The 68,750-nt window shown below is 49.3% G+C and overlaps 5 protein-coding genes across 17 annotated transcripts in view; 3 read left to right on the top strand and 2 right to left on the bottom strand.

The window, feature by feature from the left end:
* Window positions 1-430, top strand: part of LOC117432318 (DNA damage-binding protein 1-like) — a 19,452-nt gene extending 19,022 nt beyond the window's left edge. For all 6 annotated transcript variants that reach the window (XM_059002113.1, XM_059002112.1, XM_059002117.1 and 3 more), the window contains one exon: window positions 1-430. This exon is cut by the window's left edge and continues 54 nt beyond it. In XM_059002113.1, coding sequence (XP_058858096.1) covers window positions 1-30 — 30 coding nt within the window. In that variant the 3' untranslated portion in view covers window positions 31-430.
* Window positions 431-2,529: 2,099 nt separating this feature from the next.
* zmp:0000001167 (protein phosphatase 1 regulatory subunit 12A) lies at window positions 2,530-28,284 on the top strand. Of its 6 annotated transcripts, none has more exons than XM_059001935.1 (24): window positions 2,530-3,168; window positions 9,340-9,589; window positions 9,768-9,927; window positions 10,860-11,004; window positions 12,201-12,275; window positions 12,535-12,626; window positions 13,342-13,499; window positions 13,846-13,946; window positions 14,386-14,637; window positions 14,724-14,821; window positions 15,057-15,197; window positions 16,702-16,788; window positions 17,577-17,693; window positions 17,946-18,036; window positions 18,202-18,351; window positions 18,885-18,990; window positions 19,616-19,716; window positions 19,885-19,938; window positions 22,250-22,266; window positions 23,191-23,308; window positions 23,425-23,529; window positions 23,871-23,921; window positions 24,445-24,495; window positions 25,215-28,284. In XM_059001935.1, exons 1-24 carry the CDS (start codon window positions 2,893-2,895, stop codon window positions 25,299-25,301), a joined length of 2,883 nt encoding a protein of 960 aa, XP_058857918.1. In that variant the 5' UTR covers window positions 2,530-2,892; the 3' UTR covers window positions 25,302-28,284. The 6 variants fall into 6 exon arrangements, with proteins under 6 accessions (XP_058857918.1, XP_058857917.1, XP_058857916.1 ...); XM_059001934.1 differs by having other exon boundaries at window positions 2,534-3,168; window positions 13,318-13,499; window positions 15,060-15,197; XM_059001933.1 differs by having other exon boundaries at window positions 2,536-3,168; window positions 13,318-13,499.
* An 11,957-nt stretch (window positions 28,285-40,241) lies between these two features.
* On the top strand, window positions 40,242-46,931 carry polr2l (RNA polymerase II, I and III subunit L). Of its 2 annotated transcripts, none has more exons than XM_059001798.1 (3): window positions 40,242-40,421; window positions 44,404-44,574; window positions 46,251-46,931. In XM_059001798.1, the coding sequence occupies exons 2-3, from the start codon at window positions 44,480-44,482 to the stop codon at window positions 46,357-46,359; spliced, it is 204 nt and encodes a 67-aa protein (XP_058857781.1). In that variant the 5' UTR covers window positions 40,242-40,421; window positions 44,404-44,479; the 3' UTR covers window positions 46,360-46,931. The 2 variants fall into 2 exon arrangements, with proteins under 2 accessions (XP_058857781.1, XP_058857780.1); XM_059001797.1 differs by lacking the exon at window positions 40,242-40,421 and adding an exon at window positions 44,182-44,295.
* A 355-nt stretch (window positions 46,932-47,286) lies between these two features.
* On the bottom strand, window positions 47,287-58,996 carry LOC131701815 (CD151 antigen-like). Its single transcript, XM_059001796.1, has 8 exons — window positions 58,833-58,996; window positions 56,238-56,345; window positions 55,927-56,118; window positions 53,853-53,927; window positions 53,314-53,418; window positions 52,081-52,239; window positions 51,029-51,115; window positions 47,287-47,874 (listed from the first exon to the last, which is right to left on the bottom strand). The coding sequence occupies exons 2-8, from the start codon at window positions 56,316-56,318 to the stop codon at window positions 47,815-47,817; spliced, it is 759 nt and encodes a 252-aa protein (XP_058857779.1). The 5' UTR covers window positions 56,319-56,345; window positions 58,833-58,996; the 3' UTR covers window positions 47,287-47,814.
* A 293-nt stretch (window positions 58,997-59,289) lies between these two features.
* LOC117432323 (EF-hand calcium-binding domain-containing protein 4B-like) lies at window positions 59,290-68,235 on the bottom strand. 2 transcript variants are annotated; one of them, XM_059001795.1, is made up of 12 exons: window positions 68,195-68,235; window positions 67,555-67,743; window positions 66,482-66,553; window positions 65,845-65,899; window positions 65,099-65,178; window positions 63,931-64,126; window positions 62,834-62,969; window positions 62,247-62,328; window positions 61,938-62,052; window positions 61,741-61,848; window positions 61,349-61,425; window positions 59,290-60,925 (listed from the first exon to the last, which is right to left on the bottom strand). In XM_059001795.1, exons 3-12 carry the CDS (start codon window positions 66,526-66,528, stop codon window positions 60,832-60,834), a joined length of 990 nt encoding a protein of 329 aa, XP_058857778.1. In that variant the 5' UTR covers window positions 66,529-66,553; window positions 67,555-67,743; window positions 68,195-68,235; the 3' UTR covers window positions 59,290-60,831. The 2 variants fall into 2 exon arrangements, with proteins under 2 accessions (XP_058857778.1, XP_058857777.1); XM_059001794.1 differs by lacking the exon at window positions 68,195-68,235 and adding an exon at window positions 67,837-67,891.
* Between the last annotated feature and the right edge of the window lie 515 nt (window positions 68,236-68,750).

Genomic DNA, 68,750 nt, shown 5'->3' with positions numbered 1-68,750 from the left:
ATCGTGGAGGAGCTGACCAGAATCCACTAGCCAGCGCTGCGGGATGCGGGTTCGAGGGAGAGAGGGGGGTGCTGTGCATTGTAAATATATATATATAAATATATCAGTCGGCAAGATCCGGGGGCGTTGCTTCGTGACCGATTTACAGACTGTACCAACATCCACCCCCCCCCGTAGAGCTCCCTGGGTAGAGAGGTTAACCTGGGGAGTACCAAGCCCTGACCATTTTATAGGGGGGGCGGAGGACACCTGCTTTTGAGTGTACAGCTCAGGAAGTGCTGTGGTGACTTAGGGGAGAAGGGGGGGGGGGGGGGGGGGTTACAACCATTGTGGTTTAGATTGATAATATAGATGACCCCCCAGGATTTCACTGGCCCTGTGCCCTGCTTCTTGAGCTGTGATAATAAAAACTAAACTTTAGTGACCTGTGTTCTGTTCGCTGGAGTGTCTTTTTTTTTGGTTTGTTTGTTCTATGATCTCATTGAAGACAACCCCCCCCCTCACCCCCCCCCAAAAAAAAACAAACAAATACCACTGCTGTTTGCTGCCTTCAAACTGTGTTGCTCCACCACATTGTATTTTAGTTGTTAATATTTTCCCATTCCCTCATGGCACTGCCCTGTGGCTGCTCCAGTCTCAGGTGCAGAGATATTGGAGTAGGGACAACCCCAGCCATTCTACGCACTTTAAGATATTAAACATTAATAATAATAATAACTGCATGACATCTTTCAGTAAGTCTGTATACATATTAATTGAGATAATATTGTGATTTTGTAGAAGTTCTCATCAGTTGCATACAAGTAACAAAAGAAACGACCCCAGCCATTGCCTGCAGGCAGCTGTCACTGAACGGAAACTCCAGCGCACTGTGGTGTGCGTGAGATTTATTGATTTATTTATTTTTTTAAATGTTGTTTGAGTTTCCCACGCAGCCAGGCAGTTGTCTGTATCCTGTGCCCTCCAGTATTCATTAAATAGAATCATGAAACGAGTTTACATATAAATATTTGCCAGGTTGGAAGTGAAACCTGTACTGGAGTGTTTTAATTTGATTTCTGAGGAAAGCGGATATCTGCAGCTGCTGCAGGGTTTATAACCGGGTAACCACAGCTGCTCAGCTGGGGCTGAAGATGCCGCTCTGGGTAGAGATTCAGCTGGGACTGAAGATGCCGCTCTGGGTAGAGATTCAGCTGGGGCTGAAGATGCCGCTCTGGGTAGAGATTCAGCTGGGGCTGAAGATGCCGCTCTGGGTAGAGATTCAGCTGGGGCTGAAGATGCCGCTCTGGGTAGAGATTCAGCTGGGGCTGAAGATGCCGCTCTGGGTAGAGATTCAGCTGGGGCTGAAGGTGCCGCTCTGGGTAGAGATTCAGCTGGGGCTGAAGATGCCGCTCTGGGTAGAGATTCAGCTGGGGCTGAAGATGCCGCTCTGGGTAGAGATTCAGCTGGGGCTGAAGATGCCGCTCTGGGTAGAGATTCAGCTGGGGCTGAAGATGCCGCTCTGGGTAGAGATTCAGCTGGGGCTGAAGATGCCGCTCTGGGTAGAGATTCAGCTGGGGCTGAAGATGCCGCTCTGGGTAGAGATTCAGCTGGGGCTGAAGATGCCGCTCTGGGTAGAGATTCAGCTGGGGCTGAAGATGCCGCTCTGGGTAGAGATTCAGCTGGGGTTGTCTTGAATTTCTTTAATAATAAAGTTTGATGGGAGTGATGGATGCCTTCGTTTTGAACACAAGGCATGGACACCTCCCCATTGGATCCTATTAACACCAGTGGCTGCGCTTGTGATTTCTGTGTGAGTGCGGATCTCGCACTCAGATTTCTGTGTGAGTGTGGATCTCGCACTCAGATTTCTGTGTGAGTGTGGATCTCGCACTCAGATTTCTGTGTGAGTGTGGATTGAGGGAGAGTCGGGGGCTGTGTTACAGTATAGAGGGGTACAGATTGAGGGAGAGTTGGGGGCTGTGTTTCAGTATAGAGGGGTACAGATTGAGGGAGAGTCTGGGGCTGTGTTACAGTATAGAGGGGTACAGATTGAGGGAGAGTCGGGGGCTGTGTTTCAGTATAGAGGGGTACAGACTGAGGGAGAGTCGGGGGCTGTGTTTCAGTATAGAGGGGTACAGATTGAGGGAGAGTCGGGGGCTCTGTTACAGTATAGAGGGGTACAGATTGAGGGAGAGTTGGGGGCTGTATTACAGTATAGAGGGGTACAGATTGAGGGAGAGTCGGGGGCTCTGTTACAGTATAGAGGGGTACAGATTGAGGGAGAGTTGGGGGCTGTGTTACAGTATAGAGGGGTACAGACTGAGGGAGAGTCTGGGGCTGTGTTACAGTATAGAGGGGTACAGATTGAGGGAGAGTCGGGGGCTGTGTTACAGTATAGAGGGGTACAGATTGAGGGAGAGTCGGGGGCTGTGTTACAGTATAGAGGGGTACAGATTGAGGGAGAGTCGGGGGCTGTGTTACAGTATAGAGGGGTACAGATTGAGGGAGAGTTGGGGGCTCTGTTACATCACAGTAAAGACATGTCTGGATTCAGCTGGTGATTTGAGGTATACAGAGTCACTGAAAGAGATTCAGATCGTGTCTTCGACGTGGTGGTTTTAAGCTGCAGTTTCCGTGGCTTGTACACAGGCGGCGCAGTGCATTGTCTCGGGTTTTTCTCCTCCCTGGTCGAAGGGCAGTCCTGCTTATTCTCGCTCGGGTTTCTGCTGTGATTACATTGCCTTGTTAAGTTGTGTGGCTCTTGTCGGATCGTCCCTCTCTCTCGACTTCAATACATTATTCCCGCACTCCCCTCCCGGTTGCAATGCCAGATTCCTGCAGGCAGGTGGCGCATTCGCTCTGCCAGCCAGTCCGCTGCTCCGCTCCGCTTCTCCACACCAATCTAGGAAGATGGCGGCGGAGGATCGCTCCAGGTCGGACGCCGCTCGGAAGAAGCGCCGAGAGCAGCTGAGCCGATGGACCGGCTCGGAAACGGACCGGTCCGAGGCAGAGTCGCGGGATCGTCCCGGGGGAACAGGCCAGTCTCGGTACCGGGTCCGCTTCGCTCAGGGAGCCGTGTTCATGGCAGCTTGCTCGGCGGGCGATCGGGAAGAGGTCCGGGGTTTGCTTCAGCAGGGCGCTGATATCAACCACACGAATGTGGACGGGCTAACAGCGTTACACCAGGTACAGAAACAACCACAGCGGAGCCGTGAGGCTTTAAAACACGATCTTTATACAATATAATATCATATAATATAATATAATATAATATAATATAATATATATATAATGTGTGTGTGTGCTGATATCAACCACACGAATGTGGACGGGCTAACAGCGTTACACCAGGTACGGAAACAACCACAGCGGAGCCGTGAGGCTTTAAAACACGATCTTTATACAATATAATATCATATAATATAATATAATATAATATAATATAATATATATATAATGTGTGTGTGTGCTGATATCAACCACACGAATGTGGACGGGCTAACAGCGTTACACCAGGTACGGAAACAACCACAGCGGAGCCGTGAGGCTTTAAAACACGATCTTTATACAATATAATATCATATAATATAATATAATATAATATAATATCATATAATATAATATAATATATATATAATGTGTGTGTGTGCTGATATTACCGTTTCTGCGCTGCCTCGGTTTGCGCTTCCACTCTGCACGTTAATCACAATCCGGACTTGATTTCGTGTGACGGGAGGTTGCGAATTAATCCTCAACATCAGATTAACAACAATAATAATAATAATAATAATAATAATAATAATAATAATAATAATAATAATAGTAATAATAGTAATAATAGTAATAATAATAATAGTAGTAATAGTAATAATGACAGGCGCGTCTCTGGTCTTTTTCGACCATGGGCGATCTTGTGAAGTTTGAGTTTAAGGTGTTTGTTTTAAATAATTAAGCGTTAAAAATGAAATTTGAAGTTCAAATTCTTCCTGGTCGTGGGAATGTAACTCGATCACAGAATATCGTTGGGTCTTTGTTCAGACTATTATTATTATTATTATTATTATTATTATTATTATTATTATTATTATTATTATTATTATTATTTTAACAAAATAAACGACTCCCCAACAATGAAATACAATACTAGTTTGTGTTCTTTTTTTTAATTTTTTTTAATTTTGATCAAAAGCAGTGATTGCCTGTTGATGGGTTAATGGAATACAGAGACGTGTGTGTGTGTGTGTGTGTGTTGTGAAGGTCACGATTTATTATTAGTGAGAGGAAGATTACACACGGAGATGCGTTTCAGTTTAGTTTGTGAGGACGAGCCGATGCAGCAACCCCGATACTGCGCACTCTTATATTATGTGCTGTGTCTGTGTGAGTGCTGTGTCTGTGTCCTGTGTCTGTGTGAATCAATGACCCTGTGGTTAGAGGTTGCACAGAGGGTGTCTGTGTCCTGTGTCTGTGTCCTGTGTCTGTGTGAATCGATGACCCTGTGGTTAGAGGTTACACAGAGGGTGTCTGTGTGAGTGCTGTGTCTGTGTCCCGTGTCTGTGTGAATCAATGACCCTGTGGTTAGAGGTTGCACAGAGGGTGTCTGTGTGAGTGCTGTGTCCTGTGTCCTGTGTCTGTGTCCTGTGTCTGTGTGAATCGATGACCCTGTGGTTAGAGGTTGCACAGAGGGTGTCTGTGTGAGTGCTGTGTCTGTGTCCTGTGTCTGTGTGAATCGATGACCCTGTGGTTAGAGGTTGCACAGAGGGTGTCTGTGTGAGTGCTGTGTCTGTGTCCTGTGTCTGTGTGAATCGATGACCCTGTGGTTAGAGGTTGCACAGAGGGTGTCTGTGTGAGTGCTGTGTCTGTGTCCCGTGTCTGTGTGAATCAATGACCCTGTGGTTAGAGGTTGCACAGAGGGTGTCTGTGTGAGTGCTGTGTCTGTGTCCTGTGTCTGTGTCCTGTGTCTGTGTGAATCGATGACCCTGTGGTTAGAGGTTGCACAGAGGGTGTCTGTGTGAGTGCTGTGTCTGTGTCCTGTGTCTGTGTGAATCGATGACCCTGTGGTTAGAGGTTGCACAGAGGGTGTCTGTGTGAGTGCTGTGTCTGTGTCCTGTGTCTGTGTGAATCGATGACCCTGTGGTTAGAGGTTGCACAGAGGGTGTCTGTGTGAGTGCTGTGTCTGTGTCCTGTGTCTGTGTGAATCGATGACCCTGTGGTTAGAGGTTGCACAGAGGGTGTCTGTGTGAGTGCTGTGTCTGTGTCCTGTGTCTGTGTGAATCGATGACCCTGTGGTTAGAGGTTGCACAGAGGGTGTCTGTGTGAGTGCTGTGTCTGTGTCCTGTGTCTGTGTGAATCGATGACCCTGTGGTTAGAGGTTGCACAGAGGGTGTCTGTGTGAGTGCTGTGTCTGTGTCCTGTGTCTGTGTGAATCGATGACCCTGTGGTTAGAGGTTGCACAGAGGGTGTCTGTGTGAGTGCTGTGTCTGTGTCCTGTGTCTGTGTGAATCGATGACCCTGTGGTTAGAGGTTGCACAGAGGGTGTCTGTGTGAGTGCTGTGTCTGTGTCCTGTGTCTGTGTGAATCGATGACCCTGTGGTTAGAGGTTGCACAGAGGGTATCTGTGTGAGTGCTGTGTCTTTGTCCTGTGTCCTGTGTCAGATTGACAGGAGGATCAGGTGGATCTCAGATTGACAGGAAGATCAGACGGATCTCAGATTGACAGGAGGATCAAGCGGATCTCAGATTGACAGGAGGATCAGTGGATCTCAGATTGACAGGAGGATCAAGCGGATCTCAGATTGACAGGAGGATCAAGCAGATCTCAGATTGACAGGAGGATCAGGCGGATCTCAGATTGACAGGAAGATCAGCCGGATCTCAGATTGACAGGAGGATCAGTGGATCTCAGATTTACAGGAGGATCAGGCGGATCTCAGATTGACAGGACGATCAGTGGATCTCAGATTGACAGGACGATCAGTGGATCTCAGATTGACAGGAGGATCAAGCGGATCTCAGATTGACAGGGCGATCAGTGGATCTCAGATTGACAGGGCGATCAGTGGATCTCAGATTGACAGGAGGATCAGTGGATCTCAGATTGACAGGAGGATCAGGCGGATCTCAGATTGACAGGAGGATCAGGCAGATCTCAGATTGACAGGAGGATCAGGCAGATCTCAGATTGACAGGAGGATCAGGCGGATCTCAGATTGACAGGAGGATCAGTCGGATCTCAGATTGACAGGAGGATCAGGCGGATCTCAGATTGACAGGAGGATCAGTGGATCTCAGATTGACAGGAGGATCAGGCAGATCTCAGATTGACAGGAGGATCAGGCAGATCTCAGATTGACAGGAGGATCAGGCAGATCTCAGATTGACAGTGAGATTGGTCATGCTGTTCCAGGAATGAAATTTGATGAGTCACAGGGTTCAGAGCTGCTGTTTTGTTTTGAAGATCTCCTGGTTTAACTTGTTTAGCCGGTCCTGTTGAGAAGGTCTTACTGACGGCCTCCTGTCCTGTCCTGTCCTGTCTCTGAGTCGGGGGGAGATAGAGGTGTAAAGAAGTGTGTCCTTCCCTCTGTCTTAAGTCTTGTCTCCCAGCTGTGTGACCGCTGGTCCAAATGTTACGACCCTACTGGGGATTGAGAATTCCAACTGGGAGCGAGAAAAATAGGAGTGAATCGGACGATGATCTTAGAAGAGCACACAGGGTTGAAGAGGGGTTCGAGTTTATAACCATCGCCTCAAGAGTGGTCATTTGTATCCTTTATATACCGGCCTGCATGAAAACCTGGGTGTGAGCATTTCACTTTCCACGCAGTGGGGAGGGATATAGAAACAACAGGCACTCGTGTGTCAGTGTTACATCGCTTTGTGCTTTCATTAGCGCTTAAGCAGCTCTTTTATGTATTGTGTCTCTGTGTTGCTTTTCTGTTACTGAGAGCCCCCGGACCCCTTCACTGGAGACCCAGGCATGGCCTCTGCAGCAGCTCCCGGCCTCTCTCCTGTCCCCAGCGCGATTGGGACCGCGCTCGCTGACGTGGGTTCTGCCTCGTGGCTGTTTTCAAAGAGCAAACAATGGCAGCATTTCTCTTGGTTTCCAGACATTTTTTTTTTATCTGTTAGGCTTTTTAGTTGTTTATCAGATTGTATGCATCTTCATTTTATTTAAAACCACAGCGAGGCACTGAGGGATTTGGTGGCTTTTGGGCCTGTGCGGCTCTAACTATCCAACCCTTCCTTTGTGTGACGTCTATTGAAATGATCAGGAGCCAGGAGTTTGAGCAGGGTTACAAACTCACACCAGCCCTGCTGCTGCTGCTGCTGCTGCACCCAGTCCTGGGGTTCAGAGCTCCCCTCAGTGAAGTCTATTATTATTATTATTATTATTATTATTATTATTATTATTATTGAAATGATGAGGAGTTTGACAGGAAGAGCCTGATTGAAACAGGAAGTGCTTGGCAACATACAGGTCAGGGATGAGTTTGACCTCCTCTCGGGGACTTCCTGTCTGGGCTGCAAGGGGTTGCAAAACCTGGACTGGCTCAAACTGCTCTGCAGTGCGCGTCGGAGACCTCCGAGCCACGCCTGCATGTTCCTCCACTCCCTGTGAAGATGAAGGAACACAAAGCCAGATAGTGGTAGATTAATTTCCGTGTTTCTGTTTCCACAATGTATTAAAAGAGAAGTCTAAGACTCTCTCATAGAAATGCTTTATGATGTTGTTGGATGATTGTGACTTAGAGGAGAGAGAGAGAGGGTGCCAGAGAGAGGGAGAGGGAGGGAGGGAGGGAGGGAGGGTGCCAGTGAGAGGGAGGGAGGGAGGGAGGGAGGGTGCCAGTGAGAGGGAGGGAGGGAGGGTGCCAGAGAGAGAAGGAGGGAGGGAGGGTGCCACAGCTCTAACCCCTAGACCACACTGCCTCCCTCCCAGTCCCTCAGCTCTAACCCCTAGACCACACTGCCTCCCTCCCAGTCCCTCAGCTCTCCCCACTAGACCACACTGCCTCCTCTTGTTAGCGTCTGGCCTGCCCGTGGTCCCTGCCTCTCTCTCTGTCTCTCTCGAGGATGCTCGCAGGGCTGTTGGCTGGAGAATGTCCTTGTATGGCTCTCGGTCCTCCTCGCTAGTGCGCTGCTCCGAAGCGATCCAGAATGTCACACACAGCGAGAGAGAGAGAGCATTTGTGTGTCTGCTGGAATATGTAACGGCCCCCGTCGCCTAGCAACCCACATTTAAATATACATTATTGTTATTTTCCGAGTTGCCTTTCCAAGTGGTGACCGGGAGCCGGCGAGCAGCTGCAACAATATCCCCTTTGTGAGTGTGGAGGAGGGAGGAGGGAGGGGTCCGTCTGGGGCTGCGTTCCTCACATACACACCACAGACGCCGCGGCTCGGGACCTGGGTTCCAGGGTCCGGTGGTTGAGACGCTGCAGGAAGCCGTGGCCCCTCGTCTTCCCCCTGACAGGCCCAAACTTTTCTTCAGCGGTCTCGTTCGCTCTGCATTGAGATCGGCTCGGGACTCAGGAAGGTAAACTAAACAGGGTCAGGGTCAGCTGAACAAAACAGGTCGGACCGAACTTTTGAGAAGACGCACATGATCTGAGCGAGATTTAAAGCACGCTTGTTCTTCATTTATGAGCTGGGCTTTCAGTCTAGTGTTGCGATACAAAGAAAGGATCTGTTCCCCTTGAGCAGAAGGACTGGCTGTCATTCTTTCCAGCTGAGAAACCAAACCCAACCTCCCCCTTGTATTGTGTTTTTTTCCCATCTGTTTTCCTGTGGAGGTTGGTGATTCCTGGCCCGAGCCCAGCTCTCTCCTCCAGCTCTGCTGAGTGGAGTTCATGCGAGGGGCAGGGGGGGGAGGGATCTCTGATCCCTGACCCACTGGAAATAAATTCTGAGGCTCAAAGTTATGAATGACCCCCAGCCTGCTGCCACTGGACCAGGAGCTCCTGCTTACCGCTGCCCCCTAGTGCGCAGAACAGGAATCACGTGTTTGTTTTCGTTGAGCTCTGTTGAAGTATTCAGCCAGTGCACTGGAGCTGACAAGCAGTTTACTGGATCATTCTGATGGAGCTGTCCACAGGAGAGGGTCGCTGCTGTCCATCGGACTGATTTACCCTTCTGAGTGAAACGAGAGAGGAAACGGCTGCTTGAGTTTGTGAAGATTGATCGCTGTAGACTCTGCAGAGAACAGTGATCCACTCAAACCCAAGCAGCTGTTTCTTCACTCACATTCTGACTCTCACAGACTCAATCACTCGCACACTCTCTCTCTCGCTCTCTCACACACACACACACACTCTCACTCTCTCCCTCTCACACTATCCCCCTCTCCTTCTCTCTCTTCAGGCCTGTATTGATGAGAATCTGGAGATGGTGGAGTTTCTGGTTGAACACGGAGCGAACGTGAACCAGCCTGACAACGAGGGCTGGACCCCCCTGCACGCCGCCGCGTCCTGCGGCTTCACGGACATCGCAGGGTTCCTGATCAAGAAGGGGGCGCGCGTGGCGGCAGTGAACAGCGAGGGCGAGCTGCCCCTGGATGTGGCGCAGGAGTCGGCCATGGAGAGGCTGCTGCAGGCTGAGATTAAGAAGCAAGGTGACTCACTCCCCCTCCACTCCCCTCCCCTCCCCTTCCCCCTCTCTCACTCCCCCCTCTCCCCACCCCTCTCTCACTCCCCCCTTCCTCCTCCTCCCCCTCATTCCCTCCCCCTCGCATCGCGTCCCGTGTGAATAGGCATTGTTAACTCCCTCTCTCTCCCCTCCTCTCCTCTCAGGGGTGGATGTGGAGTTGGCGCGCCAGGAGGAGAAGAGACTGATGCTGCAGGATGCTCAGCATTGGGTCAATCAGGGCAAGGTCACGGTGAGCCGGCACCCCAAAACCGGGGCCACCGACCTGCACGTCGCGGCAGCCAAGGGGTACCTCGAGGTCATCAAGTGAGTCGGGGGTCGATGAAGACCACGGGAGAGAGAGAGTGGCGTGTGTGTTGAGTTGCCGTTGCTCTGGGCCAGACCAGCTTATTTACTGACCCTCTTTCCCAGACTGACTTGCTTTTAGTAACGTGTGTGTGTGTGTGTGTGTCAGTGTGTGTAAGTGTCTGTGTGTGTGTGTCAGTATGTGTGTGTCAGTGTGTGTGTCAGTGTTTGTCAGTATGTGTGTCTGTGTGTGTGTAACTCCTGAAAAAACGACGTTGTAGGGACTTCCCCACTTTGTAAAACACCTTTTTAAGAACCAAACATGCCTTTAAAAAAAAAAAAAAAGCCAAAATATTTGTTGTCGACTTTCACTCGTGTGGAGTTTTGTTTGACTGGAGTTAGAAATAGTAAATAAAAATACAGTGAGAGTCACTGAGAAGTAAACACACATACAGGAATGCAAACGTGTGTCAGTGTGTCAGTGTGTGTGTGTGTCAGTGTGTGTGCATCCGAGTGTCGTGTGTGTGTGTGTGTCAGTGTGTGTGCATCAGTGTGTGTGTGTGTGTGTGTGTGTGTGAGCCGAATATTACAGATAACAACAAGCCTGTCAGTGACATCCATCCCTCATCGCCATTGCTGGACATTGAAAATCAGAGCTCCCCTCTCTCTTCTCTCTATCTCCTCTCTCTCTCTTCTCTCTCCTCTCCCCTCTCTTCTCTCATCTCTCTCGCTCATCTATCCCTCTCTCTCCTCTCTCCTTTCTTCTCTCATCTCTCTCGCTCATCTATCCCTCTCTCTCTCCTCTATATCTCTTTTCTCTCCTCTCTCCTCTGCTCTCTCTCTCTCCTCTATATCTCTCTTTTCTCTCCTCTCTCTCTCCTCTCTGCTCTCTGCTCTCTCTTCTCTCATCTCTCTCTCTCTCCCCCCCCCCCCCCCCCCTCCTCCTCTGGCAGGCTGCTGCTGAAGGCTGGGTTCGATGTGAATGTGAAGGATAATGATGGCTGGAGCTCCCTGCATGCTGCAGCGCACTGGGGCCAGGAGGAGGTGTGCCGGCTGCTGGGGGAGAGTCTGTGCGACATGCAGGCCGTCAACAAAGTGGTGAGAGAGGGGGCGGGTCTGGGGCACCTGTGAGAGGGGCTGGGGTACCTGTGAGAGGGGGCAGGGCTGGGGCACCTGTGAGAGGGGGCAGGGCTGGGGCACCTGTGAGAGGGGGCGGGGCTGGGGTACCTGTGAGAGGGGGCAGGGCTGGGGCACCTGTGAGAGGGGGTGGGGCTGGGGCACCTGTGAGAGGGGGCGGGGCTGGGGCACCTGTGAGAGGGGGCGGGGCTGGGGTACCTGTGAGAGGGGGCAGGGCTCGGGTACCTGTGAGAGGGGGCAGGGCTGGGGTACCTGTGAGAGGGGGCAGGGCTGGGGCACCTGTGAGAGCTGGCAGGGCTGGGGTACCTGTGAGGGGGTGGGGCTTGGCTGGGGTTCTTGATGACTGGGATACTTTGACTCCTTTCCTCCTGCAGTTCCTCACAGTGCTGCTGCTGTATCTCCTCCTGCAGTTCCTCACAGTGCTGCTGCTGCTGTATCTCCTCCTGCAGTTCCTCACAGTGCTGCTGCTGCTGTATCTCCTCCTGCAGTTCCTCACAGTGCTGCTGCTGTATCTCCTCCTGCAGTTCCTCACAGTGCTGCTGCTGCTGTATCTCCTCCTGCAGTTCCTCACAGTGCTGCTGCTGCTGTATCTCCTCCTGCAGTTCCTCACAGTGCTGCTGCTGCTGTATCTCCTCCTGCAGTTCCTCACAGTGCTGCTGCTGCTGTATCTCCTCCTGCAGTTCCTCACAGTGCTGCTGCTGCTGTATCTCCTCCTGCAGTTCCTCACAGTGCTGCTGCTGCTGTATCTCCTCCTGCAGTTCCTCACAGTGCTGCTGCTGCTGTATCTCCTCCTGCAGTTCCTCACAGTGCTGCTGCTGCTGTATCTCCTCCTGCAGTTCCTCACAGTGCTGCTGCTGCTGTATCTCCTCCTGCAGTTCCTCACAGTGCTGCTGCTGCTGTATCTCCTCCTGCAGTTCCTCACAGTGCTGCTGCTGCTGTATCTCCTCCTGCAGTTCCTCACAGTGCTGCTGCTGCTGTATCTCCTCCTGCAGTTCCTCACAGTGCTGCTGCTGCTGTATCTCCTCCTGCAGTTCCTCACAGTGCTGCTGCTGCTGTATCTCCTCCTGCAGTTCCTCACAGTGCTGCTGCTGCTGTATCACCTCCTGCAGTTCCTCACAGTGCTGCTGATCTCTTTGTTTGCTCTCCTCCCCCCGCAGGGTCAGACTGCCTTCGATGTGGCCGATGAGAGCCTCGTGGAAATGCTCGAGGAGCTGCAGAAGAAACAGAGCCAGGTCTGTCTGTGTGTCCTTCTGTGTGTCTGTCTGTCCGTCTGTGTGTCCTTCTGTCTGTCCCTCCATCTGTCCTCCTGTCTGTCCTTCTATTGTGTCCTTCTTATCTGTCTGTCCTTCTGTCTGCCCGTCTGCGTGTGTGTCTGTGTGTTTGTTTGTGTGGCTTCCTATATATCCATCTGTGTTCGCCTGTCTGACTTGGGTCTGGTTTGTCCCTCTGTTTACCTCTCTTCCTCCTGCTCTCTCGCTCCCTCTTTCTCAGTTGCGGATCGAGAAGGAGAAGCAGGCCAAGCTGCAGCCCGCCCTCATCGAGACGAGCCCACTGTCCCAGAGTGCCCTGGGCCGCACACGCAGGTACGCACAGCGCCAACGCTGCCACCCCTGCCTGCCTGTGTCTGTGTGTCTGTCTGTGTTCCTGTCTAGGTGTGTGTCTGTCTGTGTGCCTGTCTCAGTGTGTGTCTGCGTGTGTGTGTCCGTGTCGCTGGGTTTGTGTGTGTGTGTGTGTCCGTGTCGGTGGGCTTGTGTGTGTGTGTGTGTCCGTGTCGGTGGGTTTGTGTGTGTGTGTGTGTGTGTGTGTGTGTGTCCGTGCGTGTGTGTGTGTGTGTGTGTGTGTGTGTGTGTTTGTTGTTTTTTCCACTGACGTGTGAGCTTGTAACAGACTCTGTGGCTAAAAACACTTCCCCTTTAAGCTATGTGTGTGTTTTTTGTGTTGTTTTTTAACTTGGTGTTTGATTTTCAAAGCGTGTCTCTGTTCACTGATTGGTTCATTCGCGGCTCAGCTGCATTGACAGTAAATTCACTTTTTGTATTTTTGAATGTTTGTCAGATAGCAAAGTAAAGAGGGAAGCATGGGTTACATGTTTTTCTTTTTATTTAAACTCTCAAAACGGGGGCTCCAGTGTTTAAATTTGGAGTTTCTCTTAAAGGGGAAGTGGAATCTCGCACTGATTGGCTGTGCTGTTTGCCGTGTGTGTGTGACACTGATTGGCTACTGCATGGTGTTTGCCCCGCCTCCCCTCCCCGGTGCCCCCCCCCCCCCCCACAGGAGCTCTATTTCTCGTATGAGCAGCAAAGAGAAGATCTCTCTGCACGACAAGGAGAGGCGTGCCCTGGAGACACTTGAACCCGTGGCCTTCGAGGGAGTGGAGGAGGAGAGGAAGGGAGAGGGGGAGTCGAGCAGCTCCAGCTCCGAGGAGGAATCTGACACTGAGTCCGAGACCGAGTCAGGTGAGAGAGTCAGAGAGAGAAAGAGTAAAAGAGCGAGAGTCAGAGAGAGAGAGAGCGAGAGAGAAAGTCAGAGAGCGAGCGAGAGAGAAAGAGAGAGAGAGAGAGAGAGAGAGAGAGAGAGAGAGAGAGAGAGAGAGTTGAGCAGCTCTAGCTCTGAGTAGGAATCTGACATTGAATCTGAGACCGAGGGGAGGAGGGGAGGAGGAGAGAGGTTTGGCACCTTTCTGCCTTCTGTTTCAGTGCAATGTACACATCGGTTTGTTCTATGACCTCTCTCTCTCTCTCTCTCTCTCTCTCTCTCTCTCTCTCTCTCTTTCTCTCTCTCCCCCCTCCCTTTTTTGTGCAGAGAAAGTGAAAACTCGTGAAATGATAAACAACCTGAACAACAAACTGAACAGTCCTGCCATCGCCAGCGTCGCCGCGGCAGCCAGTGGACCCAGCAAGAAGGTGGGTGGAGCCTAATGAGCGTGATAATAACAATGCTAATATTAATAATACCACGCCCACTGCAGAGCACGGTGAGTCAGTCCAGGTCTTACATTCACTCTGTGAGCTTAATAATAATATGACAGGGATGGAGCACAGCAGTGTCACCCATTCCAGCTTGATCAGCCCCAGTGTGTCTAGGTAACAAGCTCAGGTGTGTCATATTAAACTCACAGTGAAACCAGGAATCGCTCCAAGCGGTGAGCAGGGCATGGTTTGATTTTTAAAGTGCTGCCCCCTACAGGCCACCCTGAAGAAGTGCAGCCAAAATGGAATCTAAACCAGAGGAATAAATAGCAGATTCATTCATTAGAGAAGATGGGAGTGATCTAATCAATGCGTTTCTGTTTGACTGAGTGTTTAAGTCCTGCATAACTATACGCCCCCCCCACCCCTTCAGAGCTCCAGCCCCCCCAGCAAGCCCCCTGCAGCTCCTCGCTCTTCCACGGGCGGGGCGGAGGAGGAGAGGAAGGATGGAGCAGCGCCCCCTACCTCCTGGAGGACCTCGCTGCGCAAGACGGGCAGCTACGGGGCCCTGAACAGCGCAGGGGCCCCTGGGGGCCAGGAGGAGAGCAAGGCCCGGGACAGCAGTGGGGGGATCATCCGGTCCACGTCCAGCCCCCGGCTCACCGGCACAGAGACACAGGCCAAGGTGAGGCTGGTACTGCACGGAGAGTGTGGGAGGGATTGATCCAGTGGGCTGTGACGGGGTAATTGATAGGGTTCTTGTTACTGCAGGACGGAGAGAGCAGGGAGCCCCGTCTGGCCCGGGTCCCCCCCACCCCCACCCGACGCCTCTTCAGCATCCCAGACAGCAGCCAGGAGCCCCCCAGCAGGTAGAGGTCGGGAGGGGAGGGTGCAGGGAGCTTCCAAATCCCTTGCCAGCTTGAGTCACTCTCGTGCTTTCCCTGTAATCTGAAGTTAGTACTAGCGAGTTTCGGAGCTCCAGACGCACATGTCTTGGAATGGGAGCTGCTTCCTGTTCTTCCTCTTCTGCTTGTAACTTGCCTGTTGGACAAAAAGCAGAAACTCAGGCGAGTGCATAACTCCTCCCCTCCCCTCCCCACGCAGCAGCTCGTTTCCACGGCAACCCGCAATGCATGACAGCACTGATGTCACGGGCGCACTCGCCAGGAGCTCCTCCTACACACGCCGCCTCAACAGCCAATCAGGGAGCGAGGTCTCAAGCTCCGCCCCCGGCTTCCAGCGCAGGTCTGTCTGTGTGCCTGTAGGCCTGTCTGTGTGCCTGTAGGTCTGTCTGTGTGCCTGTAGGTCTGTCTGTGTGCCTGTAGGCCTGTCTGTGTGTCTGTAGGCCTGTCTGTGTGCCTGTAGGCTTGTCTGTGTGTCTGCAGGTCTGTCTCTGTGTGTCTGTCTGAGTTAAATTGAGACGGGTTGAAGCAGCGAGTTTGCCCAGTAGCCTGTGGATCGGAGCTGGTGCGGCAGGCTTGGTATGGGTCAGCCGGTACCAGACAGGTCTGCTCAGAACCGCAGAGGGGATTCTAGTCCACCTCTCACGGTACTGCAGGTAACAGCATCGAGACTCGTGCTCGGTTTAGAGGTTTTAAAGGTTTTATCACTTTTGGAACTGTTGCTTATCGTCTTAATTGTTGAAGCGTTGTCCAAGATGTCAAGCATAGAGGTCAGCTGCAGGGTGTGTTACAGGACAGCCTGTAACCCCTCCTTTACAAGATGTCAAGCATAGAGGTCAGCTGCAGGGTGTGTTACAGGACAGCCTGTAACCCCTCCTTTACAAGATGTCAAGCATAGAGGTCAGCTGCAGGGTGTGTTACAGGACAGCCTGTAACCCCTCCTTTACAAGATGTCAAGCATAGAGGTCAGCTGCAGGGTGTGTTACAGGACAGCCTGTAACCCCTCCTTTACAAGATGTCAAGCATAGAGGTCAGCTGCAGGGTGTGTTACAGGACAGCCTGTAACCCCTCCTTTACAAGATGTCAAGCATAGAGGTCAGCTGCAGGGTGTGTTACAGGACAGCCTGTAACCCCTCCTTTACAAGATGTCAAGCATAGAGGTCAGCTGCAGGGTGTGTTACAGGACAGCCTGTAACCCCTCCTTTACAAGATGTCAAGCATAGAGGTCAGCCGCAGGGTGTGTTACAGGACAGCCTGTAACCCCTCCTTTACAAGACTGAAATGCAGTCTGTTCCCTCTTACCCGCACTGGGAACGTTTATCTCTGCTTCCCCCTCCTATTTAAGGAGTGCAAACCGAAGCTTTGCAAGCCGTGTTCTTTCAAATCCGTCCTTCTCCTTCCTTACTGACACTGGCGGTTTTTTGTCTGTTGCTTTTTCTGTCTTGCATGCTGTCTCTGATGTCACTGATGATGTCACTGTGCAGGGAACTGTATTTGCAAGCGGTGGGGCAAAGCATGGCCCTGCCCCTTCCCTATCGCCATGGCTACAGGAGGTACTGACCGAGTCTCCCCACTGGGCGGGGGCCTCAGGGACTTGTTTGTGTGTGTCTCTGTCGCTCACAGTGTGTGTGAATGTCTGTGTGTGTGTCAGTGTCTCTGAGTGTGTGTGAAGCTCACGTCCATGGCAGCTTGCTTTGACGTGATTGCCTGGTCCAGTCTATATGAACTAGGAGCGGGTGCTTTTCCTTCAGTAACCCTCGCATAGCCAGGAGTACACCCCGCAGTGTACAGTCTCCTCTCACGCCAGTGAGCCACTCTGTTTGTTAATGAAGTCTCTGATGTTTCAGCTCCTCCTTCGGACGCAAAGCAGAGGATTCTGGGACGACTCCCACCTCCTCTGCCCTCGGCCGACTCAACGCCCTCACGGCTCAGAGGTAAGAGGCCCCCAGGGGCCAGGGAGGGCGTTGAAATGTCATCCAGAAATGTTACACAGTCAATAGCACTGACTTTACAAACGTCCTGAAACTTTAGAAATGTATGAGAAACGTTCTGAGCACAACTTCACCCCCAGACTCCTCTGTGAGGAGCACAGCTCACCGTTCACAAACTCTGCAAATTCAATGAGAAACGTTTTGACTGGAAGTCTTTCTCAGTGTCTTCAGTGTGAATTCAATGATAAACGTTTTGACTGGAAGTCTTTCTCAGTGTCTTCAGTGTGAATTCAATGATAAACGTTTTGACTGGAAGTCTTTCTCAGTGTCTTCAGTGTGAATTCAGTGATAAACGTTTTGATTGGAAGTCTTTCTCAGTGTCTTCAGTGTGAATTCAGTGATAAACGTTTTGATTGGAAGTCTTTCTCAGTGTCTTCAGTGTAAATTCAATGATAAACGTTTAGACTGGAAGTCTTTCTCGGTGTCTTCAGTATGAATTCAGTGAGAAACGTTTTGACTGGAAGTCTTTCTCAGTGTCTTCAGTGTGAATTCAATGATAAACGTTTTGACTGGAAGTCTTTCTCAGTGTCTTCAGTATGAATTCAGTGAGAAACGTTTTGACTGGAAGTCTTTCTCAGTGTCTTCAGTGTGAATTCAATGATAAACGTTTTGACTGGAAGTCTTTCTCAGTGTAAATTCTTCTCTGTTTTTATAGTTTTCTTGGTGTAATTTCTGCAGTATTTCTGCAGTATTTCTGCAGTATTTCTAACGTCTCCCCACCTCCCCCACAGGCTTGCACGGCAGGTGGAGGACAAAGACTCTGTTTCCACGACAACTACGACATCATCATCATCATCCTCGTCCAGCACGACCGCCGCCACCCAGGGCGAGGCCAAGGAGCGCCGCAGGTGAGACAGGAAGTGACATCACAGCCGGGCAGCGCATTGCAGCTGCGTGTCTGGAGCCCGGTTCTAGTTCCCTTCTGAGTTTGATCCGGTTTTATTTTGTGTGTGACCCGGTCCAGTTGGGTTCTGTCTCTGACCTGCTCCGGTCCTGCAGTGTCTGTGACTAGTTCTGTTTATTTCGTGTGTCCCAGTTGTGTTCTGGTCCTGCTGTGCTGTGTCTCTGACCCGGTCCGGTTCTGGTTCTGTGTGTTCCAGATCGTACCTGACCCCGGTGCGAGACGAGGAGGCCGAGGCCCAGAGGAAGGCACGATCCCGACACGCCCGGCAGTCCCGGAGATCCACGCAGGTATCGGTCCTGATCCAGAGTAATCTCTGAGTCTGTCCCTGTGTTCTTGATCAGTATTCCTGTGTTTCTTCAAGAGTAACCTTACTCTGTTTATGTGTTCCTGTTCTAGAGTAATCCCTGTGTTCGTGTTCTAGAGTAACCTCCATGTGTCTCTTTGTGCTCCAGGGAGTCACTCTGACGGACCTGCAGGAGGCTGAGAAGACGATGAAGGGACAGCAGGAGAGGAGAGCAACCGAGCAGAGAGAGGAGGAGGAGGAGAAGGAGAGAGTGGAGGCACTTAGCAAGCACCGGGCTAGCAGGACTGGAGAAGAGGGGGTGAGTGGAGGAGAGGAGAGGAGAGGGCAGAGACACTGGACTAGCAGGACTGGGGGAGAGGAGAGGAGAGGGCAGGGCAAAGACACTGGACTAGCAGGACTGGGGGAGAGGAGAGGAGAGGGCAGGGCAAAGACACTGGACTAGCAGGACTGGGGGAGAGGAGAGGGCAGGGCAGGGCAAAGACACTGGACTAGCAGGACTGGGGGAGAGGAGAGGGCAGGGCAAAGACACTGGACTAGCAGGACTGGGGGAGAGGAGAGGGCAGGGCAGGGCAAAGACACTGGACTAGCAGGACTGGGGGAGAGGAGAGGGCAGGGCAAAGACACTGGACTAGCAGGACTGGGGGAGAGGAGAGGGCAGGGCAGGGCAAAGACACTGGACTAGCAGGACTGGGGGAGAGGAGAGGAGAGGGCAGGGCAAGGGTAGGGCAGAGACACTGGACTAGCAGGACTTGGGGACAGAGAGGAGAATACCTTGTCAGTGACAGTCCTGGGTTTACTGCATGGTGCTGTAACTTGTCATGTCATTGTCAGGAGGTCAGCTGGAGGTCACGCATTGCGAACCTGCAGAAGTCAGACCTGCTGGGCCTCACGAACCCCGCTGACGCCAGCCGACCTGCCAGACCTGAGGAGAGCAAAGGTACCCGAGGCACGCACGCACACTCGCTCCCTCACACTCATTCACTCACTCAATCACACACTCACTCCCTCACACTCATTCACTCACTCAATCACACACTCACTCCCTCACACTCATTCACTCACTCAATCACACACTCACTCCCTCACTCCCTCACACTCATTCACTCACTCAATCACACACTCACTCCCTCACACTCATTCACTCACTCAATCACACACTCACTCCCTCACACTCATTCACTCACTCAATCACACACTCACTCCCTCACACTCATTCACTCACTCAATCACACACTCACTCCCTCACTCCCTCACACTCATTCACTCACTCAATCACACACTCACTCCCTCAATCACTCACTCACTCAATCACACACTCACTCCCTCACTCACTCACTCAGTCACATAGGCTCTGTGGCTCATGCAGTTAATGCAGCAGCTGGACAGGGATATTGAATTTTTTTTATACACACACATAAACACATATACACACATACATACATACATACACACATACGTGTGTATATATACACACATACACACACATACATACACACATGCATATATATATATATATATATATATATTCTATACACACACACTGTACTCTCTCCCTGTCTCAGAGGCCTCGGGGGAGAAGGACTCGGATGACAAGCTGGGACCGGGAATGAGAGACCGACAAAGACCACGAGGAAAGAGAAGAGGAGAGGGACTGAACAACACGGTGAGGACGGGGAGGAGAGGGACTGAACAACACGGGGAGGAGAGGAGAGGGACTGAACAACACGGGGAGGAGAGGGGGGGGGGGATTCAGGGAGTGGGGTTGACCCTCTGTGATTGCCTTCCTGTCGTGGGAGTTATGAGCCTCATTGCGCCCCCTTTTGCCCAACAGAGTGATGACAACGAGGACACCGGAGAGGAAGAGGGAGGGGGCCGGGCCGAGCAGGTGAGCAGGAGCCGAGTGTGAGTGTGACTCTGTGTGTGACTCTGTGTGTGTGTGACTGTGTGTGTGACTCTGTGTGTGTGTGACTGTGTGGGTCTGTGTGTGAGTGTGACTGTGTGTGACTATGTGTGTGTGTGACTGTGTGTGACTCTGTATGTGTGTGTGTGACTGTGTGTGACTCTGTGTGTGAGTGTGACTCTGTGTGTGAGTGTGACTCTCTGTGTGTGAGTTATAATCTGTGGGTAGGGGGGCAGGAGGGGTAGGGGTGGAGGGTCAGGTAGGGAGGTGAGAGGGAGGAGAGGGAGGAGAGGGAGGGTGAACTGGACATCTTAAATGATATAACAAAGATGGTTAGGTAGAAAGCAGGCGCTGGGCTGCAGTGTGGAGGGAAGCGGGTTTGAGGAGCTCAGTGGTTAGAGAGAAAGCGCTGGGCTGCAGTGTGGAAGGCAGTGGGTTTGAGGAGCTCAGTGGTTAGAGAGAGAAAGCGCTGGACTGCAGTGTGGAAGGCAGTGGGTTTGAGGAGCTCAGTGGTTAGAGAGAGAAAGCGCTGGACTGCAGTGTGGAGGGAAGCAGGTTTGAGGAGCTCAGTGGTTAGAGAGAAAGCGCTGGGCTGCAGTGTGGAAGGCAGTGGGTTTGAGGAGCTCAGTGGTTAGAGAGAGAAAGCGCTGGACTGCAGTGTGGAGGGAAGCAGGTTTGAGTAGCTCAGTGGTTAAATCCCTCACAAACCCAGGAGGGGAAACAGGAAAGCCAGACGCCCAGAGTCTCTACTTCCTCCCCGGGGGCGTGGGGGGGGGGGGGGGGGGGAGTGGGCTGTTAATCGGATTAGCCAGCCTGCCTGGACTTTACCCAGGGGAGGGGAGGGGGGCCGGGGGAGGGGCTGTCTGCTTCCTATCAAGGGGTCTCTGTGTTTCTGTCCCTTGAACACAGCAGCACGACCCAGACTCTTAGCACTGACACAGTGATGGTTATTGATCTGAAGCATGCTCGCTTTTCTGTTTTCAAACGGGACGTTCTCTGTTTCAGCCTTTTCCGATGGGAGTGGGATTTATTCTGTCACTTGGATTCAGAATTCGTGAAGGATTTATGTGCATTATACTTGCTGTGGATCCAGTGAAGAAGGCGCTACTAGCTGAAACGTCTGTCTGCTTGACCTCTGAATTTCTGTCGTCCGAAAGGAGTCGTGATTGAGTGTTTAGGGTGAGGCTGTCCCTGTGAGCGTGGTCTGGGTGGGGATGTGCTGTACGCAGTCTCTTGGAGTGTTTAGGGTGAGGCTGTCCCTGTGAGCGTGGTCTGGGTGGGGATGTGCTGTACGCAGTCTCTTGCAGTGTTTAGGGTGAGGCTGTCCCTGTGAGCGTGGTCTGGGTGGGGATGTGCTGTACGCAGTCTCTTGCAGTGTTTAGGGTGAGGCTGTCCCTGTGAGCGTGGTCTGGGTGGGGATGTGCTGTACGCAGTCTCTTGGAGTGTTTAGGGTGAGGCTGTCCCTGTGAGCGTGGTCTGGGTGGGGATGTGCTGTACGCAGTCTCTTGTAAGGAATAGTAGCTGGTCTTGTACAATAGATAGAATTGCTCAAACTTCAGTTTGCACTTTTTGTCAAAGCTGGTGTTGTTTTTGTAGTTTATATATCAATTTAAGTTTTTTTGATTTTTTTTTTATTTCTGTAAGTGTACACACACTGAGACACACACTCGCACTGAGACACATACTCACTCTGAGACACAAACGCACACTGAGACACACACTCACTCTGAGACACAAACGCACACTGAGACACACACTCACTCTGAGACACAAACGCACACTGAGACACACACTCACTCTGAGACACAAACGCACGCACTGAGACACGCACGCACTGAGACTCACACTGAGACACACACTCACTCTGAGACACAAACGCACGCACTGAGACACAAACGCACTGAGACACAAACGCACGCACTGAGACACAAACGCACTGAGACACTCACACTGAGACACACACTCACACTGAGACACACACTCACTCTGAGACACGCACGCACACTGAGACTCACACTGAGACACAAACGCACACTGAGACACACACACTCACACTGAGACACACACTCACACTGAGACACACACTCGCACTGAGACACACACTCACACTGAGACACACACTCACACTGAGACACGCACGCACTGAGACGCAGTGAGACACACTCGGACGCATAGGGTTGACTCTGCAGTCTCCCTGGTGCCTGTGTGTTTGTAGTTGAGTCACATGATGTGTGCCGGTGAGGGCTGGCAGGTCACATGACCACTAACCTCTCTCTCTCTGTCGTTTGTATTTCAGGCTGACAGGCTCAGCAGGTAAGCCTCGTTTGTTTGTCCTCTCTGTGAATCACAGCTGAATGCGGCTCAGTGAATGAAGCAGTGGAGTCAGGTGTCGTTCAGTTCCAGGACCCTGCCGATCTGCTAGCAGTGTGTTCCAGTGACGTGGATACATACCTTCCAGCACACTGCACTGCAGCAGGGCAGGAAATGAGACGCAGTTTCATCCATTCCTGGCTTCACTCCGAGTTTAATAAGACACACCTGAGCTTGTTACCTGCACACTGTGGCTAATCAAGCTCGTAGTGAAACCTGGACTGGGTGACACTGCTGTGCAACATCCCTGCTGTGAGAGACAGGCAGAGAGACAGGCAGAGAGAGAGAGAGAGACAGGCAGAGAGAGAGACAGGCAGAGAGAGAGAGAGAGAGAGACAGGCAGAGAGAGAGAGAGAGACAGGCAGAGAGAGAGAGAGAGAGAGAGAGACAGGCAGAGAGAGAGAGAGAGACAGGCAGAGAGAGAGAGAGAGACAGGCAGAGAGAGAGAGAGAGACAGGCAGAGAGAGAGAGAGAGAGAGAGACAGGCAGAGAGAGAGAGAGACAGGCAGAGAGAGAGACAGGCAGAGAGAGAGAGAGAGACAGGCAGAGAGAGAGAGAGAGAGAGACAGGCAGAGAGAGAGAGAGAGACAGGCAGAGAGAGAGAGAGAGACAGGCAGAGAGAGAGAGAGAGACAGACACAGACACAGACAGGTAGGCAGGCAGACAGACAGCAGTATGGCTGTGGTTCGAATGCTGACCCTTCTCACTGTTCCCTGTTTCATTTCACTGAACTGACCCGCTCCACGCTGGCTAGTTCTGCAGATTTGTAAATCATTCCGTTGAAAATGTTCCTGTAAACCTCACGCTGCGAGGAAGGCATCTGTAACACTTGAATTACTGACACACCATTGGGTTGAATTTCCTCAGGGGTGAGCTGATGGCCAATGACAGGATTGCTAGCCGTGGCTCCTCCCTCTACTCTCGCTCTAGCTCCGCCTACTCTCGCTCTGACCCCTCTGAGACGGACAGGAAGGACTACAAGAAGGTGGGTGGAGTCACAGTCTCAGCAGCATTGTAGCAAACAAAACCACAGCTGTCAGAACCAACCAGCTGCTTCCTCTCATGCCCTCTCCCCCTCCCCCTCCCCCTCCCCCTCCCCAGCTCTATGAGGAGATGAGCAGGGAGAATGCACGGCTACAGGCCCAGTTCCAGGACTCCCAGAAAAAGATCATCCAGACCAAAGGGGAACTGGACAAGGCCAGCCAGGTAACTGTGACTCTCCGTGTCTGTGTCTCTCTCTCTCTCTCTCTCTCTCTCTCTCTCTCTCTGTATCTCTCTACATATCTGTGTGTGTCTAGCTGTGTGTACTTCTGTATCACTCTCTCTCTCTCTGTATCTCTGTCACTCTACATATCTGTGTGTGTGTGTGTGTAGCTGTGTGTACTTCTGTGTATCTCTCTCTCTGTGTATCTCTCTCTCTCTATCTATATGTGTGTGTGTGTGTGTGTGTATGTGTGTCTATCTGTCTCTGTGTGTATCTCTCTGTGTGTATCTCTGTCTGTATGTCTCTGTGTATCTGTGTGTAATTCTGCCCTCTCCCCCCACAGATGCAGGAGCGCTTTGCAGACCGCTCTGTGCTGCTGGAGATGGAGAAGAAGGTGAGAAACTCTCCTCCTGTGTGTCTGTGTGCTCGAGCTTCTTTGTTAAATCGGTTCAGCTAGGTTCAAGTTCATCCCACATGTACTCAGTGTGCTTGAGCCCTGGCGACTGTGCTGACCAGTGCTTGAGCCCTGGCGACTGTGCTGACCAGTGCTTGAGCCCTGGCGATTGTGCTGACCAGTGCTTGAGCCCTGGCGACTGTGCTGACCAGTGCTTGAGCCCTGGCGACTGTGCTGACCAGTGCTTGAGCCCTGGCGACTGTGCTGACCAGTGCTTGAGCCCTGGCGACTGTGCTGACCAGTGCTTGAGCCCTGGCGATTGTGCTGACCAGTGCTTGAGCCCTGGCGATTGTGCTGACCAGTGCTTGAGCCCTGGCGATTGTGCTGACCAGGGGAGACGATTTGAGGTTTTGATAGCTTGTCCAGTTCCTGGGAGCTGATTCATCACACAAATGTCACGTCACCTTCTCTCTGTATCACTCCCTCACTATCTCACTCTCTCTCTCACTCTGTCACCCTGCAGGAGCGCCGATCCCTGGAGAGAAGAGTCTCAGAGCTGGAGGAAGAGATGGAGGTGAGAGGCTGACTGCTGTAGAGTTTACATGTATTCTAGAATATATAGCAGACCCTGCGATCCAGCCCTCTGAAATGTCTTTATAATATACAGCACTAGACCCTGATATTGATGCGATCCAGCACTCTGAGCTGTCTTTATAATATACAGCACTAGACCCTGATATTGATGCGATCCAGCCCTCTGAAATGTCTTTATAATATATAGCGCTAGACCCTGATATTGATGCGATCCAGCCCTCTGAAATGTCTTTATAATATATAGCGCTAGACCCTGATATTGATGTGATCCAGCCCTCTGAAATGTCTTTATAATATACAGCACTACACCCTGATATTGATGCGATCCAGCCCTCTGAAATGTCTTTATAATATACAGCACTAGACCCTGATATTGATGCGATCCAGCCCTCTGAAATGTCTTTATAATATACAGCACTAGACCCTGATATTGATGCGATCCAGCCCTCTGAAATGTCTTTATAATATATAGCAGACCTGATGTGACCGCATGTTAAGATTAGCTTCATAGTTTAATTATCCTCTCTCCTTGTCTCCCCCTCCTCTCTCCTCTCCCCTCCCTTCCTCTCTCCTCGTCTCCCCCTCCTCTCTCCTCTCCCCTCCCTTCCTCTCTCCTCGTCTCCCCCTCCTCTCTCCTCTCCCCTCCCCTCCTCTCTCCTCTTCTCCCCCTCCTCTCTCCTCTTCTCCCCCTCTCTGCAGGTCTTATCCAATCTGAAGGCTGACAACCAGCGCTTGAAAGATGAGAACGGAGCTCTGATCCGAGTCATCAGCAAGCTGTCCAAATAGCGCCACCCGGTGGAGACTCGTGGCAGGACTAGCGAATGAGGGAGAAAGAAAGAGAGTCCGCCTGTTCCATCCATCCGTGTCGGCCACCACACGTTCCAGTGCCAAAGAGAGAAGGAAGAGGAGGAAGGAGAGAGAGAAAAACAATCAACCAACTGACATTTAACCCGCTGAAAACAAAGTGAGGAGAGACGAAGAGAAATGTCTTCGCAAGCACACTGACATGCGCGCACACACTGACACACACTGACGCACACACACACTGACGCGCACATACTGACACACACTGACACACACACACACACTGACGCGCACACACTGACGCACACACACAGACACAGACACGCGCGCACACACTGACAACCCTTCCCAAGCACATACAGAGGAACACACACACTGACACACACTGACGCACACACACACACTGACACACACTGACGCACACACACACGCGCACACACTGACAACACTTCCCAAGCACATACAGAGGAACACGCACACACACACTCACACACACTAACACAGACACAGACACGCACACGCACTCAAACATGTGCCATTCCATTTTTGCTTGAATTTGATTAAACTATGCATGGGTGTTTGTCCCAAGAAATGTATTTCCCATCCCATATAAAGGTTTCCCACAGTAAAAGCACAGCACAGTGTAATAAAGCACAGTGAAAGCATGGTAAAGCCTAGGGAAGCATTGTGAACCCCAGAGAGGCATGGAAGGGATTTTATGAATGTAGCTCATGCTGACCCTGCTTTCCACAGCACCGTGCCCGTGTAGAATCAGCTCAGAGTCGTTGTTTGGCATGGATTTCAGTTCTGGACCAGCCCTCTGTCTGCCCAGCGTGTAGAATCAGCTCAGAGTCGTTGTTTGACATGGATTTCAGTTCTGGACCAGCCCTCTGTCTGCCCAGCGTGTAGAATCAGCTCAGAGTCGTTGTTTGACATGGATTTCAGTTCTGGACCAGCCCTCTGTCTGCCCAGCGTGTAGAATCAGCTCAGAGTCGTTGTTTGACATGGATTTCAGTTCTGGACCAGCCCTCTGTCTGCCCAGCGTGTAGAATCAGCTCAGAGTCATTGTTTGGCATGGATTTCAGTTCTGGACCAGCCCTCTGTCTGCCCAGCGTGTAGAATCAGCTCAGAGTCGTTGTTTGGCATGGATTTCAGTTCTGGACCAGCCCTCTGTCTGCCCAGCGTGTAGAATCAGCTCAGAGTCGTTGTTTGGCATGGATTTCAGTTCTGGACCAGCCCTCTGTCTGCCCAGCGTGTAGAATCAGCTCAGAGTCGTTGTTTGGCATGGATTTCAGTTCTGGACCAGCCCTCTGTCTGCCCAGCGTGTAGAATCAGCTCAGAGTCGTTGTTTGGCATGGATTTCAGTTCTGGACCAGCCCTCTGTCTGCCCAGCGTGTAGAATCAGCTCAGAGTCGTTGTTTGGCATTGATTTCAGTTCTGGACCAGCCCTCTGTCTGCCCAGCGTGTAGAATCAGCTCAGAGTCGTTGTTTGACATGGATTTCAGTTCTGGACCAGCCCTCTGTCTGCCCAGCGTGTAGAATCAGCTCAGAGTCGTTGTTTGACATGGATTTCAGTTCTGGACCAGCCCTCTGTCTGCCCAGTGTGTAGAATCAGCTCAGAGTCGTTGTTTGACATGGATTTCAGTTCTGGACCAGCCCTCTGTCTGCCCAGCGTGTAGAATCAGCTCAGAGTCGTTGTTTGGCATTGATTTCAGTTCTGGACCAGCCCTCTGTCTGCCCAGCGTGTAGAATCAGCTCAGAGTCGTTGTTTGACATGGATTTCAGTTCTGGACCAGCCCTCTGTCTGCCCAGCGTGTAGAATCAGCTCAGAGTCGTTGTTTGACATGGATTTCAGTTCTGGACCAGCCCTCTGTCTGCCCAGCGTGTAGAATCAGCTCAGAGTCGTTGTTTGGCATGGATTTCAGTTCTGGACCAGCCCTCTGTCTGCCCAGCGTGTAGAATCAGCTCAGAGTCGTTGTTTGGCATGGATTTCAGTTCTGGACCAGCCCTCTGTCTGCCCAGTGTGTAGAATCAGCTCAGAGTCGTTGTTTGGCATGGATTTCAGTTCTGGACCAGCCCTCTGTCTGCCCAGCGGTTCAGCATCAAAGCGCGTCCGTCACGGACAGCGTTCTTCAGCGTGTCCGCCTCCTTTTTCCCTCCAGTTCTCGCGATGCTTCCACTGTGTTGTGTGAATTAGGACCCCCCCCCCCCACACTGTGTGTGTGCGTTTCCTTTTAATGAATCAAAAAAGTGTTTTATTTGATTTTTTATAAGCAGTCACCCAATGTAACATATACTGTGCTTCAGATCTATTCATTTGTGAGTTTTTGGGCGGGGGGGGGGGGGGGGGTTCATTTTTTTCATTATGTTTTAATCACGGACCATTTCTGGGGAGTTTTCTGTAGCTGTTCTAATGCCCCTGACCTCAGTCTCCAGCTTGCACAAGCTTTAAACTCACGCCTGTGCTGTCAGACAGACAGACAGACAGACCGACAGTACAGTCAATTAGCATAGTCGGTACAGACAGTCGGACGGACAGGGTTCACTGTGTATCGATGAATCGGCCTCGGGGCTGATGTTGGAAGCAGGTTGTTAGTGATGATGTGGTCTTGGTGGTTGCCGTGGAGACTGAAGGAAGCCTTTTTATTCGCTTAGCCATTTCGAACTGTAGTGTGGCACCTCAGAGGTGAAAGGTCATTGCACAGGATTGTACCGCGTTTCATTTTGGTTTTTGAAACACTAATATGCAATTTATAACGGTTTTGTTTGGATGAAAGTGTTTTTTGTTCCTTCGTTTTTTGTTGGAGGGGCTGTAGTGAATGAATATATAAATATATATTATAATAACCATATAAAAAATGATAAAGTTTCATGTTTCTTAATATTTTTCACATATTTTCTAATATATTAAAGTTGACTTCACCTGAACAGCACATGATACCTGAATAAAATCTCTGTTTGATAATTTGTGTTTCTTTGTCGTTGTGTGTGTGTGAAATACAACTCTGGACAAAAGTGTTGCATCCCCTCCTCTATATAGAATGAACTCCCTCAGCTTCATAGAGTCCAATGAAAGCTGCTGAATAATGTTCCCTTGTTAACATATTGAATTCCACCCCCTCTATATAGAATGAACTCCCTCAGCTTCATAGAGTCCAATGAAAGCTGCTGAATAATGTTCCCTTGTTAACATATTGAATTGCACACCCTCTATATAGAATGAACTCCCTCAGCTTCATAGAGTCCAATGAAAGCTGCTGAATAATGTTCCCTTGTTAACATATTGAATTCCACCCCCTCTATATAGAATGAACTCCCTCAGCTTCATAGAGTCCAATGAAAGCTGCTGAATAATGTTCCCTTGTTAACATATTGAATTACACACCCTCTATATAGAATGAACTCACTCAGCTTCATAGAGTCCAATGAAAGCTGCTGAATAATGTTCCCTTGTTAACATATTGAATTGCACCCCCTCTATATAGAATGAACTCCCTCAGCTTCATAGAGTCCAATGAAAGCTGCTGAATAATGTTCCCTTGTTAACATATTGAATTACACCCCCTCTATATAGAATGAACTCCCTCAGCTTCATAGAGTCCAATGAAAGCTGCTGAATAATGTTCCCTTGTTAACATATTGAATTACACCCCCTCTATATAGAATGAACTCCCTCAGCTTCATAGAGTCCAATGAAAGCTGCTGAATAATGTTCCCTTGTTAACATATTGAATTACACCCCCTCTATATAGAATGAACTCCCTCAGCTTCATAGAGTCCAGTGAAAGCTGCTGAATAATGTTCCCTTGTTAACATATTGAATTACACACCCTCTATATAGAATGAACTCCCTCAGCTTCATAGAGTCCAATGAAAGCTGCTGAATAATGTTCCCTTGTTAACATATTGAATTCCACCCCCTCTATATAGAATGAACTCCCTCAGCTTCATAGAGTCCAATGAAAGCTGCTGAATAATGTTCCTGTTAACATATTGAATTGCACCCCCTCTATATAGAATGAACTCCCTCAGCTTCATAGAGTCCAATGAAAGCTGCTGAATAATGTTCCCTTGTTAACATATTGAATTGCACCCCCTCTATATAGAATGAACTCCCTCAGCTTCATAGAGTCCAATGAAAGCTGCTGAATAATGTTCCCTTGTTAACATATTGAATTCCACCCTCTATATAGAATGAACTCCCTCAGCTTCATAGAGTCCAATGAAAGCTGCTGAATAATGTTCCCTTGTTAACATATTGAATTACACCCCCTCTATATAGAATGAACTCCCTCAGCTTCATAGAGTCCAGTGAAAGCTGCTGAATAATGTTCCCTTGTTAACATATTGAATTACACACCCTCTATATAGAATGAACTCCCTCAGCTTCATAGAGTCCAATGAAAGCTGCTGAATAATGTTCCCTTGTTAACATATTGAATTCCACCCCCTCTATATAGAATGAACTCCCTCAGCTTCATAGAGTCCAATGAAAGCTGCTGAATAATGTTCCTGTTAACATATTGAATTGCACCCCCTCTATATAGAATGAACTCCCTCAGCTTCATAGAGTCCAATGAAAGCTGCTGAATAATGTTCCCTTGTTAACATATTGAATTGCACCCCCTCTATATAGAATGAACTCCCTCAGCTTCATAGAGTCCAATGAAAGCTGCTGAATAATGTTCCCTTGTTAACATATTGAATTCCACACCCTCTATATAGAATGAACTCCCTCAGCTTCATAGAGTCCAATGAAAGCTGCTGAATAATGTTCCCTTGTTAACATATTGAATTCCACCCCCTCTATATAGAATGAACTCCCTCAGCTTCATAGAGTCCAGTGAAAGCTGCTGAATAATGTTCCCTTGTTAACATATTGAATTACACCCCCTCTATATAGAATGAACTCCCTCAGCTTCATAGAGTCCAATGAAAGCTGCTGAATAATGTTCCCTTGTTAACATATTGAATTACACACCCTCTATATAGAATGAACTCCCTCAGCTTCATAGAGTCCAATGAAAGCTGCTGAATAATGTTCCCTTGTTAACATATTGAATTCCACCCCCTCTATATAGAATGAACTCCCTCAGCTTCATAGAGTCCAATGAAAGCTGCTGAATAATGTTCCTGTTAACATATTGAATTGCACCCCCTCTATATAGAATGAACTCCCTCAGCTTCATAGAGTCCAATGAAAGCTGCTGAATAATGTTCCCTTGTTAACATATTGAATTGCACCCCCTCTATATAGAATGAACTCCCTCAGCTTCATAGAGTCCAATGAAAGCTGCTGAATAATGTTCCCTTGTTAACATATTGAATTCCACACCCTCTATATAGAATGAACTCCCTCAGCTTCATAGAGTCCAATGAAAGCTGCTGAATAATGTTCCCTTGTTAACATATTGAATTGCACCCCCTCTATATAGAATGAACTCCCTCAGCTTCATAGAGTCCAATGAAAGCTGCTGAATAATGTTCCCTTGTTAACATATTGAATTGCACACCCTCTATATAGAATGAACTCCCTCAGCTTCATAGAGTCCAATGAAAGCTGCTGAATAATGTTCCCTTGTTAACATATTGAATTCCACCCCCTCTATATAGAATGAACTCCCTCAGCTTCATAGAGTCCAGTGAAAGCTGCTGAATAATGTTCCCTTGTTAACATATTGAATTGCACCCCCTCTATATAGAATGAACTCCCTCAGCTTCATAGAGTCCAATGAAAGCTGCTGAATAATGTTCCCTTGTTAACATATTGAATTGCACCCCCTCTATATAGAATGAACTCCCTCAGCTTCATAGAGTCCAATGAAAGCTGCTGAATAATGTTCCCTTGTTAACATATTGAATTCCACACCCTCTATATAGAATGAACTCCCTCAGCTTCATAGAGTCCAATGAAAGCTGCTGAATAATGTTCCCTTGTTAACATATTGAATTGCACCCCCTCTATATAGAATGAACTCCCTCAGCTTCATAGAGTCCAATGAAAGCTGCTGAATAATGTTCCCTTGTTAACATATTGAATTGCACACCCTCTATATAGAATGAACTCCCTCAGCTTCATAGAGTCCAATGAAAGCTGCTGAATAATGTTCCCTTGTTAACATATTGAATTCCACCCCCTCTATATAGAATGAACTCCCTCAGCTTCATAGAGTCCAGTGAAAGCTGCTGAATAATGTTCCCTTGTTAACATATTGAATTGCACCCCCTCTATATAGAATGAACTCCCTCAGCTTCATAGAGTCCAATGAAAGCTGCTGAATAATGTTCCCTTGTTAACATATTGAATTCCACCCCCTCTATATAGAATGAACTCCCTCAGCTTCATAGAGTCCAATGAAAGCTGCTGAATAATGTTCCCTTGTTAACATATTGAATTGCACCCCCTCTATATAGAATGAACTCCCTCAGCTTCATAGAGTCCAGTGAAAGCTGCTGAATAATGTTCCCTTGTTAACATATTGAATTGCACACCCTCTATATAGAATGAACTCCCTCAGCTTCATAGAGTCCAATGAAAGCTGCTGAATAATGTTCCCTTGTTAACATATTGAATTGCACACCCTCTATATAGAATGAACTCCAGCAGCTTCATAGAGTCCAATGAAAGCTACTGAATAATGTCCCCTTGTTAACATATTGAATTCCACCCCCTCTATATAGAATGAACTCCCTCAGCTTCATAGAGTCCAATGAAAGCTGCTGAATAATGTTCCCTTGTTAACATATTGAATTGCACCCCCTCTATATAGAATGAACTCCCTCAGCTTCATAGAGTCCAATGAAAGCTGCTGAATAATGTTCCCTTGTTAACATATTGAATTGCACACCCTCTATATAGAATGAACTCCATCAGCTTCATAGAGTCCAATGAAAGCTACTGAATAATGTCCCCTTGTTAACATATTGAATTCCACCCCCTCTATATAGAATGAACTCCCTCAGCTTCATAGAGTCCAATGAAAGCTGCTGAATAATGTTCCCTTGTTAACATATTGAATTGCACCCCCTCTATATAGAATGAACTCCCTCAGCTTCATAGAGTCCAATGAAAGCTGCTGAATAATGTTCCCTTGTTAACATATTGAATTCCACACCCTCTATATAGAATGAACTCCCTCAGCTTCATAGAGTCCAGTGAAAGCTGCTGGATAATGTTCCCTTGTTAACATATTGAATTCCACACCCTCTATATAGAATGAACTCCCTCAGCTTCATAGAGTCCAATGAAAGCTGCTGAATAATGTTCCCTTGTTAACATATTGAATTGCACCCCCTCTATATAGAATGAACTCCCTCAGCTTCATAGAGTCCAGTGAAAGCTGCTGAATAATGTTCCCTTGTTAACATATTGAATTGCACACCCTCTATATAGAATGAACTCCCTCAGCTTCATAGAGTCCAATGAAAGCTGCTGAATAATGTTCCCTTGTTAACATATTGAATTGCACACCCTCTATATAGAATGAACTCCATCAGCTTCATAGAGTCCAATGAAAGCTACTGAATAATGTCCCCTTGTTAACATATTGAATTCCACCCCCTCTATATAGAATGAACTCCCTCAGCTTCATAGAGTCCAATGAAAGCTGCTGAATAATGTTCCCTTGTTAACATATTGAATTGCACACCCTCTATATAGAATGAACTCCAGCAGCTTCATAGAGTCCAAGAATGAACTCCCTCAGCTTCATAGAGTCCAATGAAAGCTGCTGAATAATGTTCCCTTGTTAACATATTGAATTCCACACCCTCTATATAGAATGAACTCCCTCAGCTTCATAGAGTCCAGTGAAAGCTGCTGGATAATGTTCCCTTGTTAACATATTGAATTCCACACCCTCTATATAGAATGAACTCCCTCAGCTTCATAGAGTCCAATGAAAGCTGCTGAATAATGTTCCCTTGTTAACATATTGAATTGCACACCCTCTATATAGAATGAACTCCCTCAGCTTCATAGAGTCCAATGAAAGCTGCTGAATAATGTTCCCTTGTTAACATATTGAATTGCACACCCTCTATATAGAATGAACTCCATCAGCTTCATAGAGTCCAATGAAAGCTACTGAATAATGTCCCCTTGTTAACATATTGAATTCCACCCCCTCTATATAGAATGAACTCCCTCAGCTTCATAGAGTCCAATGAAAGCTGCTGAATAATGTTCCCTTGTTAACATATTGAATTGCACCCCCTCTATATAGAATGAACTCCCTCAGCTTCATAGAGTCCAATGAAAGCTGCTGAATAATGTTCCCTTGTTAACATATTGAATTGCACACCCTCTATATAGAATGAACTCCCTCAGCTTCATAGAGTCCAATGAAAGCTACTGAATAATGTTCCCTTGTTAACATATTGAATTCCACCCCCTCTATATAGAATGAACTCCCTCAGCTTCATAGAGTCCAATGAAAGCTGCTGAATAATGTTCCCTTGTTAACATATTGAATTGCACCCCCTCTATATAGAATGAACTCCCTCAGCTTCATAGAGTCCAATGAAAGCTGCTGAATAATGTTCCCTTGTTAACATATTGAATTCCACCCCCTCTATATAGAATGAACTCCCTCAGCTTCATAGAGTCCAGTGAAAGCTGCTGGATAATGTTCCCTTGTTAACATATTGAATTGCACCCCCTCTATATAGAATGAACTCCCTCAGCTTCATAGAGTCCAATGAAAGCTGCTGAATAATGTTCCCTTGTTAACATATTGAATCACACACCCTCTATATAGAATGAACTCCCTCAGCTTCATAGAGTCCAATGAAAGCTGCTGAATAATGTTCCCTTGTTAACATATTGAATTGCACCCCCTCTATATAGAATGAACTCCCTCAGCTTCATAGAGTCCAATGAAAGCTGCTGAATAATGTTCCCTTGTTAACATATTGAATTGCACACCCTCTATATAGAATGAACTCCCTCAGCTTCATAGAGTCCAATGAAAGCTGCTGAATAATGTTCCCTTGTTAACATATTGAATTCCACCCCCTCTATATAGAATGAACTCCCTCAGCTTCATAGAGTCCAGTGAAAGCTGCTGAATAATGTTCCCTTGTTAACATATTGAATTGCACCCCCTCTATATAGAATGAACTCCCTCAGCTTCATAGAGTCCAATGAAAGCTGCTGAATAATGTTCCCTTGTTAACATATTGAATTCCACCCCCTCTATATAGAATGAACTCCCTCAGCTTCATAGAGTCCAATGAAAGCTGCTGAATAATGTTCCCTTGTTAACATATTGAATTGCACCCCCTCTATATAGAATGAACTCCCTCAGCTTCATAGAGTCCAGTGAAAGCTGCTGAATAATGTTCCCTTGTTAACATATTGAATTGCACACCCTCTATATAGAATGAACTCCCTCAGCTTCATAGAGTCCAATGAAAGCTGCTGAATAATGTTCCCTTGTTAACATATTGAATTGCACACCCTCTATATAGAATGAACTCCAGCAGCTTCATAGAGTCCAATGAAAGCTACTGAATAATGTCCCCTTGTTAACATATTGAATTCCACCCCCTCTATATAGAATGAACTCCCTCAGCTTCATAGAGTCCAATGAAAGCTGCTGAATAATGTTCCCTTGTTAACATATTGAATTGCACCCCCTCTATATAGAATGAACTCCCTCAGCTTCATAGAGTCCAATGAAAGCTGCTGAATAATGTTCCCTTGTTAACATATTGAATTGCACACCCTCTATATAGAATGAACTCCCTCAGCTTCATAGAGTCCAATGAAAGCTGCTGAATAATGTTCCCTTGTTAACATATTGAATCACACACCCTCTATATAGAATGAACTCCCTCAGCTTCATAGAGTCCAATGAAAGCTGCTGAATAATGTTCCCTTGTTAACATATTGAATTCCACCCCCTCTATATAGAATGAACTCCCTCAGCTTCATAGAGTCCAATGAAAGCTGCTGAATAATGTTCCCTTGTTAACATATTGAATTACACCCCCTCTATATAGAATGAACTCCCTCAGCTTCACAGAGTCCAATGAAAGCTGCTGAATAATGTTCCCTTGTTAACATATTGAATTCCACCCCCTCTATATAGAATGAACTCCCTCAGCTTCATAGAGTCCAATGAAAGCTGCTGAATAATGTTCCCTTGTTAACATATTGAATTCCACCCCCTCTATATAGAATGAACTCCCTCAGCTTCATAGAGTCCAATGAAAGCTGCTGAATAATGTTCCCTTGTTAACATATTGAATTCCACACCCTCTATATAGAATGAACTCCCTCAGCTTCATAGAGTCCAATGAAAGCTGCTGAATAATGTTCCCTTGTTAACATATTGAATTCCACCCCCTCTATATAGAATGAACTCCCTCAGCTTCATAGAGTCCAATGAAAGCTGCTGAATAATGTTCCCTTGTTAACATATTGAATTGCACACCCTCTATATAGAATGAACTCCCTCAGCTTCATAGAGTCCAATGAAAGCTGCTGAATAATGTTCCCTTGTTAACATATTGAATTCCACCCCCTCTATATAGAATGAACTCCCTCAGCTTCATAGAGTCCAATGAAAGCTGCTGAATAATGTTCCCTTGTTAACATATTGAATTGCACCCCCTCTATATAGAATGAACTCCCTCAGCTTCATAGAGTCCAGTGAAAGCTGCTGAATAATGTTCCCTTGTTAACATATTGAATTCCACCCCCTCTATATAGAATGAACTCCCTCAGCTTCATAGAGTCCAATGAAAGCTGCTGAATAATGTTCCCTTGTTAACATATTGAATTCCACCCCCTCTATATAGAATGAACTCCCTCAGCTTCATAGAGTCCAATGAAAGCTGCTGAATAATGTTCCCTTGTTAACATATTGAATTCCACCCCCTCTATATAGAATGAACTCCCTCAGCTTCATAGAGTCCAATGAAAGCTGCTGAATAATGTTCCCTTGTTAACATATTGAATTCCACGCCGCTTTGTAGTTTTCTGTGTACTTTAACGAAAAACTGACAAAAATCTGACGTTTTAAAATCAAACATGAAAAACTACTGTGTTAATTTAACTTTGTATCGCTTTGTATCATTTTGCAAAAAAAAGATTAGAAGTAATCTTCGTAAAGTTTGTATTTCTTTTTTTAAATGATGCCTCAATCCTAAAAGTCTAGGTGATAGAAATCTTGTGGTTGTATATTTAGAAGCATATTTACAAACATGTTGACATATTAAAACATATGTTAGAAGGATGCTGAAGTATACAGGGATTACATTGCTCCCCACACCCAGAGGAGCCAGCCTGGCTGTGTTTATTTCACTCAGGAGGATAAAACCATCCGTGTTATCCTGCCTGGTCCTCGCTGTGGATTAGCCGCAGTGCTGTGGGGGTTCATGGGGTACCCACCATGTGTTTCGAATGCCTCTCCTGTGTGTGTGTGTGAGAGAGAGAGAGTTACAGGGAGACAGAGAGAGGCTCCTCGCTCCTTTCTCCAGCAGTGTGTCGGATTCATACACACACACACACACACACAGTTCTATATATATATATATAGCTCTCACGGGTGTATGGGAAAGACTGTGATTAATGGACATGGCTGTATGGAATTCTTTCCTCTCTTCCTTGATGTTTTTCCAGCTGTCTGCCTGCCAGATGTGGAACAGTAAAAACAGCTGGGACACCAACAGAGCTCTGAGCTCGGACACACACACACACACACACACAAGGACGCTTTCGTTTCTAGCGTTCATGAGGACTTTGCATACACGCGGGCCCCGAAATATACTGCAACAGAATATGTGTAGTTAGCAGCACCACAAAAGCTGTGCAGAGTTAGCATTTCATAACTGCACACAGCCATCATAGTTAACGTTATTTGGTGAGCTCTTATACTCTCTGAACAGCCTCCCTCTGCTCTGTGCTGGTGATGGAGCAGAGAAAGAGAGGCTCTTATACTCCCTGAACAGCCTCCCTCTGATCTGTGCTGGTGATGGAGCAGAGAAAGAGAGGCTCTTATACTCCCTGAACAGCCTCCCTCTGCTCTGTGCTGGTGATGGAGCAGAGAAAGAGAGGCTCTTATACCCCCTGAACAGCCTCCCTCTGATCTGTGCTGGTGATGGAGCAGAGAAAGAGAGGCTCTTATACTCCCTGAACAGCCTCCCTCTGATCTGTGCTGGTGATGGAGCAGAGAAAGAGAGGCTCTTATACTCTCTGAACAGCCTCCCTCTGCTCTGTGCTGGTGATGGAGCAGAGAAAGAGAGGCTCTAATACTCCCTGAACAGCCTCCCTCTGCTCTGTGCTGGTGATGGAGCAGAGAAAGAGAGGCTCTTATACTCTCTGAACAGCCTCCCTCTGCTCTGTGCTGGTGATGGAGCAGAGAAAGAGAGGCTCTAATACTCCCTGAACAGCCTCCCTCTGATCTGTGCTGGTGATGGAGCAGAGAAAGAGAGGCTCTTATACTCTCTGAACAGCCTCCCTCTGCTCTAGTCCAATCGAAGGTTTCAGTTTGAAAGCAGTCTGCTAATAAAAACAGTTGAATGAGAGTGTTTATAACGGAAGGCCTAAGGGGGGCTCTGTGTATATTTTAACAAGGGGACTAGCGGCAGTAGCACAGTTTAAGAGTTAAGGCTCTCTCTGATTTGCCATGTCTGCCTGGCTCACTGTGTCTTTATTGTAAATACTGTGTCTGAGCACCTAATAAGGCTGCTCAGTTTGCCTGAGCCCTAAATATCCTCCAACACACACACACAGAGGAGACAGAGCTGACCTTATAAGGGCAAACCCGGGAAGTGTGGAGAAACTCTGATTTTTTCCCAGGCCTCCAGCCATGGGAATCCAGGACTGCAGCCAGGCGCAGCACTGAGCGGCCCGTGCCTGACACCTAGTGGGGAGGAGCGGCTACTGCAGGCCCTTTTCTGTTTTTGTATTTAGAATACAAGACAAAGCACAAACGAGAGGAGACCATTCGGCCAATCAGAGCTCGCCCGGTTCCTAGCAGGTGATTGATCTCAGAGCTTTGTCAAAGATCCCAGTGATTCTGCCTGAACAACATGACTAGATAAACCAGTCCATCCCCTCACTGCTCTCTGTGTCTGGTAAAGCATTGGGAAGCATTGTAAAGCACATAGAGGTATGGCAAAGCATAGGGAAGCATTGTAAAGCACAGAGAGGTCTGGTAAAGCATAGGGAAGCATTGTAAAGCACAGAGAGGTCTGGTAAAGCATAGGGAAGCATTGTAAAGCACAGAGAGGTCTGGTAAAGCATAGGGAAGCATTGTAAAGCACAGAGAGGTCTGGTAAAGCATAGGGAAGCATTGTAAAGCACAGAGAGGTCTGGTAAAGCATAGGGAAGCATTGTAAAGCACAGAGAGGTCTGGTAAAGCATAGAGAAGCATTGTAAAGCACAGAGAGGTCTGGTAAAGCATAGAGAGGTCTGGTAAAGCATAGGGAAGCATTGTAAAGCACAGAGAGGTCTGGTAAAGCATAGGGAAGCATTGTAAAGCACAGATAGGTCTGGTAAAGCATAGGGAAGCATTGTAAAGCACAGAGAGGGATGGTAAAGCATAGGGAAGCATTGTAAAGCACAGAGAGGTGTGGTAAAGCATAGGGAAGCATTGTAAAGCACAGAGAGGTGTGGTAAAGCATAGGGAAGCATTGTAAAGCACAGAGAGGTATGGTAAAGCATAGGGAAGCATTGTAAATGCTTTACCTGACCTCTCTGTGCTTTACAATGCTTCCCTATGCTTTACCAGACCTCTCACACGCTTTGTATCTAGCGCTCTGGCGCCATCTGGTGGCTAGAAATGAAATTGTTTTTATTATAATTATTATTATTATTATTATTATTATTATTATTATTATTATTATTATTATTATTATTATTATTAGTATTAGTATTAGTATTAGTATTTTAATTTAGTATCGGCTGATGAAAAATGTGTGGCGAAAGACGCGTGACCTTCCTCTTTAAGTGGCGTGTCTCGGGCTGTCGAACCGAAAATACTTCCTGGCTGCCCGGTAGTTTAGCGCGATTTGAAACAATTTGTAAGATTAATTGAAAAAAACCTTAAAAAAAAAAAAAGCAGACTACTATATAAAACTGCACGCAAAGCGGGTTCTGTGGCCAACCTGCAGTTTAATACAATAAACACTGGCACACTGTGCTTGATATGTTTGTAATGATCTCTGTATTTCTGACAGGCGTGTGCGTGTGCGTGTGCGTGTGCGTGTGCTCTAGTCAACCCTGACACATCATTATGTTCATATTGTGAGTCTGGGGATTAGACTTGCAGTTGCATAGGGATTCATGGGTACACTGTTTTTTTGTTGTTGACATTGCCATGCTGTCGTGTTTATTTCTGTGAAATGTGTGTTTTATTGCAGGTCAGACTGACAGGATGAGCAAGGGGAAGGTGCAAGGCTGCCACCTAGTGGCTGCAGCGCAGTACAGCAGGCTGTGGGTGTCCCAACACACTGGTGCTGCATCTGGCGTTGCAGTTAGAATGTGCAGCAAAATGTAATCTTTACCGACTGCTTAACCCTACTGCACAGGGGCGTTACCGACTGCTTAACCGTACTGCACAGGGGCGTTACCGACTGCTTAACGAAAGGGCAACTAAAGGTCATGCTTAAAAAATCAATTGTAAGCTGATGTATTCGTGTGGTAAAATTGCAAGAACTCCCAAAGCAGCTGCATGTCGATGCGCTGGAGTCGTTACGTTTGTATGAAATACTGAGTTATCGCACGCAGGAACTTTCAAACAATAGTTACCATGTAATAACTATAACACAAGCCACATAGACTGTTCGAGAAACGCGCAATTCAACTTCAGAAAGGTTCTACACGAACGCCCAGGACACCGTACTGTGGGAAATACCAACTACCAAAACCGAGGGGTGGAAGTGACTACTCGTGTAAATTAGTTTTTAATACTAAAGCCAGTACACAATTTAAAATGCTAGGAACCTGTTTTAAAATGTGATATATTACAGTGTAATGTGTTAGAGAGGTATTATTGCAGCCCCCCTCCCCCTACACACAGATCATTCTGCAATCCCTCCCTGTTATTGAAGGTCTTACTCCCACACTGTTGCCAGCGTGCGGAGAGGAAGGTGAGTTTGATTTCCTTTCGTGTTTTTATTTCAATGGTTGTTTCATCGGAAGGCGCCGGGGTGTTTGCAGCGTGTAAACGCGGTCGCTGTCTTGCATCAGTAATCGAGAGGAAGGTGAGTTTGATTTCCTGTCGTGTTTTTATTTCAATGGTTGTTTCGTCGGAAGGCGCCGGGGTGTTTGCAGCGTGTAAACGCGGTCGCTGTCTTGCATCAGTAATCGAGAGGAAGGTGAGTTTGATTTCCTTTCGTGTTTTTATTTCAATGGTTGTTTCGTCGGAAGGCGCCGGGGTGTTTGCAGCGTGTAAACGCGGTCGCTGTCTTGCATCAGTAATCGAGAGGAAGGTGAGTTTGATTTCCTTTCGTGTTTTTATTTCAATGGTTGTTTCATCGGAAGGCGCCGGGGTGTTTGCAGCGTGTAAACGCGGTCGCTGTCTTGCATCAGTAATCGAGAGGAAGGTGAGTTTGATTTCCTTTCGTGTTTTTATTTCAATGGTTGTTTCATCGGAAGGCGCCGGGGTGTTTGCAGCGTGTAAACGCGGTCGCTGTCTTGCATCAGTAATCGAGAGGAAGGTGAGTTTGATTTCCTGTCGTGTTTTTATTTCAATGGTTGTTTCATCGGAAGGCGCCGGGGTGTTTGCAGCGTGTAAACGCGGTCGCTGTCTTGCATCAGTAATCGAGAGGAAGGTGAGTTTGATTTCCTTTCGTGTTTTTATTTCAATGGTTGTTTCATCGGAAGGCGCCGGGGTGTTTGCAGCGTGTAAACGCGGTCGCTGTCTTGCATCAGTAATCGAGAGGAAGGTGAGTTTGATTTCCTTTCGTGTTTTTATTTCAATGGTTGTTTCGTCGGAAGGCGCCGGGGTGTTTGCAGCGTGTAAACGCGGTCGCTGTCTTGCATCAGTAATCGAGAGGAAGGTGAGTTTGATTTCCTTTCGTGTTTTTATTTCAATGGTTGTTTCGTCGGAAGGCGCCGGGGTGTTTGCAGCGTGTAAACGCGGTCGCTGTCTTGCATCAGTAATCGAGAGGAAGGTGAGTTTGATTTCCTTTCGTGTTTTTATTTCAATGGTTGTTTCGTCGGAAGGCGCCGGGGTGTTTGCAGCGTGTAAACGCGGTCGCTGTCTTGCATCAGTAATCGAGAGGAAGGTGAGTTTGATTTCCTTTCGTGTTTTTATTTCAATGGTTGTTTCGTCGGAAGGCGCCGGGGTGTTTGCAGCGTGTAAACGCGGTCGCTGTCTTGCATCAGTAATCGAGAGGAAGGTGAGTTTGATTTCCTGTCGTGTTTTTATTTCAATGGTTGTTTCGTCGGAAGGCGCCGGGGTGTTTGCAGCGTGTAAACGCGGTCGCTGTCTTGCATCAGTAATCGAGAGGAAGGTGAGTTTGATTTCCTTTCGTGTTTTTATTTCAATGGTTGTTTCATCGGAAGGCGCCGGGGTGTTTGCAGCGTGTAAACGCGGTCGCTGTCTTGCATCAGTAATCGAGAGGAAGGCGAGTTTGATTTCCTTTCGTGTTTTTATTTCAATGGTTGTTTCGTCGGAAGGCGCCGGGGTGTTTGCAGCGTGTAAACGCGGTCGCTGTCTTGCATCAGTAATCGAGAGGAAGGTGAGTTTGATTTCCTGTCGTGTTTTTATTTCAATGGTTGTTTCGTCGGAAGGCGCCGGGGTGTTTGCAGCGTGTAAACGCGGTCGCTGTCTTGCATCAGTAATCGAGAGGAAGGTGAGTTTGATTTCCTTTCGTGTTTTTATTTCAATGGTTGTTTCGTCGGAAGGCGCCGGGGTGTTTGCAGCGTGTAAACGCGGTCGCTGTCTTGCATCAGTAATCGAGAGGAAGGTGAGTTTGATTTCCTTTCGTGTTTTTATTTCAATGGTTGTTTCATCGGAAGGCGCCGGGGTGTTTGCAGCGTGTAAACGCGGTCGCTGTTTTGCATCAGTAATCGAGAGGAAGGTGAGTTTGATTTCCTTTCGTGTTTTTATTTCAATGGTTGTTCATCGGAAGGCGCCGGGGTGTTTGCAGCGTGTAAACGCGGTCGCTGTCTTGCATCAGTAATCGAGAGGAAGGTGAGTTTGATTTCCTTTCGTGTTTTTATTTCAATGGTTGTTTCATCGGAAGGCGCCGGGGTGTTTGCAGCGTGTAAACGCGGTCGCTGTCTTGCATCAGTAATCGAGAGGAAGGCGAGTTTGATTTCCTTTCGTGTTTTTATTTCAATGGTTGTTTCGTCGGAAGGCGCCGGGGTGTTTGCAGCGTGTAAACGCGGTCGCTGTCTTGCATCAGTAATCGAGAGGAAGGTGAGTTTGATTTCCTTTCGTGTTTTTATTTCAATGGTTGTTTCATCGGAAGGCGCCGGGGTGTTTGCAGCGTGTAAACGCGGTCGCTGTCTTGCATCAGTAATCGAGAGGAAGGCGAGTTTGATTTCCTTTCGTGTTTTTATTTCAATGGTTGTTTCATCGGAAGGCGCCGGGGTGTTTGCAGCGTGTAAACGCGGTCGCTGTCTTGCATCAGTAATCGAGAGGAAGGTGAGTTTGATTTCCTGTCGTGTTTTTATTTCAATGGTTGTTCATCGGAAGGCGCCGGGGTGTTTGCAGCGTGTAAACGCGGTCGCTGTCTTGCATCAGTAATCGAGAGGAAGGTGAGTTTGATTTCCTGTCGTGTTTTTATTTCAATGGTTGTTTCGTCGGAAGGCGCCGGGGTGTTTGCAGCGTGTAAACGCGGTCGCTGTCTTGCATCAGTAATCGACAGGAAGGTGAGTTTGATTTCCTTTCGTGTTTTTATTTCAATGGTTGTTTCATCGGAAGGCGCCGGGGTGTTTGCAGCGTGTAAACGCGGTCGCTGTCTTGCATCAGTAATCGAGAGGAAGGTGAGTTTGATTTCCTGTCGTGTTTTTATTTCAATGGTTGTTTCATCGGAAGGCGCCGGGGTGTTTGCAGCGTGTAAACGCGGTCGCTGTCTTGCATCAGTAATCGAGAGGAAGGTGAGTTTGATTTCCTTTCGTGTTTTTATTTCAATGGTTGTTTCATCGGAAGGCGCCGGGGTGTTTGCAGCGTGTAAACGCGGTCGCTGTCTTGCATCAGTAATCGAGAGGAAGGTGAGTTTGATTTCCTTTCGTGTTTTTATTTCAATGGTTGTTTCGTCGGAAGGCGCCGGGGTGTTTGCAGCGTGTAAACGCGGTCGCTGTCTTGCATCAGTAATCGAGAGGAAGGTGAGTTTGATTTCCTTTCGTGTTTTTATTTCAATGGTTGTTTCGTCGGAAGGCGCCGGGGTGTTTGCAGCGTGTAAACGCGGTCGCTGTCTTGCATCAGTAATCGAGAGGAAGGTGAGTTTGATTTCCTGTCGTGTTTTTATTTCAATGGTTGTTTCGTCGGAAGGCGCCGGGGTGTTTGCAGCGTGTAAACGCGGTCGCTGTCTTGCATCAGTAATCGAGAGGAAGGTGAGTTTGATTTCCTTTCGTGTTTTTATTTCAATGGTTGTTTCGTCGGAAGGCGCCGGGGTGTTTGCAGCGTGTAAACGCGGTCGCTGTCTTGCATCAGTAATCGAGAGGAAGGTGAGTTTGATTTCCTTTCGTGTTTTTATTTCAATGGTTGTTTCGTCGGAAGGCGCCGGGGTGTTTGCAGCGTGTAAACGCGGTCGCTGTCTTGCATCAGTAATCGAGAGGAAGGTGAGTTTGATTTCCTTTCGTGTTTTTATTTCAATGGTTGTTTCATCGGAAGGCGCCGGGGTGTTTGCAGCGTGTAAACGCGGTCGCTGTCTTGCATCAGTAATCGAGAGGAAGGTGAGTTTGATTTCCTTTCGTGTTTTTATTTCAATGGTTGTTTCATCGGAAGGCGCCGGGGTGTTTGCAGCGTGTAAACGCGGTCGCTGTCTTGCATCAGTAATCGAGAGGAAGGTGAGTTTGATTTCCTTTCGTGTTTTTATTTGTATGGCATCAGTAATCGTCTCGACTGTGTGCAAACGGCTTCAGTCGGGTGAGTTCTGTTTCGTGTGTTTATTTTAGGAAAGGCCTTTGTTGACGTTGCTGTTCTCGTCGTGTCCTGAAACCTCAGTTCAGCCGAGCTGCGAATAAACAAAAAATGATCATCCCGGTGCGGTGCTTCACATGCGGGAAGATCGTGGGAAACAAGTGGGAGGCTTATCTGGGCCTTCTGCAAGCCGAGTACACGGAAGGGTAAGAGACGAGACGGACACGCTCAATTCCGTGTAATTCTTTATTTATATATATATATATATATATAACTTTACCACGAGTAAACACTCCCATTGCAGTTTGTAACCCTGCTCAAACTCCTGATCATTTCAATAATAACAGATTTCATTGAGACGAGCTCTGAACCCCAGGACTGGGTGCAGCAGCAGCAGCAGGGCTAGTGTGAGTTTGTAACCCTGCTCAAACTCCTGGCTGCTGATCATTTCATTATTATTATTATTATTATTATTATTATTATTATTATTATTATTATTGATAGACTTCACTGAGGGGAGCTCTGAACCCCAGGACTGGGTGCAGCAGCAGCAGCAGGGCTAGTGTGAGTTTGTAACCCTGCTCAAACTCCTGGCTGCTGATCATTTCATTATTATTATTATTATTATTATTATTATTATTATTATTGATAGACTTCACTGAGGGGAGCTCTGAACCCCAGGACTGGGTGCAGCAGCAGCAGCAGCAAGGCTAGTGTGAGTTTGTAACCCTGCTCAAACTCCTGGCTGCTGATCATTTCATTATTATTATTATTATTATTATTATTATTGATAGACTTCACTGAGGGGAGCTCTGAACCCCAGGACTGGGTGCAGCAGCAGCAGCAGGGCTAGTGTGAGTTTGTAACCCTGCTCAAACTCCTGGCTGCTGATCATTTCATTATTATTATTATTATTATTATTATTATTATTATTATTATTATTATTATTATTGATAGACTTCACTGAGGGGAGCTCTGAACCCCAGGACTGGGTGCAGCAGCAGCAGCAGGGCTAGTGTGAGTTTGTAACCCTGCTCAAACTCCTGGCTGCTGATCATTTCATTATTATTATTATTATTATTATTATTATTATTATTATTATTGATAGACTTCACTGAGGGGAGCTCTGAACCCCAGGACTGGGTGCAGCAGCAGCAGCAGCAAGGCTAGTGTGAGTTTGTAACCCTGCTCAAACTCCTGGCTGCTGATCATTTCATTATTATTATTATTATTATTATTATTATTGATAGACTTCACTGAGGGGAGCTCTGAACCCCAGGACTGGGTGCAGCAGCAGCAGCAGCAAGGCTAGTGTGAGTTTGTAACCCTGCTCAAACTCCTGGCTGCTGATCATTTCATTATTATTATTATTATTATTATTATTATTGATAGACTTCACTGAGGGGAGCTCTGAACCCCAGGACTGGGTGCAGCAGCAGCAGCAAGGCTAGTGTGAGTTTGTAACCCTGCTCAAACTCCTGGCTGCTGATCATTTCATTATTATTATTATTATTATTATTATTATTGATAGACTTCACTGAGGGGAGCTCTGAACCCCAGGACTGGGTGCAGCAGCAGCAGCAGGGCTAGTGTGAGTTTGTAACCCTGCTCAAACTCCTGGCTGCTGATCATTTCATTATTATTATTATTATTATTATTATTATTATTATTATTGATAGACTTCACTGAGGGGAGCTCTGAACCCCAGGACTGGGTGCAGCAGCAGCAGCAGGGCTGGTGTGAGTTTGTAACCCTGCTCAAACACCTGGCTCCTGATCATTTCAATATTATTATTATTAATAGACTTCAGTGAGGGGAGCTCTGAACCCCTGGCAGTATTGTTCCCAGTAATAACACAGAATTCCTCCCCGCTCTCTCACAGCGATGCGCTCGACGCGCTGGGGCTGAAGCGCTACTGCTGCCGTCGCATGCTGCTGGCACACGTGGACCTCATCGAGAAGCTGCTGAACTACGCGCCGCTGGAGAAGTGAGAGGAGCCCACAGGACCACGCAGACACTGCCCCGTGCAGACCGGCGTGTGCGTGCTTTGTGACCTGGAACACGTGAACAGGTCACACGTGTTTGTTCCCTACCTTTACATTTTTTCTTTCTATAAAGACATTGACTTACTCCCCCCCCTTTTTATGTTAATACTAAAAAGAGTAAAATGTTAAAGTCAGACACCGTGCTCCCTCTGAATTCAGTAGAGTTATTTCACTGTTCGGCAGGCGTGTTAACAGTACATGGCACAGTTCCTGTATTTCACTGTGGAAGGGTCTCTTTACTGATTCACGGTTCATCCCCTCCGAGGGCTAACTAAAGAGGGAGTCCTGCAGCTGCATTTCGGCCCAGCGGGTTTTGTTTTGAATATCAAGTTTGTTCCGATGATGTAAGTAGGATCTTCTCTGCACAGAAAGGTCTTAGATGATGGGGAGGGAGGCGGAGTAGCTTTGGTAGGTAACGCTGCAATATCATTGAAAAAACCCCACGTGCTCCCACCCAGGATCAGTTCTATTGTGCAAGATGTATTACACACAAAAATAAATAAAATGTGATCATTTAACATCTTCTCTTCGCTTCACTTGATAGAATCCTTCCACAAACTCTGCAGGGAGGAAGTTCAGTGTCGTGTTGCACCTTGTTGTTCTGAAGTAAGGAAGCTCTTTCGTGTGGCAGACGGGTTTCAAAGCGCTGTAGTTGTGGCTCCCCTTTGACCCCTAATGCCGTTCCACCAGCACTCGCTTTCTCGTTAGAAGGTGGAACACAGGAGGTCTCTTGCACCCGACTGCAGTGTTAGCAAGAGGGAGACACTGTATTCAATACCTTTAAAATAAAGTCTCAGCCTGGACCCAGGTTCACGTAATGGGTTTCCAATGGGGTTGTGCTGCTCAGTACTTGAGTCAAGAAAAAATCAAAAATCACGGTGTCTAAATGATTTATTGTTTTCAAACTAGGCTACACAATACAAACCTTAAAATAATTATTTCCAGTCGAACAGCGACAGAATTTCAGAGACCAAAAAAACCTTTCTACCAGCTTTCAATCTGTTTACAGTGTGTACAAGATGTTAAAAAATATAATTATAATAATAATAATAAATGTACATTTCTTTTTGTAACAGTTGAGTTAAAACATTTTTTAAAAGGCACAAAACAGAAACAAAAACCTGCCCTTTTTTGTTAAATTGGCAAATCATTCTCGGATGTTTTTCCATGCGGGAAGATGAGTGCCGTGTTCCCCAGGCTGGTTTTCATTTTCACTGCCCTTCCCTCTCAAAGACAGGAGAGTGGATGATGAAAGGAGATGCACTGTGCAAAACCTGGGTTTATCCAGGAGGGAGAGGGAGGGGTCTTGGCAGTCAGCTTGGGGGTCCCAGTGTAATGACTATGGAGCCCGATAGTGGTGTGGACGAGAGGGGAGGAAGATTCAACCCCCCCCCGCCCCCGTTAGTAGGGCTCGGACTTGAGGCTCCTGTAGAGACAGCATGTGAAGATCATCCCAATGATCTATGGGGGGGAGAGAGAGAGGGAGTCAGAGACTTGGGAACTGGCTTCAGAACAAAGCATTACAATACTAATCGCTACATAAACACACATCGTAGTTTATTTTAAAGAAGCGTGCGTCCCCTCCAGACTGCCCCCCTCATTCCTTCCTTCCTCCCACACCCACGCTCTACCCTGCACGCACTGCTGGTCCAGATTACTCAAGCTGTTTCCCTTCCTGCTCCCATCCCAATCCCCCTCCTTTCTCCTCTCCTCTCACCTGCACGCAGGCGATCCCGATGCCCACGGCTCCGATTATCCCTGCACACACTGCTGGTCCAGATTACTCAAGCTGTTTCCCTTCCTGCTCCCATCCCAATCCCCCTTCTTTCTCCTCTCCTCTCACCTGCACGCAGGCTATCCCGATGCCCACGGCTCCGATTATCCCTGCACACACTGCTGGTCCAGATTACTCAAGCTGTTTCCCTTCCTGCTCCCATCCCAATCCCCCTTCTTTCTCCTCTCCTCTCACCTGCACACAAGCGATCCCGATGCCCACGGCTCCGATTATCCCTGCACACACTGCTGGTCCAGATTACTCAAGCTGTTTCCCTTCCTGCTCCCATCCCAATCCCCCTTCTTTCTCCTCTCCTCTCACCTGCACGCAAGCGATCCCGATGCCCACGGCTCCGATTATCCCTGCACACACTGCTGGTCCAGATTACTCAAGCTGTTTCCCTTCCTGCTCCCATCCCAATCCCCCTCCTTTCTCCTCTCCTCTCACCTGCACGCAGGCGATCCCGATGCCCACGGCTCCGATTATCCCTGCACACACTGCTGGTCCAGATTACTCAAGCTGTTTCCCTTCCTGCTCCCATCCCAATCCCCCTCCTTTCTCCTCTCCTCTCACCTGCACGCAGGCGATCCCGATGCCCACGGCTCCGATTATCCCTGCACACACTGCTGGTCCAGATTACTCAAGCTGTTTCCCTTCCTGCTCCCATCCCAATCCCCCTCCTTTCTCCTCTCCTCTCACCTGCACGCAGGCGATCCCGATGCCCACGGCTCCGATTATCCCTGCACGCACTGCTGGTCCAGATTACTCAAGCTGTTTCCCTTCCTGCTCCCATCCCAATCCCCCTTCTTTCTCCTCTCCTCTCACCTGCACGCAAGCGATCCCGATGCCCACGGCTCCGATTATCCCTGCACACACTGCTGGTCCAGATTACTCAAGCTGTTTCCCTTCCTGCTCCCATCCCAATCCCCCTCCTTTCTCCTCTCCTCTCACCTGCACGCAGGCGATCCCGATGCCCACGGCTCCGATTATCCCTGCACACACTGCTGGTCCAGATTACTCAAGCTGTTTCCCTTCCTGCTCCCATCCCAATCCCCCTCCTTTCTCCTCTCCTCTCACCTGCACGCAAGCGATCCCGATGCCCACGGCTCCGATTATCCCTGCACACACTGCTGGTCCAGATTACTCAAGCTGTTTCCCTTCCTGCTCCCATCCCAATCCCCCTCCTTTCTCCTCTCCTCTCACCTGCACGCAGGCGATCCCGATGCCCACGGCTCCGATTATCCCTGCACACACTGCTGGTCCAGATTACTCAAGCTGTTTCCCTTCCTGCTCCCATCCCAATCCCCCTCCTTTCTCCTCTCCTCTCACCTGCACGCAGGCGATCCCGATGCCCACGGCTCCGATTATCCCTGCACACACTGCTGGTCCAGATTACTCAAGCTGTTTCCCTTCCTGCTCCCATCCCAATCCCCCTCCTTTCTCCTCTCCTCTCACCTGCACGCAGGCGATCCCGATGCCCACGGCTCCGATTATCCCTGCACACACTGCTGGTCCAGATTACTCAAGCTGTTTCCCTTCCTGCTCCCATCCCAATCCCCCTCCTTTCTCCTCTCCTCTCACCTGCACGCAGGCGATCCCGATGCCCACGGCTCCGATTATCCCTGCACACACTGCTGGTCCAGATTACTCAAGCTGTTTCCCTTCCTGCTCCCATCCCAATCCCCCTTCTTTCTCCTCTCCTCTCACCTGCACGCAGGCGATCCCGATGCCCACGGCTCCGATTATCCCTGCACACACTGCTGGTCCAGATTACTCAAGCTGTTTCCCTTCCTGCTCCCATCCCAATCCCCCTCCTTTCTCCTCTCCTCTCACCTGCACGCAGGCGATCCCGATGCCCACGGCTCCGATTATCCCTGCACACACTGCTGGTCCAGATTACTCAAGCTGTTTCCCTTCCTGCTCCCATCCCAATCCCCCTTCTTTCTCCTCTCCTCTCACCTGCACGCAAGCGATCCCGATGCCCACGGCTCCGATTATCCCTGCACACACTGCTGGTCCAGATTACTCAAGCTGTTTCCCTTCCTGCTCCCATCCCAATCCCCCTCCTTTCTCCTCTCCTCTCACCTGCACGCAGGCGATCCCGATGCCCACGGCTCCGATTATCCCTGCACACACTGCTGGTCCAGATTACTCAAGCTGTTTCCCTTCCTGCTCCCATCCCAATCCCCCTCCTTTCTCCTCTCCTCTCACCTGCACGCAAGCGATCCCGATGCCCACGGCTCCGATTATCCCTGCACACACTGCTGGTCCAGATTACTCAAGCTGTTTCCCTTCCTGCTCCCATCCCAATCCCCCTCCTTTCTCCTCTCCTCTCACCTGCACGCAGGCGATCCCGATGCCCACGGCTCCGATTATCACTGCACACACTGCTGGTCCAGATTACTCAAGCTGTTTCCCTTCCTGCTCCCATCCCAATCCCCCTCCTTTCTCCTCTCCTCTCACCTGCACGCAGGCGATCCCGATGCCCACGGCTCCGATTATCCCTGCACACACTGCTGGTCCAGATTACTCAAGCTGTTTCCCTTCCTGCTCCCATCCCAATCCCCCTCCTTTCTCCTCTCCTCTCACCTGCACGCAGGCGATCCCGATGCCCACGGCTCCGATTATCCCTGCACACACTGCTGGTCCAGATTACTCAAGCTGTTTCCCTTCCTGCTCCCATCCCAATCCCCCTCCTTTCTCCTCTCCTCTCACCTGCACGCAGGCGATCCCGATGCCCACGGCTCCGATTATCCCTGCACACACTGCTGGTCCAGATTACTCAAGCTGTTTCCCTTCCTGCTCCCATCCCAATCCCCCTTCTTTCTCCTCTCCTCTCACCTGCACGCAGGCGATCCCGATGCCCACGGCTCCGATTATCCGCAGGTGTTCCAGGATGAAATTCTCCAGCTTTGTGATGCAGCCGCCCTGCAGGGGGGGAGGAACTCGCTTAGACACTGCAGGGATGGCAGTAAGACTCCCATTGCACAGCTGCTTCACCCGTTCCAGGTTTTTACGACCAGCTTGATTAGCCCCAGTGTGTCTAGGTAACACGCTCAGGTGTGTCTTACTGAGCTCACAGTATAATCAGGAATGGATCAAACTGCCCTGCAATGGGAGCCTTATTTCCATCCCTGTCACTGCAGCATGACTGATAATTATAACAAAGACATCAAACACGATACAACGTTGAAACATTTATAATTGAATTCACACTGAAGTCAATGAGAAAGACTTCAAGTCAAAACATTTATCGTTGAATTTACACTGAAGACAGTTCTCTTTCCTATAGTCCTCTATACAGCTCTGCAGTGTACAGTTCTCTTTCCTATAGTCCTCTATACAGCTCTGCAGTGTTGAGTTCTCTTTCCTATAGCCCTCTATACAGCTCTGCAGTGTTGACAGGGTTACTGCATTTTATCTATCTTGTGAGATGCAGAGATTCAGCAGAGATGAGATAATAACTGAGGTTCCCTGCAGCAGGGCTCAGATGAAGCCGCTCTCCAGACCAAACACACAGCCAGCCAGACAGTGATTAATAAGAGGGGACGAGTTACAACAAGCCAGGAGGAGAAGAGAGGAGACGGCAATCCGGGCTTCAAACCCAAGTGCGGTCGTGGGCTGCCCTCAAGCATGCTGAGAGTGCGATTACTGCATGACTCCACAAAGAGTTCATGTGAGCAACACACCCTCAGCAAGGATCAGCCAACACACCCTCCGAAACGTCTCACGAAACACTGAATCCAAACACAGACCCCGATGAAAACGCTGTTTATAAACAAGCAGCTGAAGCCATTCAAACGCTTGCTTCAACGGGGGGAGTGAGACTTCCACACAGTTCTAACGGGGTGGGACTCGGAGACGCCTCAGCCCCCCCTGAGCCCCCCTCTCACCTCCACCTTGTAGATGTTGGAGGGGTGGTCTCGCATGCCGCACTGGGGGGTGATGGTCTTGCAGCAGCTGTCCGGCACTTGGCGCCCCCCCGCCTCTGGGGTCCTCACCCACTCACTGCCCTGCCAGTCCTGGGAGTTATTACTGCCACAGCACTTGAACTGGAGAGAGAGAGGAGGGGAGATTTAGAAACATAATTAACAAGCATACACCACATGCACTCAGACACGTGCCCCAGGTTCTGATTCTCTCTGTCTGGTAAACCACTTTGTTTCCTGCCCCTCTTCTCCCATTTCCATCCTACCATCCTCCCGTTCCCTCTCCCCTCTCCTCCTGCTGCAGCTTGTTCACAGCCTCAGTCACTCTCTCCCCTCTCCCCTCTCCTCCTGCTGCAGCTTGTTCACAGCCTCAGTCACTCTCTCCCCTCACCTCCTGCTGCAGCTTGTTCACAGCCTCAGTCACTCTCTCCCCTCACCTCCTGCTGCAGCTTGTTCACAGCCTCGGTCACTCTCTCCCCTCTCCCCTCACCTCCTGCTGCAGCTTGTTCACAGCCTCGGTCACTCTCTCCCCTCTCCCCTCACCTCCTGCTGCAGCTTGTTCACAGCCTCGGTCACTCTCTCCCCTCACCTCCTGCTGCAGCTTGTTCACAGCCTCAGTCACTCTCTCCCCTCTCCCCTCACCTCCTGCTGCAGCTTGTTCACAGCCTCGGTCACTCTCTCCCCTCACCTCCTGCTGCAGCTTGTTCACAGCCTCGGTCACTCTCTCCCCTCACCTCCTGCTGCAGCTTGTTCACAGCCTCGGTCACTCTCTCCCCTCACCTCCTGCTGCAGCTTGTTCACAGCCTCGGTCACTCTCTCCCCTCTCCCCTCACGTCCTGCTGCAGCTTGTTCACAGCCTCAGTCACTCTCTCCCCGCTCCCCTCACCTCCTGCTGCAGCTTGTTCACAGCCTCGGTCACTCTCTCCCCTCTCCCCTCACCTCCTGCTGCAGCTTGTTCACAGCCTCGGTCACTCTCTCCCCTCTCCCCTCACCTCCTGCTGCAGCTTGTTCACAGCCTCGGTCACTCTCTCCCCTTTCCCCTCTCGTCCTGCTGCAGCTTGTTCACAGCCTCAGTCACTCTCTCCCCTCACCTCCTGCTGCAGCTTGTTCACAGCCTCGGTCACTCTCTCCCCTCTCCCCTCACCTCCTGCTGCAGCTTGTTCACAGCCTCGGTCACTCTCTCCCCTCTCCCCTCACCTCCTGCTGCAGCTTGTTCACAGCCTCGGTCACTCTCTCCTCTCCCACTCGTTTGTATTTGCTGGTCATGGTCTCTCTCAGGTTTTGTTTCAGCTCATCATTCAGCTGCAAAGAGAAGAGGATTGAAGCCAGCCTTGTATTTCCATCCCTGCAGCATGCTTCAGTGTTTTACACATACTGCACACATACATCCCCTCTCTCATAGCATTTTTACTTTTAACCAAATAGTCTGTCGTTAAATTAAATCATGTAATCATATTATACATCATGCAAGTACCCCGTCAGGACCACTGATCATATCGTGAGCTTCGTATCGTGGCTCCAAGGGGAGGCAACTTATAATGAATAGGGGATCGCATGATCTGGGACTGTACACTGGCAAGGGCAGAGGCTGGCCACTCCGGTCCTCAAGTACTGCCGGTCCAGGGTTTTGTGTGATCCCTGATGTATTCTGATGATGACAATAGAGCCATGCAGACACTGCTGAAAGAAACTGGTTACAGTGCAGTGCAGTACAGTGCCGGGGGAGAGGGACTCACCTGCTGGTAGTAGATGTACGCCAGGATCCCGGCCAAAATCTCCAGCAGGAAGATGCACAGGAGCAGCACGAAGTACTGGAACACAAGCAGAGACACAGAGTCACATGCAGCACTGCAGAGACACAGAGTCACACACAGCACTGCAGAGACACAGAGTCACACGCAGCACTGCAGAGACACAGAGTCACACAGCACTGCAGAGACACAGAGTCACACGCAGCACTGCAGAGACACAGAGTCACACAGCACTGCAGAGACACAGAGTCACACGCAGCACTGCAGAGACACAGAGTCACACGCAGCACTGCAGAGACACAGTCACACAGCACTGCAGAGACACAGAGTCACACGCAGCACTGCAGAGACACAGAGTCACACGCAGCACTGCAGAGACACAGAGTCACACGCAGCACTGCAGAGACACAGAGTCACACGCAGCACTGCAGAGACACAGAGTCACACGCAGCACTGCAGAGACACAGTCACACAGCACTGCAGAGACACAGAGTCACACGCAGCACTGCAGAGACACAGAGTCACACGCAGCACTGCAGAGACACAGTCACACGCAGCACTGCAGAGACACAGAGTCACACGCAGCACTGCAGAGACACAGAGGCACACACAGCACTGCAGAGACACAGAGTCACACACAGCACTGCAGAGACACAGAGTCACACGCAGCACTGCAGAGACACAGAGTCACACAGCACTGCAGAGACACAGAGTCACACGCAGCACTGCAGAGACACAGAGTCACACGCAGCACTGCAGAGACACAGAGTCACACGCAGCACTGCAGAGACACAGAGGCACACACAGCACTGCAGAGACACAGAGGCACACACAGCACTGCAGAGACACAGAGGCACACACAGCACTGCAGAGCAGGGAACACAGAGCAGAGACACAGCCTGAGAGAGTGTGCGTGCATGCGTGTGTGTGTGTGTGTGTTTTAAACAGCTGTGTTTACACAGTCTGGCACAGGTTTGTACCGGTCTCTCTGCGAGGGCTCTTAAAATACTTCAAACAGACCGACACCACCCTGAGAATGTCAACCTGCATTTCATTCAGCGAAAAACAAACAAAACATTCTTTAAAACTACCACTCAAAGAAAGCTAATCTACAGAATCACAGTGCGGCATTATCTGAATTCTTTCACATGTTCCCCATCAAAAAGAGATCTGAGAGGACCTCCTTATGACTGCTGACAAGATCCCCCCCCCCCCCACTCCCCCACAGTCCGCTGTCACAGAGACAGCTGTGCCTACGTAGGGAGGGCCAGTCTAATCTCACATTCCAGACCCCCCTGTTCCAGCGCCTCACAGGTCTGCCTGTCTCATTCCACTCCTCTGAGTCACACAGTAAATCTGCTCCCTTAGAACACACTGCCAGTTTCTACTGAGCCAGCCCACTGCACTGGAAACTAGGGGTTAGGCAGAGAAGGCAGGGCTGGGACAGAGGGGCTCCCTGTATCAGTATAGAGGGGTGCACTGCTCAGAGGGGCTCCCTGTATCAGTATAGAGGGGTGCACTGCTCAGAGGGGCTCCCTGTATCAGTTAGAGGGGTGCACTGCTCAGAGGGGCTCCCTGTATCAGTATAGAGGGGTGCACTGCTCAGAGGGGCTCCCTGTATCAGTATAGAGGGGCTCCCTGTATCAGTATAGAGGGGTGCACTGCTCAGAGGGGCTCCCTGTATCAGTATAGAGGGGTGCACTGCTCAGAGGGGCTCCCTGTATCAGTATAGAGGGGTGCACTGCTCAGAGGGGCTCCCTGTATCAGTATAGAGGGGTGCACTGCTCAGAGGGGCTCCCTGTATCAGTATAGAGGGGTGCACTGCTCAGAGGGGCTCCCTGTATCAGTATCTCCACTCTGTTTTAGGAGCAGGGGATGGCACGCTGTCAAAGTGCTAATGTTGTGACTCTGTAGGCTTGCCTTGGGGCACAAATATTTTCCTTCCTTCCTCACTGTATTACTCAGCGATGGAAACAATAGCAGTTCTATCCAGAAAGGGTTATCACGAGAGAGAGGCTTGTTACCATGGGAACTGGGCACCACCCCCCCCCACCCTCACCACTCGGAGAAGCTGCCTCTGTTCCTTGAAAGTGGCACAGCAGCCCAGGATTCCGGTCACCATGACGATGGCCCCGGCGATGACCAGGATGTAGGCGGTGGCAGCGTAGATGCCGGAGGACAGCAGGCTGATGTAATCGCTCTTCTCAACCAGGGTCCAGACCCCCACCGCCATCACAGCGCCCCCTGCCAGCTGGGAGGAGGGAGAGGCACAGCACACACACAGTCACGAGACATTACACTAGGAACACGGGGGCTAACTCTCTTCATAAGCACGGGCATGAAGCACGCCTGACAGTAAGGGCAGCTTACCCAGAAGAAGAAGTTGAAGCTGAAGAGCAGGTACTTCAGGCAGATCGTTCCACACGTCTCCTTCTCATCATACTCTCCCATCCTGGCAGATCAGCGAGGGTCTGTGTGCTGCACAGCGACACGATGCAGCTTTAACAGTGAGCACGGAGACATCCACACGAGACACACACACACACACGTCTCCATCTCATCGTACTCTCCCATCCTGGCAGATCAGCGAGGGTCTGTGTGCTGCACAGCGACATGATGCAGCTTTAACAGTGAGCACGGAGACGCACGCACACGCACTCTCTCTCTCTCTCTCTCTCTCTCTCTGTCTTTTCACTCTCACAGGATAGAGGACAGGCTCTCAGTCTCTGAGAAGTCTCTTCTTCAGGTGAAAAAGTGGAAATTGAAGGCAAATGAAACCTCTGAAAGCTAGTATAATAGATATCTATCTATCTATCTATCTATATATTCCAGGTGCTCCTATTTAAAAGGCATCACCAATAATAAACTGGTGTGGGATCTAGCTTGGCTATGATTGGGTTTAATTTAAGGGAGCTGTGTGAAAGAGCGACAGAGACGTGAGAGAGAGTCTCAGGGAGGGGGCACAGGAGAGCTGGGGGTGGGGATCTCAACACGTGTGTGCGTACACTGGCTGCCCGTCAGATGATTCACGTGTCTTGCAGCTGGCATTCCTGTGATCTACAGAGGCTGCTTCCCTGACAGGAGGCCCCCACTCTGAACTGTAATGGCTTCAAGACTTCATCAGTACTGCAGAGCTACAGACTGGGGCTCGGGAGCACAACTTCACCCCCGGACTCCTCTGTGAGGAGCACAGCTCACCGTTCACAAACTCTGCAAATTCAATGAGAAACGTTCTGAGCACAACTTCACCCCCAGACTCCTCTGTGAGGAGCACAGCTCACCGTTCACAAACTCTGCAAATTCAATGAGAAACGTTCTGAGCACAACTTCACCCCCAGACTCCTCTGTGAGGAGCACAGCTCACCGTTCACAAACTCTGCAAATTCAATGAGAAACGTTCTGAGCACAACTTCACCCCCAGACTCCTCTGTGAGGAGCACAGCTCACCGTTTACAAACTCTGCAAATTCAATGAGAAACGTTTTGACTGGAAGTCTTTCTCAGTGTCTTCAATGTGAATTCAATGATAAACGTTTAGACTGGAAGTCTTTCTCAGTGTCTTCAGTGTGAATTCAATGATAAACGTTTAGACTGGAAGTCTTTCTCAGTGTCTTCAATGTGAATTCAATGGGGCAGAGGAATAATAATGCTCTGTTGCGAGAGGGACACAATAAAATCAAGTTTCATGTTGCATTAGCAAGTAAACTGTCCCAGCTTCAGAGACTGCAATGTGAAACATGACACACTCCCTCCTCTGTGTAAATATTCACTCACTCGCTTTGTTTCAGAGCCGAGCTGAAAGGATCAAACATGCGCATGAAGTTTCTTACAAACTGAAGTTTTCAAACTTGGGTTCAGGAGGAAGGATCCACAAACGCTCGAACCTGGGGCAACATCACAGCCGTTCTCAACGCTGGCACACGACCGAACAAGCTGGCACAGAGTATTATTGTAAAGCTAGAGGGTTCTCTCAATCACACTGGTATTTAGTTTCACTCACTGCCTGTGCTACACTGCCCTGATTCCTGACTCAGAGCTGATGCGACTCCTGCAGACAGACAGTGTCCCACAGATACAATCTTCAAGCGCCACGCGTTTCATTCAGGTTTTACTCCACGCAAAGCTTGCACGCACGCACGCACACACACACGCACGCACCCCATCTATAAACTCCAACAGAAACATTTCTCTTTCTGCGGCCCAGAGCTAGTTAAAGTACTGGGCTTCTCACTGGGGTAGAATTTCTACTGTTAATAGGAAACCCCCCTAAAACACTTCTGCCAGTACATTTTCATGTACAAGTTCAGACACACACACGCATATGTATAAAATACATTTCACAAAATTAAGTTTCAAAATGTACAGCCCGCAACCAGATGTCATTCTTTTCCAGTAAGATTCATTCTTAACTCATTTATAAAAGTTTTCTTTTAATATATATGTGTTTAATCACACTCTGTTACAGACTCACAAACCGCACCCCACGGCGCGCACACGCACACGCACACACAGACACGCACCCCTGTGCTGTGTAATTAAAGTGACCTGAAGCGCAGTGTGCAGCACACCGGTCCAGCGCAGCACCTGTGGTGCCATGTTTTTTTTCTATTTTGGCCTCCAGGGTTTAGTAAGTGTTTGGAAAGAGACGGTGCTTCAGGTGCGTTAGCACACCCTAGCCGTGCTGTAGTACGCGTTTTTAACAGCAGCTAAAGGATCGCTCTATAATTCACCCTACGCGACAGCAGACGGGGTTATACAGTTTTCAATGATTTGGTGGAGTCTGTTTTTTTTTTTTTTTTTTCCCCCAGCTAACTTCATCTTAAAATCAGTTGCATGCACCGTGCCAGGTGTAGCCTTTCAGCCCTGCAACTTCCACGCCTCTGATCACGCCGATCCCATCTCTCCGTTTAAACCACGGCGTTGCTATCAAAACCAGCTCGGGTCGTGAAATAATTGGCACGCTTACCTGTCTTTAAGGCGATCGGGTGTGCGAGCTGAAGAATATGCGGTTGTTTTCCTCCCCACGGTTGGACAAACCTTTGCCACAAAGACGGCGCTGCTGAGTCCGCTCTGGTTCTCTCCCAGCTGCGGTGAATGAAACTCCGCCCTGCAGGGGAACCCGACTAACACCGTCTCTCAACAGCGAGTGTGCGACCCCTAGCGGGGAGCAAGGGAACGGCATCGTCCATCCGACTCGAACACCAACAGCGCGTCCCAATTTCATTTTCGTTAAGTTAATAGCTTATCTCTATTTCTGATCATTTCTAGAGAGCTGAGAATGGAGTTTTTAGACTAGTGCTGATTATTATTATTATTATTATTATTATTATTATTATTATTATTGAGATGCAGGTTAATGACAGCGCTGAAGAGCTGAGAATGGGGAGTTTCACAGCTCACAGTATTATTCAAAACACCAAGCACATGTTTTTTCATTATAGTTCTTTATTGGTAGAAGATTTGATATTTACACCTCGATTTAAAATAATTTGATATTTACAGACTGATGTTAAAATAATTGAATATATACATGTATTTAAAATGATCAAATATCACATGTGATTCTCGTTGAGGCAATTTGCAAGGGAATGGCCATGTGACAGAAAACAGGACACTATCCCAGAAGAAGATTGAATGATGGGTAATTATTTAAAATACAGCGTGTAAACAGGAAGTCAGCACGCAAGCAGGAAATCAGCACGTAAACAGGAAGACAGTGTGTGTAAACTCGTTAAACATTTTACAAGAACACAACAGCAATTGAAATTTTACTGGCAGGAGCTGGGATGAAATGAGGCAGCCTCAGCCCTGCCTGCCTCCATGAGTCTGCTAACTATGAGAATGAGAAGATCCTACAGGAGCAAGTCTGCTAACTATGAGACTGAACAGATCCTACAGGAGTGAGTCTGCTAACTATGAGACTGAACAGATCCTACAGGAGCGAGTCTGCTAACTATGAGAATGAACAGATCCTACAGGAGCGAGTCTGCTAACTATGAGAATGAACAGATCCTACAGGAGCGAGTCTGCTAACTATGAGACGGAAACTATCCTACAGGAGCGAGTCTGCTAACTATGAGACGGAAACTATCCTACAGGAGCGAGTCTGCTAACTATGAGACTGAACAGATCCTACAGGAGCGAGTCTGCTAACTATGAGAATGAACAGATCCTACAGGAGCGAGTCTGCTAACTATGAGACTGAACAGATCCTACAGGAGCGAGTCTGCTAACTATGAGACGGAAACTATCCTACAGGAGCGAGTCTGCTAACTATGAGACTGAACAGATCCTACAGGAGTGAGTCTGCTAACTATGAGACTGAACAGATCCTACAGGAGCGAGTCTGCTAACTATGAGAATGAACAGATCCTACAGGAGCGAGTCTGCTAACTATGAGAATGAACAGATCCTACAGGAGCGAGTCTGCTAACTATGAGACGGAAACTATCCTACAGGAGCGAGTCTGCTAACTATGAGACTGAACAGATCCTACAGGAGTGAGTCTGCTAACTATGAGACTGAACAGATCCTACAGGAGCGAGTCTGCTAACTATGAGAATGAACAGATCCTACAGGAGCGAGTCTGCTAACTATGAGACTGAACAGATCCTACAGGAGCGAGTCTGCTAACTATGAGACTGAACAGATCCTACAGGAGCGAGCCTCCCTCCAGCATGCATGGGACTTGCTTGGCTTGGATAATCGACAGTTCTGGCTAAGCTGTGATTTGAACTCATTTGCACGAATCAGATTATTTGATCGGGTTCACTCTGCTGTGAGAGTGTCATCCGATTCAGTTTGTCAGAAACATTCACTGACTCACTACAGCATAGCCAGACTCCAGATCATTTGAAACAGTGAGGATGAAGATAATAATTGAGACAGTTATTAACACTGACAGCCTTCTGGCAGGCTGGCGATCCGGGGGTAGTAAGTAGGTCAGAGGTCAGAACGACCTGCCATTAGTTTTTTATACAGCAGCCCTTCTTCTTGTCATAATCCTTGGACAGGTAGAGGGCGCTGTAACACTGTTTATCCTCCTGCTCAGCCAATAACCTGCAACACACACACAGTGAAACTTAGGTTCTTATCAGTTTTAAGCTGCAACCCACACACACACACACACACATAGACTAACACACACACACAGACTAACACACAAACACACACAGACACACAGACTCACACACACACACACACACACACACACACACACACAGACTAACACACACACACACAGACACACAGACTCACACACACACACACACACACACAGATTAATACACACACACACACACTGACAGACTAATACACACACACACACAGACTCATACATACACACACACACACACACACACACACACACAGACTCATACATACACACACACAGACACACACACAGACACACACAGACACACACACAGACACACAGACACACACAGAATGGCAGGCAGGCAGGTGCGAGTGTGTGATCCATACCTGGCCATATGCATCATGGGCTGTGTGATGTTGTATCCTGCCTTGGCGCTGCACTCGTAGAACACAGCCTGGTACTCCTGCAGGAAGAACAGAGAAACAGATCCTCAATCACACACCCGCGTCCACTCTGCCCTGTGTCTCTATGTCCCTTTATTCTTGTGTCTCACTGTGTCCACCACACTACTCCCCCACCTTCCTCTTCATCCCCCCTTTCTATCTCCTCCTTTCACACTCTCCTCCCCTTGTCTTCTCCCCTAATATCTGTGGGATACCTAATCTAACACTGGACAGATAGGGGGCAGTAGGAGGTATACAGAGGGGGTATAAAGGTGGGTTTGTGTAACACAGGGAGGGGAATAGGACCTCACCTCTCCTCCCCTCTTCTCTCTCACCTGTGCAAGTCTCAGCCCCTCTTCAGTAGTGACCTCCCTCCCTTGTGGTCCGGCCACATCTGTCTTGTTCCCCAGCAGGAAGATCACAGCGCTGTCCTCCACGCCCTCCTGTCACACACACACACACACGTTAGTGCAGTGCTTGCTGTTTATATTCAGTATGTACTCTATAACCACACTGTGCTCCGAGTGCTGACCTGCACGCTGATCATCCAGTTCCTCACGGAGGTGAAGGAGTGCTCCTGGGTCACATCGTACATCACCAGGATCCCATCAGCCTTCCGGAAATACTGCTTCGTGATGCTGCGAAACCTGCCGACAGACAGGGAGACAGACAGGGAGACAGACAGAGAGACAGACAGAGAGATGGTTAAACTACTAGTAACTCTTGTCTCTTCTAGAGCAACCTCTTTCCTCTCTCCCAGTAGAGCCCTCACCCCTGTCCCAGTAGAGCCCTCACCCCTGTCCCAGTAGAGCCCTCACCCCTGTCCCAGTAGAGCCCTCACCTCTCCTGGCCAGCCGTGTCCCACAGCTGCAGGGCGACAGGGGTCGTGTCCACGCTCAGACTCCTCACCTGGTAATCGATGCCTGAGGACAGGAGAGACGAATTGTGAATTGTGTATAATCACTGTATCGTCACTGTATCGTCACTGTATAATCACTGCATAGTCACTGTATCGTCACTGTATAGTCAGGCAAATTGAAAAACAAGTGATCTTTGGTGCAGTGTGGGGTTCCATATTGGGTTGTAGACTGGCACAGGGACCGCGCTGCAGCCCTAGTTTGATACTGGGAACAGGATGAGTTTTACACACTGGTCTCGAGGAGCACAGGGACCCGTCTGCAGCCCCAGTTTGATACTGGGAACAGGATGAGTTTTACACACTGGTCTCGAGGAGCACAGGGACCCGTCTGCAGCCCCAGTTTGATACTGGGAACAGGATGAGTTTTACACACTGGTCTCGAGGAGCACAGGGACCCGTCTGCAGCCCCAGTTTGATACTGGGAACAGGATGAGTTTTACACACTGGCCTCAGTTTCAGTTTCTACAGACTGCTTTCGAAGTGCAGCTGGAGAGCCGTGGCACACTCACCCACGGTGGCGCTGATCTCAGACAGGAAGCAGCCCTGGCAGAATCGGTGGATGAAGGAGCTCTTCCCCACCCCAGAGTTCCCGACCAAGACCACCTTGAAGACCCTCTCGGGGGGCAGGGGAGAGGGGCTGCAGTCCTGGAGGGGGGGGGGGGGGGTTAGTTCAGTAACGGTTTAAAACAGAAATCAGGACAAGATCAATAACAGACTCCTGGGGGTTCAGATACGGTCCAGAAACCGCAGCCCTGGACTGTGCAACTCGGGTTCGACTCCTGTGATGAACAACACCCCTAGACATGCAGGTAATGGGCCGTATTTGAACACCCTGGAGTGCGTTATTACTTTCAAGTTAGACAGACAGACAAGCAGGCAGAGAGACAGAGACAGACAGACAGACAGACAGACAGACAGACAGACAGACAGAGAGACAGGCAGGCAGGCAGGCAGATAGACAGACAGGCAGGCAGGCAGACAGGCAGGCAGGCAGGCAGACAGACAGACAGAGAGACAGGCAGACAGGCAGGCAGATAGACAGGCAGGCAGGCAGATAGACAGAGAGACAGACAGACAGACAGGCAGACAGACAGGCAGACAGACAGACAGACAGACAGGCAGACAGACAGACAGACAGACAGACAGACAGACAGAGAGACAGGCAGACAGGCAGGCAGATAGACAGGCAGGCAGACAGACAGACAGGCAGGCAGGCAGACAGACAGAGAGACAGATAGACAGACATGCAGACAGACAGACAGGCAGACAGACAGACAGGCAGGCAGATCGACAGACAGATAGACAGACAGGCAGACAGAGAGACAGGCAGGCAGGCAGGCAGATAGACAGGCAGGCAGGCAGGCAGACAGGCAGGCAGGCAGATAGACAGGCAGGCAGGCAGGCAGACAGGCAGGCAGGCAGATAGACAGAGAGACAGACAGACAGACAGGCAGACAGACAGACAGACAGGCAGGCAGGCAGGCAGACAGACAGAGAGACAGATAGACAGACAGGCAGACAGACAGGCAGACAGACAGACAGGCAGACAGACAGACAGGCAGGCAGATCGACAGACAGATAGACAGACAGGCAGACAGACACTCACCACTGTTTCGGTGCCCGCAGGCGGCCCTCTTGTCAACAGCTTAATTTCTACGTCTTCCTGTCTCTGCCCCTCCTCTTCCACGCACCCGTCTGCCTCTTCCGCTCTCTGATTGGTCGCATACTTGCTGTTCTTCCTGTTGGGCTCTGCTGTCACTTCCTCTGGGGGTGGAGATGCCAGATTGGGAGGGCTCAGCTGTCTGCACAGATCAGGAGTTTGTTTACAATCTTCATGTGCGCCTGTGTGTGTGTCTGTGTGTGCGTGTTTGTATCTTGCACAGACTCTCACAGTGTAGGGGAAAAAGTTTAAGAAACAAGTCAAGTTGACGAATGTTTTAGTTTTTTGACAAAATGAGCCTACAAACCACTTTGCCAAAATACCTCTCGACTTGACTTGAGTTTCTTTCAGTTTCACCGGAGAAAAGACAACAGACTGAGGGACTAAACCGTCGCAAAACCGCAGCCAATCACAGCAAACCACAGCCAAGCGACAGAAGAGAAACCGGAGCCTCCAATCGGTCTGGAGAGAGAGACCGGGAGATGCGCCTGTTAGAGAGCTGTCCTCACACTCTGATGATGTCATCTGGACTTCACCTGATTGTAGTGGCTTGGCATCTCAGCCCATTGAAATGCTGAGAGATCAGTACGTGACATACGCCGATGTCAGTGTTATTAACTCATATGGTGGCAGCGGTGGGAGACCTGCTGTGACCGTGGATAGCGCTAGATAGGATATAAAAGATGGGGGAGGGGAATGGAATGAACAGCCATTTCTTGAACTACCAGTATGTGCTGTCTGCTAGAGCCCTAGTGCTGAAGCCACAAGCTCATGAGGTGGCACTCCCTGATTGCCGTTGCCCCTCACAGTATCAGGATGTGGCTCAGGGCTCCCGTTGTACAGCAGTTTGAGTCACTCTTCAGGTTTTAGCGGGAACTTAAGAAGACACATCAAAGAAGTGACTGTCAAATAAGTTTATTTCCTGTCTCCGAAAATGTGCACTTTCTTCACAATACAGACCTAAACCTATGAACGCGTACAGCGACGGCTCTCTGTAAAACCTGGAACTTTGCAGAGCACCAGAACACACCCCCACCAGTGCAAAGCAGTGTGATTGGCTGTCAGCTAAGCCCCACCCTGTGCAATGAGAGATTGGATGAGACTGCGGTCTAACCGTTTGATTGGCTTGTCCTCCATGAAGTATTTGCCTATCACTGACCCTTTCTTCAGCAGGGGCTTTTTGCCAGGGAGCGTCTGCAAATCAAAAGAGGCAAGGAAAAGAGAAGAGAGCGGATGAGAAACCCAGGGTTCAGAACGAGGGTCTTTATTGAGCAAAACATTCAACATCAGATCAAATGAAATAGAATAATTGCTCCATTCCACTGACACCATTTTATTTTTATGAACCGATATTCAAATAAGAATAACATGTCCCAACAGCATCATATATCTAATCACGCTAAAGATATAACCAGCGTTTTTGGAGGAAAAGGTTTTAACAATCCAGTCCATTATACAGTGTTTGTGGAGCACACTCTTCATTACGATACACATTCAAATCCATAATACTCCAAACAATATATACACTGATGCCACCTGCTGGATACCGAACACATTGCACCTGAATCGTTTTAAGTCCTATTGGTATTCTCATACTTGTGTCTGTGCATGTCTGACCGAACGTCCTTTACCAGACCACACGCACAGCTGACAGCTGCTAAACCCACTGCCAGACATCCTCAGAGTCATTGCTGTCCACTTAGAGCAACTCTGTTCAAGCCATTTACTGAGGGTGTAAGAACACCCAACAGCAGCTGTGCCAAACCACTGTTTGAGGGAGTGATGCTAGTAGTGGTGGGCGTGGTCACTGTGGGGGCGGGGCGTGAGGGGCGGGGTCATGACACGCTGTCTGAGACTAACCAGCTTCCTGGACTCGTGGGCGTCACGTTCGTCACGCAGCTTCTTATTCATCTCCCTGCAGAGAGAGGGGAGCGAGGGGGGAGAGGGAGGGGGCGAGGAGGGAGAGGGAGGGGGCGAGGAGGGAGAGGGAGGGGGCGAGGAGGGAGAGGGAGGGGGCAAGGGGGGAGAGGGAGGGGGCGAGGAGGGAAGAGAAGGGAGAGGGAGGGGGAGAGGGAGAGGGAGAGGGAGAGGGAGGGGGAGAGGGGGGAAGAGAAGGGAGAGGGAGGGGGAGAGGGAGAGGGAGGGGGCGAGGAGGGAAGAGAAGGGAGAGGGAGGGGGCGAGGAGGGAAGAGAAGGGAGAGGGAGGGGGAGAGGGAGAGGGAGGGGGCAAGGAGGGAAGAGAAGGGAGAGGGAGGGGGCGAGGAGGGAAGAGAAGGGAGAGGAGGGGGAGAGGGAGGGGGGAGAGGGAGAGGGAGAGGGAGAGGGAAGAGAAGGGAGAGGAAAGAGAAAGTACAAAAATATCATTATTTTTACAGGTCATTATGGGTAGAAAATCTGCACAATATCCGGGTAATACAAAAAATGCAACAAATAATAATAATAATGAATGAATTGAGATGTGCAGCTTGTGGAGCCCCTGTTAGCACTGAAATCTCACCTCAGCAGCTCCAACTGTTTCAGCAGACTCTCCTTCTCCTTCTGCATGTTCCTGGAAACTGTGACAACATCCCTGAGAGAGAGAGAGAGAGACAGAGAGAGAGAGAGAGACAGAGAGAGAGAGAGAGAGAGACAGAGAGAGAGAGAGAGAGAGAGAGACAGAGAGAGAGAGAGAGAGAGAGGAGACAGAGAGAGAGAGAGACAGAGAGAGAGAGAGAGAGAAGACAGAGAGAGAGAGAGAGAGACAGAGAGAGAGAGAGAGAGAGAGAGAGACAGAGAGAGAGAGAGACAGAGAGAGACCAGAGAGAGAGAGAGAGAGGACAGAGAGAGAGAGAGAGACAGAGAGAGAGAGAGAGAGAGAGAAGAGAGAGAGGAGAGAGAGAGAGAGAGAGAGACAGAGAGAGAGACAGAGAGAAGAGAGTGATGCATCACTGCCTAGCAAACACTCACAGCGCTAAACTCAGAAACAAGCTACAAACAAACGTAACCAATTCAAAGGCAAACGTGGGCTTCCAGCCTGCAAGAGCAGGAGAAGAGCTCTCCTGGAAGAGCTTAGGAAACTGCAGCCCTGTGTCGGCCATACTGGCTCTCCCTGTTCATGAGTTTACACAGGGGGCTGACACTGTGCTGGAGCCACAATGGCGCTACCTCCACACCCATTCACTGGTGCTGTCGCTGTCCCTCTGGATCTCGTTGCAGGTGTTTTCCACCTGCTCTCTATGGAAGTCCCCTCGTCTGCTCAGTCCCTGGCTGGGTTACATGAATTTCCTCATGTATGCAAAGAGCTTCTAAGTAACTGATTAACTGAGACCCGGGGGGGGTTGTGTGACTGGACTGGCTCCAACTTCCCCCACACGATAAACATCTGCAGTTACTGAACATTTACCGTACATTACTGAAACCTGACAATACTCCTCTGTGTGTGTCTGCAGATGTGTGTGTCTGTGTGTCTGTGTGTGTGTGTGTGTGTGTGTGTCTGCGTATGTGTATGTGTGTGACTCTCTCTCTCTCTCTGTGTGTGCCTCTCTCTCTGTGTGTGTCCTCTCTCTCTTTCTCTGTGTGTCTCTGTGTTACCTGTCTTTCTGTCTCTCCTCTCTCGTTGCTTCCTCCTGCAGCTGTCTCAGGTGATGCCGTGCTGTCTCCAGCTCCCTCGTGCTCCTCTCCAGCTGGTCCTGCAGATCCTTGTTTGTGTGTCGAAGGCGTTCGTTCTGAACCTGCGTCTCCACCTGCTCGTAAGCTCAGCTCATGAAGCTGGCTCTCCAACTGATAGAGCAAATCCAATACTCAGAATTACCTCCTTCCCCCTCTCTCCCGCTCCTCTATCACCCCCTCCCCTCTCACCCCCTCCCCTCTCACCTGTCTCTGCCTCCCCACGATCCCCTCCAGTTCTCTCTCCTTCGTTCCCAGCTCCTCTCTCTCCTCCCCCCTCCTCTCTCACCCCCTCCCCTCTCACCTGTCTCTGCCTCCCCACGATCCCCTCCAGTTCTCTCTCCTTCGTTCCCAGCTCCTCTCTCTCCTCCCCCCTCCCCTCTCACCTGTCTCTGCCTCCCCACGATCCCCTCCAGTTCTCTCTCCTTCGTTCCCAGCTCCTCTCTCTCCTCCCCCCTCCTCTCTCACCCCCTCCCCTCTCACCTGTCTCTGCCTCCCCACGATCCCCTCCAGTTCTCTCTCCTTCGTTCCCAGCTCCTCTCTCTCCTCCCCCCTCCCCTCTCACCTGTCTCTGCCTCCCCACGATCCCCTCCAGTTCTCGCTCCTTTGTTCCCAGCTCCTCTCTCTCCTCCCCCTCCTCTCTCACCCCCTCCCCTCTCACCTGTCTCTGCCTCCCCACGATCCCCTCCAGTTCTCTCTCCTTCGTTCCCAGCTCCTCTCTCTCCTCCCCCCTCCTCTCTCACCCCCTCCCCTCTCACCTGTCTCTGCCTCCCCACGATCCCCTCCAGTTCTCTCTCCTTCGTTCCCAGCTCCTCTCTCTCCTCCCCCCTCCCCTCTCACCTGTCTCTGCCTCCCCACGATCCCCTCCAGTTCTCGCTCCTTTGTTTCCCAGCTCCTCTCTCTCCTCCCCCTCCTCTCTCACCCCCTCCCCTCTCACCTGTCTCTGCCTCCCCACGATCCCCTCCAGTTCTCGCTCCTTCGTTCCCAGCTCCCTCTGCAGCTGCAGGCTCTTGTCGCTCTGCCGCAGGGAATCCTGGGAAAACAAAACGGACGCCTCTGCATGAGAACCCCCACATAGAGAAGGGGTTCGTTCCGAGCCGAGGGACAGGGAGGAGGCTGAA

Source organism: Acipenser ruthenus, chromosome 27 (genome assembly GCF_902713425.1).
Source record: "Acipenser ruthenus chromosome 27, fAciRut3.2 maternal haplotype, whole genome shotgun sequence".
NCBI lineage: Eukaryota > Metazoa > Chordata > Actinopteri > Acipenseriformes > Acipenseridae > Acipenser > Acipenser ruthenus.
This window is presented reverse-complemented; position numbering and strand designations above follow the sequence as displayed.

Bases quoted from the DNA above. Each gene is read 5' to 3' on its own strand.
- zmp:0000001167 (XM_059001933.1), top strand. From the start codon at position 2,893: ATGGCGGCGGAGGATCGCTCCAGGTCGGACGCCGCTCGGAAGAAGCGC. The intron at 9,928-10,859 runs GTGAGTCGGGGG...CTCCTCTGGCAG, and splicing joins GGGTACCTCGAGGTCATCAA to GCTGCTGCTGAAGGCTGGGT. The intron at 13,947-14,385 runs GTGGGTGGAGCC...CCACCCCTTCAG, and splicing joins CCAGTGGACCCAGCAAGAAG to AGCTCCAGCCCCCCCAGCAA.
- polr2l (XM_059001798.1), top strand. From the start codon at position 44,480: ATGATCATCCCGGTGCGGTGCTTCACATGCGGGAAGATCGTGGGAAAC. The intron at 44,575-46,250 runs GTAAGAGACGAG...GCTCTCTCACAG, and splicing joins CAAGCCGAGTACACGGAAGG to CGATGCGCTCGACGCGCTGG.
- LOC131701815 (XM_059001796.1), bottom strand. From the start codon at position 56,318: ATGGGAGAGTATGATGAGAAGGAGACGTGTGGAACGATCTGCCTGAAG. The intron at 51,116-52,080 runs GTGAGAGGGGGG...CCCCCCCTGCAG, and splicing joins CCAACATCTACAAGGTGGAG to GGCGGCTGCATCACAAAGCT. The intron at 47,875-51,028 runs GTGAGAGGAGAG...TCCCCCCCATAG, and splicing joins TCGGGATCGCCTGCGTGCAG to ATCATTGGGATGATCTTCAC.
- LOC117432323 (XM_059001795.1), bottom strand. From the start codon at position 66,528: ATGCAGAAGGAGAAGGAGAGTCTGCTGAAACAGTTGGAGCTGCTGAG. The intron at 65,179-65,844 runs GTTAGTCTCAGA...TTTGATTTGCAG, and splicing joins CCCACGAGTCCAGGAAGCTG to ACGCTCCCTGGCAAAAAGCC. The intron at 64,127-65,098 runs GTTAGACCGCAG...TGATCTGTGCAG, and splicing joins GAGGACAAGCCAATCAAACG to ACAGCTGAGCCCTCCCAATC.